The 60,670-nt window shown below is 38.3% G+C and overlaps 1 protein-coding gene across 2 annotated transcripts; it reads left to right on the top strand.

The window, feature by feature from the left end:
• Positions 1-32,533: 32,533 nt before the first annotated feature.
• On the top strand, positions 32,534-59,283 carry AZI2 (5-azacytidine induced 2). Of its 2 annotated transcripts, XM_056338740.1 has the most exons (8): positions 32,534-32,783; positions 42,616-42,845; positions 45,186-45,311; positions 45,655-45,754; positions 47,472-47,620; positions 50,620-50,681; positions 53,997-54,112; positions 56,891-59,283. In XM_056338740.1, the coding sequence occupies exons 2-8, from the start codon at positions 42,621-42,623 to the stop codon at positions 57,277-57,279; spliced, it is 1,167 nt and encodes a 388-aa protein (XP_056194715.1). In that variant the 5' UTR covers positions 32,534-32,783; positions 42,616-42,620; the 3' UTR covers positions 57,280-59,283. The 2 variants fall into 2 exon arrangements, with proteins under 2 accessions (XP_056194715.1, XP_056194716.1); XM_056338741.1 differs by lacking the exon at positions 45,186-45,311.
• Positions 59,284-60,670: the final 1,387 nt, after the last annotated feature.

Genomic DNA, 60,670 nt, shown 5'->3' with positions numbered 1-60,670 from the left:
CATTTATGTTCAAATAAATGATCACAAGTGTTCTGGACCAAAAATACTCCAGATAAATAAATCACAGAATTCCAGGAAAAGATTAAGTACCCTAGTGCCCACTTATGCTTTCATTGCTTAGAAGGCAAAGGTAGGCTTTTCCAGTAAGATTCTTTAACATGTTTTTTACACTCCCCAATTAGGTGTCAAGCAAAAAATAAGTATAAATGATACCAAACACTTTCTAAGAACACTGTATTCTCTTTATACAGTTCTATAAGAAACAGTTGATTTCCTGTCCTTAGATCCTCAAGATTTTTTACCAGATTCATGACATTGCATAGGTTTCTACTTCCTGCTAGTGGCACTGTCAATTTATTTATCTGAAAAGAGACCACTATTGAAACAATTTTGATATTAAAAGTTTACTAGATGACAATCCACTAACCCATCTGCAAAGACTGCTCATCCATTTTTAATTTGCTCATCTAAGTTAAGACCTCTCTTAAAAGGTCACAGTTAATTCAATCTTCTGACTTCTACTTTTTGCACAATGTTAAGAAATGTTACCAGAATAATCAGTAGTTCTACATTTTTAAAGAGAAAATGTTCCTAAATTAAAAAATAACCAAACTATGTTTATATCTCTGTTCAAGCTTCTTTTTCTTCAGATGATAACTTAAATTGTTCAAATAACATCCAAACAACTGATATGACATGGGAAAACAGAAGAAGTGATAGAATTACATATTTTAAGATGCAGTATTTCTAAGCTTACTCATTTTTTATTCCCTTCAACAGTTTAATAAAAATTTCTTCCTTAGTTATTCACTAAGTAATGAAGCCTGAAGAGACAGCAGGTTAAATAATTTTAGTTTGTTACATTGAATGGTATGGATAAAGCATAGAACTTCTAAATTTTTCGTTAAAAAAACCCAGATATCCTCATGCCAGAGTCAATTCAAACACTGGTGCATTTACTCTTACACTTTGTATGGCTGATAAAATCAGCAGCACTGCTATCCTCTATGTCTGCCTATATTTCTCAGTGAATTTGTGTCTGTCTCCATAAAACTTGGCTCAAAAGAGCCCCAGTTCTTCCCTGTATGGTCTACAACCAGATTCCTACACACAACAGAAGTGGAACATTTTGCCTTTTTAGGTGGCTAGTGATATTTTTTACAAACGTTATTTTATTTTCATAGTTCTTGCAGCACAAAGAAAGCAATGCTTATTTGAAAACAGACTACCTAGGACTTAATTCACACTCAAGTAATCTTCACTAAATAACAAACTTTGTTGTATTATAAAAATAAGATTAAGTTTTCAACAGTTTACGATTATAAAATGCCATCATTTGCAGATTATCAAGGCTGGCCAGCAAGCAGGTTTCATTCTGTAAGGTTTTTTCCACCTAAGTATAGAAAATGAAGATTGGTGCATTGTACATGGCAAACTGAAAATAGAGGTTAATGTTATTTGCTTCCTTTTGCTTTCTGGAGGGACTTGTATATTTCAGAATTTTAAAAGTGAAGTAGAAAAATATCAAGGCCAAAAGGGACTGTAACTAAATTAGCATCACAACACTTCCTATACAGGCCAAAGAATCTCCTGCTTTTAAATCAAAACTAAATGTCTTTGTAAAGATTCCAAGTAAGGACAACCTAAATCATGCGTTCCAAAGGTTAGTTATCCTCATTGTTAAAAGACAGACACCTTATTTATTAGTCTGAATTTGTCTACCTTCAGTTTCGAGCTTCTGGACCCTATTATACTGTTTTAAGGCCATCATATACTATGAATCTCATTTTCATGCGCCTATTTGTGGACTCTGATCAAATTACAACTGAATCCTCACTCAAACGTATTGAACAGATTGAGCTTTCTAAGCCTCTCGTTATAACTCACATTACAAAAAGCCCACAAACATTCTTATAGCTATTTCTGAATGCTTTTTCAATAATTTTTCCTTTTTGAAATATAACAACCATAGCTGAAAATAATATTACAGGAATAGTCTAACCTACGCCATTAGATAATGTTGTCCTACTTCTCTATTGCTATTCCATTTCATTTCTATTGTTATACATTCAGCAGACAGTTCAGAAAATAAGTGATCTACACACCTAAATATATTACTCTGATCTCAGAGTACAAAAGACCTAAAACAACTTCTGAGGAAAATAAAACATTAAATATATGAGGATAAAGGAAAAATGAGGTAAAATGACATGACTACCAAAGTAATCCTGTTAGAATGACTGGATGTCTTTGATAAAAGAGCAAATTTTATGGATAAAAAAAAAGCAGGATAGGATTTATCCAGAGCACAGTAGTTCACTACAAAGAAGTTTTACATAAAATGGGGATTAATGCTACAATTGTAAGAAGCAAGGAAGTGGGAGGAGATGCCAACTCCAGTGCGCTAGACCTCTGCCCTAGAGTGAGGTTAGTAGCGAGAGCTTCTCAAAGATCATCTTTGCGAACAATCTTATTAAGCATTTTTAAAACTGCCTGGCATAAAAAGTTGGAGTAATGTCAATGCCTCCTAACCAGGTGTCAATACAGAGACCTGAACTATAATAAAGGAAAAATGGGGTGACTTGGGGACTGGAGCAGTAGAAGTGTCATGACATTTAATAATACAAAGTATGAGGTTGGGACACAGGCTCAGCGCTCAAGGCTTCTTAGCGGTGTATACCAAATTGGATTTTGATGCCCTCAAGGAAAGGATAAAATTACTTATTTTCTCAGCATGAACAGGCATCAAAACTATATTTCATGGTGATGACAGAGGAACCAGGATAGAACATCTTCCCTGAGAAGTTTGTGTGTTGCTGAGCTAAGCAATATCTTTATTACCAATAACAGATGGCCACAGTCCCACTGCCTTTGGCTCAAACCCCCCTCTGACTTAGGACTGGGTCCGTGCACCCTGCCCAAGGGAAACTGAATGCTTCCAGCAGCGGCAGAGGGGTGACACAGGCACATCCCAGGTCAAAAGAACTTCCAGTTCCAGTATTAGATAGCCAAGATCCCATGGTTTGCTCTGTGCTCACCTCTGTCGATGGCCAAATCCTCCTTGAACACTATGTTGTCTCCAATCTAGAGAAATGAAGAGGAGGGGAGAAAAGCCACAACTGACTAAAGCTTCCCCATCCCAGTAAAAGGTGGCTATTAAACATCAAAACACCCCACGCTGCTGGAGGTAAGGGCCAACTTTAAACCCTTAAATCCATCTGCTGCTCCCCCATGCTGAAATGAACTGCTTTCTAGTCTGTTATCCCTGCTAGCAGCTGAGTTGACAGGGCTGGGGAAGAGGTGTGGACAGAAGGGGCTGAGTACAAAACCAGTATAGCAGTAGCAGCCACATGAAATTAATGCTTGCGTGATCTTCGCACCCTGAGCTGCTGAGAGGATGAGCTATGGGAGCAATTCTGTACCACGATGATTTTGCAGACAAATCAGTCTCTCACCATACACAGTATTTATGCCTAAATCTAGTTCTATGACAGGTTTTCAGTGTATTAGTTTCTGAGGAACTATCAGGGAAATTAAGATCATAATTAGTCAACCTCAGGACAACTGAGCCACCAGTATGATGCAACCCTACAAGGCAAACATGACCTTAAATCAGAAAAGATCATCCCAGTAGAGTAAGAGAAGTCTTTATGCTATTTTAGACTGCACTAATGAGCCCCTGTGTATACAGCTATGCAGAATTTTAGCTACTTATATTACAGAAAAATGGATTTAAACTGGGACACGTGCAGAGAAATGTTACTAAGATTATCAGAGAATGGAAAAATCCCCTGTCCTGTAAGAACCAAGGAAAAGAACTTATGCCTGCATAAAATAATGTCACACTGTATTTCTCCCTTTCCCTTAATTCCACCATTGCTTGTTTCTGCCTCAGCATCACCTGTACCCTTCTACCAACCCAAATGCTCATGTAGCTATGCAGTAAACTGGGTCAAGGAACTAATTAGTCATTAAAAAAAAAGATTTTACTCATCATTTTCCTGATAGGATTTCTTTTCTGAGCACATGTCTATGCTGGCACACACAAAATAAGGCCTGAAGCTGAGGAAATACAGATTTATTCTGCAAGTGGAGATCATTGTTTGCTAATAAATACATGTTAAGTGGCCACACCAAGAAGGAAGGTAGCTGTTTAAACATAAGGACAGCACAAGCTCGAAGAAAATGGTTATAAATCTATCAGAAATCACTTCAGGCTGAAAATCAGGAAGCTTTTAACTATCACGAAAGTATAGCTGTAGTTCCAGTAAAGGAACAAAACCATAACTAGTCCTTACAGTAAAGCAACTGGTTATCAACTAGCACTTTAGAAGCTCTTTTTCAATCCCAAATTTAACAATTGTTCCTGTTTTTTGATAATAGATATACATTTTATTCTGTTGTAGTGTAGTATATTTTAAAAAATTAATTTTCCAGGAAGTCCAGGTTAGTAAATTAATACATTTTAAAATGGTTTAACTTGTACAAACTAGTATTATATCTGGAAATGCTACTAGTAGTCGTGTTTATCATTAAAGTTAAAAGAAAATTCAGACCAAGAATCATCTCTCTAAAACTCCAAAATTACTCAGACTGCTTCTTTCAAAGAATCAATCCCCTACATGCAGCATGAGACTTTCAGACATGCCTTATATGCCCTAGGATCCATTACAATACTTGTGACCTAATTTTTAAGAAATTTTTCATACTCACTATTTTCATTTTTTGGAAATCTGTCTACCTGTTTAGGTGTGTAAAGCCATTGATCTGACTCCAAAACGGCAAAGTATGCAAAAATAAATATATGCAGTTAAAATTCAAAAAAAAAAGCATGAAAAAAATCCAAAATGCAGATAATCTGTTTTCATATATGTTAAATGAGAGTTTAAGGGCAAATAAATAAAAAGCAAACAAAAGAAGAGGCATCCTCCAAGATCTTTGATGCACCTTTTGAATATGGTTAAAGCTTGCTGTTTTACCTAAGAAACTTGACAAAGTACGGAGTTTCAAAGCATATTAACCTGCAGAAAATAGTTTATATTTCACCATACACTGTAAGCTCTTACTTTTCATACAAATGGGTGTTATTATAGCAGCTCCTTTGGAAGTCCACACTGGGAGCAATGAATGTGCATTACTTTGCTTCCACATTCTTTGTAATGAATTAGTGACTTAGGGATTTATTTTTCTAACAACTTGGTGGAGATTGATTATTAGATACTAGAAAAATATTTGTTACCATTTTAAAGGCATTCTAAGTAATTAAATGGAGACATATAGTTTAAGGGTTTGCTGAATTACATTGTTGGGCGTAACCACACAAAAATATATTTTACATGCCACCTGTTAAATAACATTCGTATGTGACCATATAAACCTGAACTATGTCTAGCACATCAAAAAACACTAGCCAAGTTTGCAGATTTTAGGCTTGACATTGCTTTCTTCCTCCTCAAAGGATGTCTACTTTGTGCATCACAGCTCTACAGTGGTACACTTGAAACATCTACTTTTAAAATACAGAAAATACACATAAAAACATGCAAAAAAATTTAAAAACATGCAAAGAATAGTATTCTGAAAGAAATTAAAAACTCAAACAACATTTACAAACACAGTTGCTTTTATCATATCTTAAAATATGTTAAAGTCTTCTAAATATGCTTTTAAAAAAAAAAAGTTAAAGTCTATTCTGACATAAAGAATACCAGAACTATTTGGGGGTTTTTCCAGTTGTTTTTTTTAAGTATCTTAAAAGCTCAAAGTCTAAAAGTGGTTGACAGCAAAAAATATGTATATAGCAATTTAAAAATATGAACCTAATACCATGCTTGTCATCAGTTTTCATCAGAACATTAGAAATGCATACTTTACAACAAATTTTATAGGTCTCTCTTTTCTCTTGCACAATACTACTTTAATTCACCTGCTTGATCCTTTAATACTGCCAAAAAACATTTCAAAAATCAAACTAAGTAGAAGCCAAATACTTGTAACAAACAAAATGAACTGTTACACTTATTATTCATGATATAAATGTAGTCCTTACCTGTTGAAACAATACACATGTAATTGATTATGTCACAGCAGAGACTAATATCAAAAAAATCAGCTAATTTTTCAAACATCTGCCTTTAGATGTGTAAATCAGTGCTTTCTGTTACTATTACTTTTAATAATTAATAAATCACATACAGTTAATAAATTGCATAAAAATATATTTGGGTGTTCTTTATACCATCCTTTTTTAATTTCTTTGTATAAGGTACATATTAGTACACCAGCATATATGTATATTTATAAATTAATAGATATACTAGTAGTATTTTTAATGAGAGCTATGTGAAGGAATACGCTTCATTATATTTTTGTTAAATCTTTGCGTAACACTTTGTGAAACGGCAATTCAACAACCTTGTTCTAAGTTCATTTTATTTCAATACTTGGTTTTAATGGTTGTCACAGCTAAAAAGATACTTGACAGAGATGTTTAGATCCCAGTGGAAGAGGTGCATTGTTGCCTGCACTTACTACATCATGATACTAATTTTTTAAACCCATCCACAAGTTTTGCAAAGGTTTTACTTGGAAGTTAGGCTAGTGAATGACCATCTTCCCTGATGTCAATCTGTTGTTCTTCCAAACTAATCAGAAGGTGTTGCATGCTTATGTTTTTAACAGATAGGTTCAAACCCCACTGAAACTGTCATTTGGACGATTTTTAAATAGGTTTAGATCTGTTTCTATCCTTCTGAATTGTACAGATATGAGAGGTTTTTATAGGTGACACACTCACATTGTGTTGAGCAACAAGAATGAAACAAAACATCACATACTGAGGGGAACATACCCAAACACTTGTTTTCAAAATGCTCTCTCCATAGCCTGATGAAAAGCAGTTACTTTCTCACTCACTGTTAAAATGTCCCCTTCACCTCGAAGGGACCTACTAAGAGTGTTTATTTTTTGGAAATACCTGCTAGGCAGCAAACGACTCACAGCCACCTGTCATCACTGAAAAGGTCAGCCAATTTGGAACATTTTACTCTTTCTAAAAGAAAATGCCTAAAGTTTGACAACTCTCTTAAGCTTTTTGCCACAAGAAAACCAGTGAACCTCTGTGTAGTATGGGAGATTTTCAGGGCCCCTCCCCATCTCATTACTAAGTCTGGTAAAGATGCTACTATTTGAAAGGCTTGTTTGTATAAAGTTAACTACAATAATGTCACCCTGTAGCACTTTATACACTCCTGGTTCCAACCAATTTGCTGCAGTAGCTCACCTATGAGTGAATTCCACGTGTGGTGCTAGCTCTGTAACTTTAGCATGGGATCCCTTTCTCATTCCAGTCAAAGCAACCACTGTAAAGCTGCACCAGTTTTTCAATAAAGCATTGGGCTTTGTTAAATAAGCCATTTTCCATTGGAATTTATCTTCTCCAGTACATCTCTCCTTTAGTGGCTCACAAAAAAAAAAATTCTTCATGCATTTCATTATTGAATGATGAACAGCGAAGTCAGAAACATCTGTACTTTCATCCAACTGTACAGCAAACCTACCATACTGTAACCTGTTTCTTCAAATCTTCAGCAGTGTCTTCTATGCATCTTCCAACAGCACTTACTTACAAAGGAGTGCATTTTAGTTAGTTGTCATATTGTTTTGCACATACTATTTCAGCAATTTTTACCATGGCAGGAAGAACAGCTGTTTCTCCAATGGTATGTGGTCTTTTGCTATTAGCTAAGAAACCTCTAGATACTTATCATTAGGTTTTACAAAATACTGGATGGAGCATCACAACTTGAAACATTGCTGAAAAAAATTGTGAAGGTTCATCTTCATGTTCCGAATGCTTAGTTTCTAAACATCTTGCTAATCATAACAGCTTTATATACTATTAGCTAATATCTCAAGACACAGCACCCACTTAGAGCAAACTTCATCATTAACAGTGGGTGTCAATCCTTATTTCAAACAGTCTTGATAATTTTTAATGGTTTTGATCAACTTATTGTCAGATCCAATCAGATTGCCATTGGTTTTGATCTCACGTATCTGACAAAGCTTGTACTAGGAACAGAAGTGTCAGCTCTGCCATTTTCTAATTGCTTGCTTGTGCTCATTATCTTCAATCTTTGTAGGAATCTTTTTAAGCCACTTGTCCATTTTGTGAGGGTTAATGTAGTTAGAACTAAATATAATCTGTAAATCTAGTTAAGCAGGCACATGTAAACTGCAATACAAAGCAATACACTAAACAAAGCAGGGTGCTATTGTCAACCCCTCTGCCTTGTAGAACACCCACTCCTCCCCCAGGGTATCTTGTGTACAACACCTGATGTGACCATTTGACATGCAGACAAAGCGAGGGCACCAGCATCAATCTGTATATTAAATACCAGTAAAACTTTTTTTTTTTACTAGAAATAACTAGAAGTGATAATTTCATTTTCCCCACATGCCAGTGGATCATCCTGTGTACTACTGGTGTGTACATGCCGCATTTTGGAGACCACTGGTCTAGATGATCACTAACCAAATGATTATATTAATAAAAAATTCAAATTCTTCACATTGTTTTATTACAACGACTGTCAAAAAAAAATATATATTTCTATCACGATCCTGCAGGCCCTGCTTCAAGTAAAAGAGTTTTCCAGTAGTAACAGTTTCTCAACAAAGCTCCCACTGACAGTGTCAAAGGGCTATTGCTGTTTGGGTTTTTTTTTTCTTTTTTTTTTTTTTTTATTAAATGAAAGTACCAGGAATTGCTGGAACAAAGGCAGACAACAGGGAAGTAACTGAATCATCTTGCTCTACAAGAGTTGAAGCTTCCAGTTTTGTTTTTGATTTCCCGCCCCCCCCCCCCCTTTAAAGAAAGACAAGTTGAAGAAGCTACCACCGAAGCATGTATAAGCAAAAGCAACCACAAGGAGAATAAACAGCAGCAACAAAGAGGTCATGTTGCTGGTGGCACCTTTTAATCTGGAGTTCTACTGAAGGGAGAGAAGTTTTTGCAGCAAGACCTAATAGCTCTGAACAGTTTAAACAGTTAAGGACCGGCCTGTGTGCCTGAATGTTGGCTTTGTCAAACCCTGAGATGCCATCCAAGTGAGCTCTCTGTTACTTGTGATTGGTTGCAACTACATTCTTATGGCTTCTCAGACCCAGTTAATACCAGTTTAATTCTGCTTCCCACCCCTGACTAGCCTGCCTGCCAGTTTACTGCTTCTGGAAATAAACTCTTACCCTGTCTTTCAATGTAGTAGACATTTTGGTTCTGTGGCTTTCTCAGGCCAAGTCTGAATCCTGAGTATCAACTCTTTTTCTTTTTTTAAAAAAGAATCTCTTTACTGCTCCTAATTACTATTTCAACTTTGGCTCACCTTAACATTGTTTCCAGCCTTGACTGTAGTCTAGCAGCAACCACAGAGCCCAGCTGTCTCTTAATAGTATCTACCTCCAGATGACAGTTGTTTGATATTGTGTTGAAGTATAAATCAGGAAGTGAAACTTTCACAGATACTGCACATGTTTAGAAGCTGTGACATCAAAACATCACCAAAACAAATTGAATTGAACACTGCTGTAATTTTCTGTATAGTTACCGAAACGTGAATACTCTTTGGGCATCTGTAGGGAATCCGGTGTAATTCTCCATCTTCCACAAGGGACGCTCTTCAATTCCCATAATTGTGAGCATTAGGCCCCTCACTAACTATAAAGTTTCAGCAGGTAGGTAATGTCATAGCATGCGAGTCAGCCTAAGCTAAAATGCAGACTGTTTTCATACAATTTCTGAATTAATAAGATGTTACTTATGAAAACTGGTGATTTTGAATGTCAAATATTGTAAGTGCAAAACAGAAGTTCAAATTAACCTTTTTCGTAACTATTTCTAAATTTGATACAAGTCCCAATACTTTTGTTTATTACGCATATAAAGTCTTCAACGTAACACGTTACATTAAAAAATGATAATAAAATCTATACCTGTAATCTTCTTGAACAGAGATACAAAAATAAAAAACCGATTGTTTCAAAATCTGCTTTATGGCTTCTGTTCAAATCTCATGTCTTTTTGAGATATCTCGTTTTGCAGCTTTAGAAAAGCCTATATGAAAATATCTGCAGTGACAGAAGAGCATTGAACTTAATCTTAGTAACTTGATCGAAAATTTTCCACGAAGGATCAAAGCAGATTGTTTTCAGGATCATCCTTTCCCACCTATTGACAAGAAAAGAAAGTGAATGCCTGTAAGTTTTTGGCTTCTAGGCTTATGCAAACTTCAACATCTGAAAGCAGATGTAATCTTCAATGCATTCGTAGTGCTCTTGGATTTTGCTATACCCCTGTACCAGGACTTGTACCTGAAAAGACCAAGCAGTGCTAATATGAAGACTACCTCAAAAGCAGTGACCCTTATACTTGCTGTTTTTTGGATGGCATTGTAACTTGACAGTTCCTATTTAACACGTTTACCTTGACTGGAACATAGTTTAATCACACTGGACCAGATCCTCAGTCATCAGATACTAATGAAGGTTCCACTAAACCCTTCTGAGAGTAGCATTATCAAACTTTGACAGTTTGCTATTGTCCAAAACCTGTACACTCATGCTCCTGAACAAAATCTATGTTTTCTGCGCCGTAACACTCTTTAGGGTGGAGCTTCTAATGAAATACATCTTGCCACAATGAATTATGAGAAATAAATCAGCACCTCAAGAAAGTTTTGAAACCGGAGAGACTAAGCCAATGAGAGAATAAAGATTCTCTTGTTGAAGAAATGTACTGTTAAGAATTGCCTCTGTGTATTTTTGTTTGTGGAATTAGTAGCCTCTGATGACAGGCTTACAAAATCCTTGTTAGAGTTGCTGAAATCAGCATTTGAACCTGGTGTTTGTCTTAAATCCTATTTCCAAATATAAATACATTGTAAGCTGGTATAACCAACTAGAAATGCATCTTTTGCCAGTTTAATATCCATCTTTTTTTTGGTTGGTCATTGATCAAACGCTAGAGGACAAGCAATTAAAGGGAAGGATGGGAATTCCTCATCCAGTAGCACTGTTCTTGAAAGCATTTTTAAAAATTACTTGGGAGCATCTGAGAGTGAAGTGGCCATGTACCAAGTTAAACCTGTTCAACTGTGATGTTACCTTGAGCGAAGTGAACTTTGATGCAGAAAATGCAGTGGTAGAAAGTGTATATAGTGACAATTCTTGTAGTTTCCTTGTTCATAATGGTGGTTCTCTATTTCTTCAAGGACCTCTGTACATTTTTAAAATAACAGTCAGAAACACTACACAGAAAATAAGGTGTAAGTTGATCTTTAGCTAAATACAGGAAAGTGTTAAACAAAAGGCAAAGCATAATATTTAAGCAGAATTTCAGATTAAGGTACTGACTACTGAAGAAGAAACATTAACTGTTAGGGTACTCTACATACTTTAATTTGTCCATCTGCAAATAAGGCAATAGTATGTAGAATAATTCCAAATCAAGACAGAAACTTCAGTCAGAGTTACAAATGAAAATGAAACAGTTCAGTATGCAGAAAAACTCTGGATAAGCCACCAAGTTTTTCAGAGAAATATGCTAGAATTTTACCCTATAAGGGTCCAACATGCCATTGTAAGCATATAAGGATATATCAAACCACTATCGGATTTCTATTAGCACTGCATTCAGACAGAATAACGTAGGTACTTATGAATATGGGGGTTTTTTTTGAAGTTTGATATTTGTAAAGCTTTGGGGAAATTAAATAGTATACACAGATTAATGCCACGAGCCTTCAGGAAATCAACAGGTGAACTATTCACCCAAAAACTGGAAAAAACAGTTCAAGAGCACAGAGATCAAACAAGGCTGCTACAAACAAAACCACAAAACACACACAAAAAACAGAACAACAACAAAACCCCCACCTAACTATCTATCTATAAGACAAAGGACTTCCTTGTCTACTCGAGCATTTTCCGATTGCCAATTTTCCACTGTGGGGAAGACTGAAATTTTAAGACCGCAGGGTGGCAGCATGCAGCGTAACACCATAGTGTAAGTAGTGTTATTTTTCCTTTCAGCAGAACTTGCACCAAAGAATAATCTCATTCTCTTGCTTTTTCTTAACAGTGAAGTTGTGTAACTGGGATAGATCATGCTATAAGCTTAGGAAACATCCATAACGATAGTGTAAAGGCTGTATCAGATTAGTTTTAGGATACAGTGCTGGAATGTATGGTGCTGGTATAGAGAAAATGGATCATATATGCAGTGCTGCTGAATCACTGTTTTGAAGAACCACTGTTCTTCAAAGATCCTTCAGCTGATGGGAATATCGAATCACAGGTTACTGTTGAGAACGAACATAGACTGAAAGACTATTACTTCCACGCAAACTCCCTGAAGAAGTCTGCAGCTATCTGGATAAAGAAGTCAGGTTAATACAATCTTCTTGGATTTCAAAAAGGCACTTTGTTCCTTATGATAAACTCTTAAGATAATACCACAGAATATGGGTCCTCAAATGACTAAGCCAATGACAAAAAAAAAGAAAAATGGATAAAAGGATATTTAGTCTGTTTACTCAGTAACAGCATTTCACTAATGGAATGCCAAAATGGTCTCTGCTTAATTTATGAACATGTTGCACAGCAAAGCTATCTGGAGAAGGGAGTAAACACTGAACTTAATCTCTAAGTACCCTCCAATGAGGACAGTAACTTGTTCCAGAAAGATGAAAGTCACAGGGACAAGCAACTAAAAAAAAAAACCCCCCACAAAACAACCAACCAAAAACCCACACAAACCAACAAAAAAATCCCAGCTTCCTAGGCTGTACTGGGTAATAAAACAGCAGATGAAATCCAGCATAAATTAAAACCAAGAAGTGATGAGTATGTGAAAGAAATCATAACTTTACAAATATGACAGGCTCCGAATTGAAAACTGACACTTAAATGTGACCTTGAAGTTATGACAGCTCTATGAAAACATTGGTTGAATGCTCAGTATCAATCAAAAAAGCAAATCAAGTATTAGGAATTAAGATGGAACACAGGAAAACATCACAATGCCGCTGTGCGATTCCACAATGCTCCCAAATCTTACAGGCTGCATGCATTTTGGTTCCACAATCACAAAAACAACATAGAACAAAAAAAGACAGAGAGAGGCAACAAGGAATTAAGGTATAGAATGACTTTCAAGTACCACTATATAAGGTAAAATTCTTTAGCTTAGAAAAGGGATGGCTAACAAGGTGGTAAAATGGAGATGATCTAAATCTTGACTGGCTTTTCAAAGAAATCACTTTCTTTCAAAAAAAGTGAACAGGGAATTATTTCTACTCTTTTTTTTTTTTTTTTTTAAGCATGAAAACTAACCAGCATCAAACAACTTTTATGCACTGTAGACTCTAAACTAACAGAAGAAGATACTTCATAACTTAAGTAGTTACAGTGAAGAACTCCTTGCCAATTTCTGGAAAAGAAAAAAAAAATCAGCCACCAAGACCTTTGCTTTTAAAGTAAGGCCCTACAGCTACAAACTGTTGGAGGCTGGGAGAGCATCCTAGGGAAGTAGTGCCACATTTGGCGTTGTTTATATACTCTTTGCTGAACATTCTGCAATGTCTGATCAGAGAAGTAAAGGTGGACCAACAGTCTGACTTGCTAGAACTATTCTTACGTTATAAATTTGTGTTAGATGCATTCATTTCACCACTTCCCCAAACCCTCTTTCAGAAAGGGAATATGTCAAGTTATTAGGTGGAAGAACATAAAGACAGGAAAATGGACTATTTTGAAATAAGGAAATAAAAAATTCATCTACTATGCAAGATGAGGAAAGAAAGAAAACCAAAAAAAAAGGCCAAAAAAACCAAAGGACAGAAGAGTGATATACTGGAGTACCAAGCATGAAACATGCTACCCTTTCAAGAGGTGACAAAATAAACTGACAGTAGAAAAGAATCACTGGGGTAGGTGGCAGTACTAGTTTGAAATATCATTCTGTGTCCAGAAAGAGAATCCTGGCCTGAAGACTAGTGAAAAGCCTCTGAAGAACTAACTTACCAGCAGGACTGTTAGTAAGGTAATGGCACTTTCAGAGATCTGCCACAACAAAAAGAGAGGCCAGAGACTTCCAGTATTCCTGTTTTGTTGTGGGGTTTTTTTATATATTTCCTATTTTACTATGTTATCACAAAAACGTCTGCAACAACAACAAAAGGGAAAAGCCATTGCTTAAAAGAGAAAGTAAAATAGTAAAGCTGTGAAGAAAGTCCGAATGAATGTTTGTCACAAAAGACTACCAAGTTAGCAAAATGGAGAGCAAATAATAAAGGCAGCTGAAGACAGAAAATGTTGCCATTAAGAAACTAACACTCTTCCAAAGACAGTATTAGAGTTGGGGGATAGGGGAAGGGGGAGGGAAAGGGAAAAATAGTCTTTGCAAACAGGTTGTGAAGAAAGCAATCAATGGTGTTAAGCTCCGTTACACATTCACAGACAGGTGTGTGACATCTACTGGCTACACAGCGTAAATGCGTTACAAACACAACGCTATAGAGCGCCTTTAGTTTTGCTTTCGATATTCAAAGCAGACACTGAAGTCATAGCGATCGGGGGCGGGCGGAATAAAATCAGGTGTACGCACTACTTACTATATATATGGTTAGTTTGCAAAAACTTAACAAGAGGAGCTACTAGCAGAGGCATGTTAGATCTCACATCTTAAATTGCCAAGTTCTAGATTGATATATGAAAGGAAAAAATAGTTGACTCAAATGCTGTTTTACCATTAAAAGACATGCTTTTATTAACACTGTTAAACATGACGTCAATTATTGAGGAAAACAGACTAAAGTTTGAGCGCAAACTGAACCCAGGTATCAGAGACCACCCAAATAATGCTCCCTCGGCTGTGAACGGAGTTGGAATTGAGTTACAGCACGTACATAGGGTATGGTTCTAGCAGACACTAGCAGCCATGGAATCTTGAAGACCCATGTGTGGGGAACAGCAGATCTGTTCATTTGGAAACCTTCCTGGAACACAACCTCCTCCTAGCCCTTGTTTTGCACCTTTAAGTGCAGTTCAGCTCAGCACTGCAAAAGCAACACTAATAATTTTAAGATCCTTAAAAGAAAGGAGTATACAGAATTTTTCACAACTACAGTACAAGCTTTCAACTATTACAGGTACTTTCTTTTACCTACTTTTAAGTTTGTGAAGTGGTTGAATATTTCATTTTACAAGTAAATATATCATACAGTTAATGTTGAATTTCAAAGTGTAAATATATTGGATAAGATTCACTGAGATCCATATTCAAGTGCAAATTAAGAATTAATCTTTTTTAAAAAAACACTCCAGTTGCCCAAAATATTAAATAAGAAAACCAATGTTTCTTGAATAAAATATGAATAAATTGACAGATGTTTTTAAAAACCATTTTATCTACTTGCCATCATTTAGATAAATCTACTGCCATGTAGAAATAAAGACATTTTTTATTCAACTTGTGTATTGATACACTTATCTTCTGTAGTAAAAGTAGCAGAACAAGAAAGTTTTGTAGTAAAATAAGCTGTTTCTATTCCTCAGCTTTCATTTATTCCCTGCATTTCCAGCAGTCCTAACTTTGAAATAAACAAACAAACTGCTTAATTTTCTGTCCTTGGAGGTTAGTAAGAGTTTATTTAAAACAAGTATTGCAAATATAAATAATAGAACAAATGACAGAACTTTATTTTTGATAGTCTACCAAATAAATTAAGTACATAAATGTACCTAATGCATACTCATATCTGAGATGTCTCTGGCTAAAGATGTCAAGAAAGGCATATTTCTTTATCCAAAGATTTATTTGTCAAGTGAGGAATTTAGTGAAACATGCAAGTGGAAGAATAGCTGGATTTTTGCAATCAACCTCATTCGCCCTCTACAATCCACATTTTAAGTAGTGAATGCTCCTTTTAGAGGAGCAGAAGCTTGCCTTTTAGGGACAGCCAATATTACATGAGCTTTGCTCATGACCATCATTCTTGGGCTATTCTTTTTCCTGAAGTTACTATGTTTGGCTTTGTTGAATTCTGTTATGTTATTCACTTCAAATAACCACAAAAGAGTTCACACCTTTAGAAAGTCCTGCAAAACTTTTCCATTACTTGTTCAAGGGGATTTTCTTCTCCCAAAGTCTCAATTACTATTTAGTCTAACAGCTTAAAAAAAATTTATATATCACAAGCATTCAGTAATACTGCAAACCACATTAACCAACTTTTTCTTTTTAAGCAACTTAAAATATTGACAAGAATTTAGTACTAATTAATAAAATTAGCTTAAGTAATACTCCCTTGGCATTTAAGTTGCAAGCTGTCTTTTCCTAGATTGGAATGAAATATATTCCTGTGGAATACAGTAAAGTGAGGATTAAAGTCTCTCTTTTTTTTTTCCCCACAACAAGGATTATGAAGTGTTACTAAGACCTTTCAGAAGACTCCTAGTCAAGACATAAGGTCAGTTCAGAGGGAAGACAGAAGTACCCAAATAAGAGGCCCAGAGAAACTAGAAATACCTAATAATTAAACAACTTGACTGGGTAGATACAGAATGAGGGAGACTACATTGTTCTGCCACAAGTACTTTCTCCCAAGCATAATATTGTACAGCATGCACATTTCCAAGTAAGAGTCTTGATTTACATACAAAGTCAGTTCATACAACACTGAGTATAACTAAGCCATGACACAAATCTAAGAATCAGACAAGCTTTTCTGAATTAGCCATATGGAAAGCAGATAGTGGTAAGGGAGGTGAGATGACTTCTATACCACTACTGTCAGATCTGCGTAAAAGAAGCCATTACGATGCAATGTGATTCACAGTGTATCTGTCTGATTACTACTGGAATTGACAGAAACTACAAACATATCTAACACAAAACCATTCATGGTCAAATCTCCATCCGCTTATATTTGACAGCGGAAACTGAGAATACTTTCTATCCATTAGGTCATGATTTATCTACAGGCAGATTATTGCACCCCTGAACAGCAAGCCTAGTAAAATACCACCATCTAACCAGCACTTAGAAAAACTTGAAACTTGCAGTCGAGTCCTGCTGGTAGAATTTTACATCCACTTGACAAAGCTAGCATCCCATGTACTTGAAAAGCTAGATACCAGTATCAAAGCACTATCAGAATGAAAATAAGACATCCTCCTTTACGTTCATTAAAATGCAGCTTTCTTATTTGTGTTAGCTGCTGAAAGGCACACCTCTTGCTCGGTTTGATGGGAGGACAGAAAGAGAGGGTTCAGAGTTCTGGCACACTTACATGAAGCTGCATCACCCACCCCATCCCTCTTGGTCAGAGACAGCCTCTCCAACAGGGAGATCAGATGTGTCTAATGATCAGAACAGATGGGTATGAAAATTGAAATAGAGTCCTGAAGCATATTATCATGAAGTTCTCACTAGCAGATGGAATTCTCCACAGATCTCATGTACAGTAACCATTTGGAGTTAATTTTGCTGCCAATCAGTGCTGTGGGTAATCACCTTCTCAGGTATTAGGAAAAGTCTATGAAAGAAATCAACAGGACTATTAATCTCAGGTGCAATCTTTCTTCTCTTGCAGAGTGGCATAGCAAGCTTCCTCACAATCTTAACTGTGAGATATGCTTCAGCCAAAGGCAAGAACACAGTAATTCCCTTAAGAAAGATTTTTGTCCTTACAAGAATGAACATGGTCTTTATTGAGAAAAAGAACTGAAGTGTCTGAACATAACAGAAATGGCTATATTAAGAAATACATGAATGAGTTGGGTGAATTAAGCAGAAGTCATGTGAGGCACCTGGCAATACTTCCAGTCCAGCATAAAGCCCAAAGGTTCAGCTTTTCTCCACACACACGAAAAAACCCCTACATTGTTTCAGCCAATCAGAGACACGCTGAAAATCATTTACATGGTCAACTCTGCTTAAGGGCATATCTGTCCACACTCTACACCTTACCTTTTTAATAATCTGTCTGAGGTCCTAAAGATCAGTGACAACATGCTATCTTTCCTAAAGAAACCACTCAAACACTTCTCAGAGACATAAAAGGACAGATGGCCTTTTGTTGTGGGTTGACCCTGGCTGGATGCCAGGTACCCACCAAGCTGTTCTGTCACTCTCCCTCCTCAGCTGGGCAGGGCTAGAAAAATAAGAGGACAGGCTTGTGGGTCAAGATAAGGACAGGAAAATCACTTAACAATTACTGTCACAGGCAAAATTGACTTAGCTCAGGGAAATTAATTTATTACCAATCAAACCAGAGTATGGTAATGAGAAATAAAACTAAATCTTGAAACACCTTCCACCCCCCACCTCTTCCTTCTTCCAAGGCTTATCTTTACTCCAGATTGTCTCCACTTCTCCCCCCACCACCACTCCAAGCGGTACAAGGGGATGGGGGAATGGAGGTTGCAGTCAGTTCATCACATGTTGCCTCTGCCACTCTCTCCTCCTCACACTTCCCCTGCTCCAACGTGGGGTCCCTCCCACAGGAGACAGTCCTCCGCAAACTTCTCCAACATGAGTCCTTTCCATGGGCTGCATTTCTTCATGAACTGCTCCAGCATGGGTCCCTTCTATGGGGTGCAGCCCTTCAGGAACACACTGTTCCAGCATGGGTCCCCCCAAAGTCACAAGCCCTGCCAGCAAACCTGCTCCAGCATGGGCTCCTCTTCACAGGTCCTGCCAGGAACCTGCTCCAGGAGAGAGTCTCCACAGGGTCACAACCTTCTTTGGGTGTACCTGCCTGCTTTGGTGTGGGGTCCTCCATGGGCTGCAGGTGGGGATCTGCTCCACCATTAACCTCCATGGCCTGCAAGGGGACAGCCTGTCTCACAATAGTCTTCACCATGGGCTGCAAGGGGAATCTTTGCTCCAGCACCTAGAGCACCTCCTCCATCTCCTTCACTGACCATGGCATCTGCAGAGTTGTGTCCCTCACGCATTCTCATTTCTTTCTCTGGCTGCCATTTTCACAGCAATTTTTTTCCCCTTAAGTGTGCCATCACAGAGGCGCTGTCACTGACAGGCTCAGCCTTGGCCAGCAGCAGGTCTGACCGGGAGCTGGCTGGCATTGGCTCTGTCAGACATAGGCAAAACTTCTAGCAGCTTCTCACAAAAACCACCCCTGTAGACCCCCCACTACCAAAACCTTGTCACACAAACCCAATACACCTTTTCAGATTTTTCCTTTTAGAATAGTAGTCTAAAAACTAAATAAAAACAATAAAAAAGGACATTTGTACTCAGGTTGGTAAAGTTACACATAAATAAGAAAATTTCATGGTAATGTTACATAATTTTTTTAAAAAATGATCCAAGACTCCTTTCTGCACAAAATATTACATCTCTAAGGACAGTTTTTATCTATTTAAAAGCAATTTCTTTTTAATTTCAAGATTCAAAATACCAACAAACTGGAATGCATGTATGCACAGGTATATATCCACAGATACAAAGTTGTGCTGTGCCTAACGCTCAAAAATGACAGTACTTCAACAGTTTCTGGCCCAAATAAGTGAATGTTGAGAGTTACAGGCTCCTGTATATATATTAGCATTCTGCTATTTCTATCAGTATAAAATAATTGCTGGCTATGGATAACATAGCAAGTAGGCTGCAATGCATTATTGATTTGTTGAAAATTAAGGACATCTGAAAAATGGTTCTGATAATATTAAACAAAAAAAGATGGTACTTTTAAGCTGTTTTGTATTTCTGCAAGTGGGAAGCAAGTAGTAACAACTTCCAGAAAAACTTGCATGTCACCGAGGAACAAGTGCTGAACAGCAGAAGGAAGAGGGGATTCTAGCTGATGACAGCACACAGAACATACGCTCTTAAAATATCCATAAGCTATTTCACATTCAGAATTCCAAAATAAGACAGAGTTTTCATATTTGATTTGCTCTGGCACAAATCTGGGTGAACTAGAGTCCCGAGCTACCCAACATGAAGTTTTTAAAAGAAAATTATACCCACAGACTAATCTCTGGCAAGCACTCAAAAGCAGTCAAAGCAAGAGTCATGAGATGGTTTTATTTTATGGTAGATAACTGAGATTTTCATTAGTATACACTGGCAAGAAATGCATACTGATGTTCTGAATGCCTATAAAAAGCAAAACTGAATACACACACAGAGAAATTACAAGTAATTTAGGAAGAAAGCGCTCTTCCTTTTTCATATCAACAGTAAGCTCCTGAGGTTGCCAGCAAGTGCTAGCAGAAAAATATTTGGGGGAGAAAAACAGAAGGCTTTATACATAAGAACTGCTAAGTCAGAGTAGCAAAAGGAAATACCGTTTAGGGAAAATACACATCCACCCAGTTTCTCCTAGCACATGCCCACAGCACCTACAAATGTTGGGTTAGGGGTGCTAGAAAGCACTTACTTGCCTTCTCCAAGTCATCATTTTGTTTATGACAACAATTCCTTTTTGAACCTACTTACACTACCTAACTTTACAATCTCCATTAAGTTCAAAAAGTTCAATGCCCACTGCATAAAGCAGAACTTTGCTGTATCTTTTATAAATTCACCTCCTACTTCCTTAATTGAGTGCCACCTAGTTTTAGTACTGTGAGATTTGGCAAGTAACAGTTCCACATTCCTTTTATCCACTGCCTTCGTGACCATAGAAATTTCAATCACATTTCTGCACCTTCTTTTTTCCCCAGATTGAACATACAGCTTTGGTTACACTACTTGTTTTTCATAAAACTGCTGTAGATTCATACATGGTCTATCTGAAAGTATACATAACTTTTTTACATCTGTTCAAAAGTAAAATTTAAATACAAAATAGACTCTTAATCCACTTCTAAATTTTTTCAACTTTTGACTTGATAGTCAAAGAATCTCCAAATTCTCTAAATAATCTGCACATTGCTCATGTCTGTTAATACCTATATCATATGCAAAATCAATTCCTAACTACCTTTAAGTATGAACATATACAGTGACTCATATTTGAAAATATTCCATCAGTCATTTATGTGTAATGTAATTATTTTCCCAACCTTAAAGGAGTTTGGAATAACTGTTAAAATATTTTCCTGCAAGCCAAGCTCTGGAACAATGACTAACCAGGAATTTAACGTGATAGCTTAAACAAAGTCACCTAAATCATCCATCACGCACTGTCTGTTAACAGGATTGGAACACAATGTGTCAGGTCACCCTAAAAACTAACTGAAAGAAAATACGCTTTCACAGGTAGTCTATCTGGGAGATATATCCATATCTGTTACCATCAACTACTGCATAGAATGCATTAGGAGGCAGCAATGAAGTGCCTGAGTAGTCTCTAAAGATGAACAATTCTAACACCCATATTGACTTCACCTGAATTTTATGATAAACCTCTGTATCAACAGAGAGCAAGTCCAATCTGATATATTTAACAAATTTAGTTTCCCATATCATCAATATTCCTGCAGTAGCAGGATACACTGGCTGTTCATTTTTTGACTTAATGGATTTGCTTATTATAATATATAAAAATACAGGCATAAAGCTTAGAAGATCCTTCAGTGATCAAATTTCCAATTGTCATTTGTCTTTATAGACATTCAGAAATTCTTACCATGGATTTGAAAGACCTGTAGATACTAAAAATCTATTTTAGTACTATGACACAAATATCACAGTCATGCAGATTTGCTCAACTAGGGATCATCTTAATACCATGTGACACCAAAATAAATAATGGCTGTAAAACTTCATTGAAGGAACTTCCACTGGAATAGCATGCATGTTTTGTAATTTCTACATTCTCAACATTGTTATAAAAGCAAAATTCACAAAAGGAATTAGAAAGCTTTCCTGTTCCACAGCAAAGGCCTACACATTCTGTCCATGCCACAACTGGCAAGCAAGAGCTAACCTTTGCTCCAGAAGTGCTGCAACTCTGTAGAATCAATGCAAACAGGCTTGGAAACGGTAAATCTGGACATATGACTGTCTGTGAGCACTATAAAAAGCATTGCTGTAGGCACTGCCTAAGAGGGCAGCTCTTGCTGTGAGGTTCTCCAGAGAAACGGACAGAAGAGTTGTCTGTTAGCATCAGGCAAAGGTTTGGAAGAGTTCAGCATACTCATTTGCGAGCAAGATAATGGTATGGTTTCCAAGAGAGTAAAAGGAATAGAAAGCCCCAAGAAATAGAAAGCTTTGAAAAATGAAGGGGTGAGTGGGGAGGTCAGGTCAGATTTTGGTCTGTTGAAAGGGTAAGATTAGCTTGCGTGTTTCTGTATACCTAAAGACAAGTCAGTCTTAGATCATCAGAGAAGTCATCTTTGCTCAAAGGTAACTGGTACTAGAAACTGGAAATCTTTAACAAAGGCTTCTTACAAAATATTAGTAAAGTTAAATAGGTGTCAATAGAGACAACACAAGGTACAATGTAATTAAAAAAACCCAACACTGCTGCTGAAAATTAGATATAAATCATGTTCCCCCAGTAACCAAGCACAGATCCAACAGTGATTGAAATACTATTAAGTGGGTTTTTTACAACTTATTTTTATTTTTCACACTAAAGAACACATCTGAAATATTTCTGTACATAATACAAAGTAAGTATATGCATGTCTCAAGAAAAGAGACTATGATAAAAAAATAAGGTTATAACACCTGTAATCTTATATTGGCCATCTCCACACTTTTCCCAGAACTACTTCCTAGAGGAAGCTCTGGACAGATATATTTACTTCCATTTTTATGGAGCACAGATTCTACAGGGAAACACTCAGAAGCCAAACACTTATTAAATCATGGATGAGTATCCACATCACAATACCATGGCTAATTTGTATAAACTTACATAGCATCATCACCTGAAGACAGTCCCCGTTTTAAACATTTTTCCACTTTCACTCTGAACACACACTTCATCTAGTTAAAATTCTCGTTTCTTTCAAATTTTTGCTAATCCATCAAAAAAGTGTCAAACTGTATTTATTCCAAATAAAATTAAAAAACCCACAGTTATAAGTACAACAGATATTTTTTTCCCCCCAAGGAAGATTTACTTATCAATAAAGTGATTTTTATTTCTTTTTATGATCTAAAAGCAACATCTTGTAACAAAAGAATTTTATCTTAACACTCAACAAGGATACCAACAAACTGTCAATCAGTGGACATGTAACACATTACTTCAGCTACTTACTTCTCTATCACCTAATGATTAAGGTAGAAGGAAAAAAAAAAAGTCAAAATGTTGTGGAGAAAAAGTACAATCACCTAAAATATATTTGTCAATTCAGTCTCTTGAGATCTCCATTTCTCCATAATTATTACATCCAAAAGAATATCAGATATTCAAGAAGCATAATGAATTAGATGCACATTAATGATATTTTTTTTTAAATAACCTATTTTCATGCATTTTGCAATTTACAAGTCAGCTGTTTTATCACAGAAGCATGACTATACCTTAAAACATTTTTTTGCTTTTAATTTTGCTAAATCATAATACTGCACAAAGGAAGAAAGGGAGTCTCCTTAAAAATGAATTGCTTTGATGCTTGAAAATGACATCAAGTATGACAGCAAAGACCCTTGCCCATACTACCAGGTCAGTGCAGTGATTAGAGAGCATGTTAGGCAGAACTTAAACCCAGGACTGCTTTAAGTGGTTTAACTGCATAATATGACATTGATAGTACATGTATGCAAGAAAAAAAAAATGAAATTAAAAAAAAGCAGCAATGTATACTGATATCAGGATGAAGTGCCTGGTCCAGACTATCTGTCAAATATATTCAAGACTATCAGGAAAGACATCCAAAAATGCGTTCTCACACAAGAGCCCAGTAGAAGAAGAGAGGAAAAACACAAGAATCGCAAAGAACATGGAGCCTTCTTTCACTACAGTATACCTTTCTATACCTCTCTCTCATCTCATGGTTCATAAAAGATGGATGAAAAAGTCCTCAGGATAATACTCCTTTTCTGGGGAGTACAATAATCTATCCTGAACTGTAATTCTCCAAAATTAACAAAATTAATTCTCTTTCTCGGCCTTCCGCAACACACTACAGTTCTGTTCAAGGAGCAGACTGGGACATATCCATACATTTCTTTCCATGCTTAGCAACTTGTGGCTTTGAAACTGTCCTCTTAGATCTTGAGTGATTCAGCAGTATTTAATGGTATAAAACAGGTGGAGTATTATGCCAAAGGACCTTCCTGGTTCATGAAACAGTGGGACGATGCTTAGATTATCAACAGAAGGCCCCGAGAAAGTAATTTCATTTTCCTGAACTGAGAAGACACAATTTTCTTGAATGAGCCAAGGTATTTAAAACATTGAAGCCATTGAAAAAGAGTTCCATTAGTTAGCAAAGACTTGAGAATAACAAAGCATTTACAGTGCGTATCACTGAACTGAAGACTTATTAAGCCAGTCTCTAATTAACATAACTATCTCAGCAGAAAATTACTCATTCTTCTTATAGTACCAAAGCAGCTATTTATCACAGTACCACTTAACTTCTGGGAATAAGGAGTACAAATGTTTCCTTCCTACAGTCTTCCTCCTCACAAAACACCTCTTCCGCTGCCCGCCCCCCCCCCAAAAACAACCTAAATGCAACCCACACACACAAATTCTCCTCCTTCCCTATGCTGTCTTAATGTATTTCACTAAAATTTGTGTAAGACATCAATAAAGAAACACACGAACAGTGGGAATGCCTGTATTTGAGCAAGTTCTTTAGACTCTTAGCTACAAAAGTAGCTAAATTTCTAAGTACTTATAAAATGAGCAGTTTGGGATTAACACTGAAACAAAAATTAAAAGCTTAGTCAAGAAAGGGTAATAGAGTTTTAACTGCTTTTATCATATTAGCATATAGAAGTTCAAGCTTGTTGCAGCTAATCAGAATGAGTTAGCATGCTCAGGACCAGACTCTGCTCCCTTCACTTAGCTAAAACGCTACCACAACACACTGCCCTGTCAGTCAACAGATCTCTCTGGCTTGGATACCTGGATTATATACTGCTAAAGAGTAACAAAACACTAAACACCAAGTCCCACAGAGCTTTCCAAAAGTGAAGACACCACTCATGGCTCAGGAGACAGCACTATTGTAGTTTAGGTAGTTTTAACTTTTTCAGAGAGCTAGAAGTGTTGACCATTTCTACCTTGTATTTTTACATTTTAACAGAGTAACAGTTTGTTACTGAAAATTACAATAATACTCATACAATATAAAGATTCACTATAAAAAGGCTTATGAATAAGATGACAGAAGATGCTAGGCTATTTATCCGTAAGTCATTAACCTGTACAGTAATTTAAATGAAGAGTTATAGGACAGTAAAAGTATTTCACAAGGAAAGAAAACATAAATAGTCATAAGAATTCTGACCACGTAGTCAAAGCACACACTGGAATTTTCTGAGAGTATCATTAGCTCGTAACACCTTCTTCTGCTGTAGTCCTTGAAGGTAACAGTAGACAAGCCATGGCTTTAATTTAGGTGACATTTCACAGACAGATTAAGCCAGAGCCAACTACTACCTTAATAATAAAAATGTCATAATATTAATAATTACATGAGCTCCTTTATCATACTGAAAATACCCAGCTGTATTTTCCTCTGGCTCATTAGCACCATATCCTAGTTGTACTGCATAAGAAAACTGAACACATACATGAAACTGGTAAGAAAAAAGTACAACCAGCTAAATGCCAATTAAAAAAAATTAGTTTGATTCCATGCTTACTAAGCCAGTGGCAAAACTCAGGTGATACTCTAAGCTTCCTCCACCCATTCCTGACTCCTTTCTAGTCCACAGCCTACTTCTCTAAAAACTGTAATGAAAGTTTGTAAATTGCCGTATTTGGAATGGCAATGCTGTAGTGCCTTAAGTTTATGCATTTTCTTGACTACATTGTCTTTCAGAACAGTGTCCCTTCATAAAAAGGGCTGACCATTCTAAAGCACAGTGGTTTACCATCAAATTAGTTCTGGACAGACCTCTTTCCATTTCCTTTCTCTCCTCATTCACATGCATATTGACCTTCCGGCACCATCAAACAAAAGTAAAAATATGACTTCTAACAATCTTTTCAAGTCATCTGTAAAAATGTACAGAGCTTCAAACACACAGTTCTTTCTTTTGATACATAGAACAAGCCTGATAAATACAAGTATTTTGGCTACACAGAAAGAAAAGTTAGTTAAGTTTCCCCAAATGCAAAAAGGGTCTAGTTTTTGTTTTAAATCTCAAAATGGAGAAGGGACAAAGCAGAAATATCTAGAAATAATACTCATTTAAGCACAAACAAACATTTAATTTTAATGCACAATTTAACATTTTGAAACCTACAGGCATTAAGGGAACAACAAAAGACATTTAGCTCAGCTGAATTCAGTAGAAGGTTTGTCATTGTTTTTTCAACCAAGAAAACCAACTAATAAAGCTATGGATGACAATGAAAGCTCAAACTTCACTATTTTAAGTTTTTAGCCTCTTTAAAGTATTTTCATCCTAGTAGGACTTAATTTTTCATCTGCCACAGCATCTGTGCTCTGCAAGGATTCACCATTTCAACTAACATGGGTTCCAAGGCAGCAGCATTAGAACTGAGCAAGATATATGGATGTATTGTGGTTAAAAATATTCTTCAGCTCTGGCATCCTCTAAGGAGCTTGCTATCAGGGCTAATAAACTTCCAGAATAGCTTTTCAGACAAAAGAAGGAAAATAAGAAAGAAAAAAACCAAAACCACACCAAGCTACAAAAAACACCCAACCAAAAATTGCCCAACCACTCAGCTCCTGTCTGCAGCCACTTCTCCCTTCAACCTGTTACGGTTCGGGGGGGGAGGCTCTCGGGACGGAACCAGAGCCGTCCCGCACTGCGGGCACACCCGCTCCCCTCAGCGCCGGGAGGGAGCGCGAACGGCCCGGGCGGGGCGCGAGTGGCGGAGCCGCCCCGGGGCTGCGCTCACCGCCTGAACCGGGCCCTGCCTGCCCGGCTTGGGCTGCCCCTCACGGGGGCGAGCTGCCCGCCTCAGAGAGGAACGCAGTACCTGCGCTACTTCAGCAGCGCCCACCACCTCGAAAAAAACCGCGCCCGAGCAGCAGAGGGGTACGGACGCAGCCGCCCGACGCGAGGGGTGGCGGGCGCGCCGCAGCATCGCGACCCTCCATTTCCACGACCAACACCCTCGAGCCGTCAAGATCACAGAAGAACCGACCGCCGCTAACCTGCACCGGCAGCTCTCCTATCCCTACAGCAACCAGCGGAGCCTTTGAACGAGCAGATCCCTCCCGCCGCCTCAGCGAACCGCCCTTACTGACAAGCGCCGCCGCCAGGCGCTGCCCCGCCGGAGGGAAAGGGGCGCCGCCCGGCCCCGCCCCGCCCGCGCCTCGCGCCTCCCGGCTGAGCTTCCCGCCAAATTCCGCGGCGGGCGCGTGCGCGGCCGGGCGGCCGCCCCAACAGGGTTGTGCAGTGCTCCGGCCCGCCCCGCCTCACCGGCCCGGGAGCCCAGGCTTTTCCGTGGGCTTTGCGTGGGTTCCAGAGCTGTTAGCGGGCTCACTGCCGCCGTGAGGCGGTGCTCGTCCTGCGGCGGCTGCAGCGCGCGGGGCTGTGCCGGCGGGTTGTGAGGGAGAGCGCAGCGGCGGGCGTGAGGCGGCGCCTGGCCCGGCTCGGCTGTTGGCCCGGGTGGCGGCCTCGGAGCTCGTCAGCCTTTTAGCTTTCAGCGTAGTCGTCTTGTTCTTCGCTGGCAGCTGGGTAAGCCAGTTTTTAGACAGAAACATGTCTTCAAAGCCTCTTCCACTACAGGAGCTACTGGTGCCCAAGTTAGCAAGTCCTGCCTAATTAAAAACTAGTTTTACAGCTCTTTCTCAAATCCTTTTCTCCTAAACCTTCAGAAATTGTGCTTCCCACATCATTTGCTACTGCAGTAAGAATAAACTTACTAATGCATACTGTGAGGCTCAAAGGAAAGGTGTTCTCCTTTGCTATAGTGTTTGTAAATTGTTTGGTTTCATTTGCAGCTTGGTTCATTAGAAGTTTCATCCACATCTGCCTCTCAAGTGGTACTGAACTTGTATGGGTTTTTTTTTAGTCATGGTTTTCTTAGGGGACTGAAAATACCTCAGAATTAACTGTGGGAGGTACACTGCCTTTGATAAGAAAACCATCATGTCTTTGCTTTTCCTTCGTTCCTTAGTTTTCACCTACTCTTTGCCAGTCAAGATTACCCAGTTAGGCTTCTCTATTTTAACAAAAATCCTAAAAAAGTAATGAAGTATAAACATATCCTAAATAATTTCCAAAGAAAAGACCTATATTTTATGTTTATTTCTGTGTGTATGTTACCAGCTTCTGCCTTTCATATCCTTCATAAAGAGGCCCTGTAACAATAGCAAGGACAGAACAAGCTCCACTTGCCTGACTGAGTCACCAAAAACATGGAAATTTACCTTCCAGCATGTTCTGCTGTCTGCTAAGACAGCCAGGTAAAAAATATCAGCTCTGTCATCATACAAAGTTTAGCAATTTTGGCAAGGGTTATGTTGTTCATGTGTTTTTGCATAGCCCAGAGTTTTCCAGGGGGAGTTACTATAAGGACTTTTTTAAAATCTAACAAAGGCCTTGGTTTTGTTAGAAATCCTTAAATAAGGGGCTGCAGAAATAATGTTGTAAAGTGTTTTCATTTGGGGTTTGGTTTTGGATTTGGTTTGTGGGGGTTTTTTTACTTTTTTCTACCTCTACAGCTAGCTATTAACCTCGAACAAACCCATGCTGGTTGAACTGTGATTCTGCTTACCACGCTTAATGGGTGTAGAGCTATGTTCCCATCTATCTCTCTGTAAGATGCACTGTGCAGACAGGAAAATTCTGCATTTCCACTTTCACCGTGTTTGAAGGATTAATGGAGTGGCTGCCTGTTTTACATAGGTCTATGTATATGCTATTTTTCTCTGAAAGACTTTAGTTCATTTGCTACCAATTTCTACTGTGAATCACCTGAAGATCCTTGATGAGTTGATGAAACAATATTGTAGCAATAGCTTCAATCTAACGGGTGTTTAAAGAAAAGTATGCTGTAACATTAAAAATTATATTAAGTACTTCAGTTTGAGTGATATATCTTGAAATGAATGACTTGTAAAATAATATAATACAGAAGGGTTAACCTATAACTAAAATTCAGGAGATGCCTTTTGTATTTAAATGTTACTTGTGCTTTATCAACAGTCTAGAGAAATAGGTGGCAAGGGGTCTGACTGCATATATTACTGTACTTCCAAGTTTTTACTGTAATGCAGCTTTGTGTTCTACCATGACTAGTACAGGATTGCAAAAGCGTGAAAACTGATAAGGCATTACCTTTGGGCAGGACATGTTTTATGAGATCTTTGCACTGCTTCTATATAATGTCAAGTACAGGAAAGGATCTGAGGAGAGCAACTATGACTTATTTTTATGTTTGCACGATATGAGGAGACAGTAATACCTATGATTACCATTTATTTTAGAGGCTAAGCTACCCTGAATGAGTAGATGAGGGTGTTTAAAACAGCTTTTGCATCTGCCAAAGTGAATCTAACTTGCTGTGTTTTATAGCATGCTGATTTTTATATCAAGTTCATTTTATTCTAATTATGTACAATAAACATTTTGTATCATTCTAATTATACATTCTTTAAATCACACATAATAGTCAAGAGAATTAAACAGAGTACAAGAAATAAGCTTCTAGGCACATACTTCTAACGTATCAGTTATTTGTCATCTAGGGCCTTAACATTTCTGAATCTAATATCTTCTATTTACAGTTTTCTAGATGAAAATCTGATGTTGTTTGGTTTGATATTGCTTATGCTAAACAACTGTATTTAATTGTTGATCAGTGTTTTGTTTGTGATAGAGTTTTTAACTTTTCCATTTTGTAGTAAAGCACATAATCTTTCTGTAACTCTGAAAAAAACCAGCTATGGAATCAGTTTCTTTAAAGGACATACCTCTCTTGTGGGTCATCAAACTGGAATTTATTTAGTACTGAAAAGTTACTAGTGTAAGTGAAAGATGATATGCCTTCTGACACTGGATGTTCTGGCCCACATCCTTGTGGCCATTTGTTGTATTGAATTATCTGCAAGAACTGAAAAGATTTAGGATTTGGTTTTGGTGTGTTTTGTTTTAAAAGCCTAGTGTTCTGGTTCAGCAGGCTTATGCTTGTGCCTGGCATTTCACTAAATGTGCCTAACGTGCTGGAATTAGGATGTCAAACTGAAGTACAGAGAAATGTCTTGCTAGTGAGATAATAATGCTTGGTGGCTTGCAAGGTCTAGACCGGACAGCTTACAAAGAGCTATGTAGCAACGTGATTGTATTTTTTAAAAAAATCTGTCAATCTGTTGGCACATTTCATTCTTTTTTCTTTTTTTTAAATTTCTAGTTGTTCAACAGCAACATTGTATGCCCATGTGCAGCTGAATTACATGTTTTTTACGCTTTAAAATTAGCTTTTTAATCCATACTCTGCTCTAGCACATTTTATATAAATGGGGTGATAACGAATTAGGGGTTTTTTCTCTTCAGAAATCAAATAATCTGTTCTTTCAGAAAAGATAACCAATGCCATGAACTGTTGTCTACTTAACTATTCAACACTTCAAAAAGAAGAAAAAAGGCTTTCTACTATAGGAATAAATTCTGATATTAATTCTAGTATTACTGTCTTTAGGCTGGTTTTAGACACCTGCCACCAGGTTTTACAATGTTGGCCATTGCTTGGGGCGATTCTTTTTTTTAGCTGCTCTGCAGATGTGCTCCCAACTGTAATTTTTTATGGATGTATGTATACATCCATAAAAATACATAATTTTAAATGTATGTATGTATACATAATTTTTAATATGTGTATGTAAACAAATTACATACATGGATAAAAATAAATGGGATAGTTAATGCTGTTCACAAAAATAGTGCACATATCTGATAGCCCAAGTCCTTATATTCTTTTCTTCTGGATTTCATAATGGCACTAATTCAAATCAATGCTAATGTATGTAATAAAGCCTCTGTTCTGTAACTTAACGATACGCAGACACATTTGTATCATTATCACATTACTTATCACAAAGAGGTATTAACTTGGAAACAGTGATTTTTGGACTTTAAAAAAACACTGCTTTTGTTAAGAAGGATTTTAAATACAGCTGAGAGCAGAGCGCTGTACTACTTAGAATCATTAAAACCAGCAAAATTTACATCTAAGCTTGTGGTGTAAGTCTTAATAATGGTAGCATGCTGAAAACCTTAAAAATTTGTTTTGAAGTCTATAAACATGATTAATGGAGATCTTGTGGTTTTGGTTTTTAAGTTAGGTTCTTGTCCGAGTAACAATCTGCTATGCACAGCAGAGTGTGAGGTCCTGGTTACGTTTGGTCTTTAGGGTGTACACAATATTGCAATATTCTTCCATATATAGAGCACCTCCCTCGCTCCAGCTGACATCGTGGCACAGTTGCATAAGGCCCTTAGGAACTCTGCTGGAGAAGTCTCATAATATAGCAAACTCCTGTTAGTTTTCAATTAGTCTTGGAACAGTGCAGCTGCTCTCCCCTGTAGATCTGTATTAGACTTGTTGAATCAGGGAGTTTTTATCCTCAAAACGGAGGTTCTGAACTGTGGTTTAGACTTATTCTTGCTTCGCTTTGAACTTGGCAGAGGAAGAAGAGCTGTGTTTTGGTCAGATGAGGATATGTACTTATCAACGCTGGTGCAGCAGCAGACCGCTTCTGCCTTCGCACCTACCTACCCTTGTTAAACAAAAACAAAACAAAAAAACCCACACCACGACAGTAAAAGGTTTCAACTGTGCACAGGTGTAGACTTATTGAAAACCTGCAAATATGTCTGAAGAACGTAAAATGGCCAACAGAGGGGAAAAAAACCCACAAAAACAAAACAAAAAAAACATTCAGCTGGGGATGGCTGGGAGCGCCAGCTGCGGAACGCCTTCCCGCCGCCGGCCCTGCTGCCTGCGTGCAGCTGCCCGTCAAAGCACCGATCGTTACTGCTTTATTGTCGTCTCGCTTTGGATCGGTTCGGGGAACTCGGTGCGCCTCTAAACGGAAGAGGCTGTTCGTACGCCGCCGTGCCCCAGCGGCGATGCCCCGCGGGGCAGGTGTGAGCGGAGAGCTGGAGCTGGCGGCCAGCAGATTCGCGCCCTTGTCGGGGGAGGGGGCGCGGTGGAAGCAGCAACGCCGGCCCCGACCTGCCCGCAGAGCCTCGGGCGCCGCCGCCGCGGCCGTTGCTTCGCCCCTGGGGGTCAGAGGCGGGCCGAGCCATCCCGGCGCGGGCGGAGACAGGGCCCGGCTCCCGCGGCGCCGCGCGCGCGCCCGCTGGATGCCGGGATGCGCAGCCCGCCCCGCCCCGGCCGGGCGCAGCCGCCTGGCTCCTTCCGGGAGCAGCGGGCGCCCCTGGAGGCGGAGCGGGGCCGGGCCCGCGTCACGTGAGGCGTGTGTTGACTTCCTCGAAAGGCGCGGGGCAGGGTCGGCGCCCCGGGAGTTCCCCGCGGTGGTGGAGGCCGATATCGTGGCCGGGCGGGCGAGGTGGAGGCGATGGGAGCCCGAGGGGGCCCGAGCGGAGACCGTGACGGCCGGCGCTGCCTCTCCGTCGAGGTGACCTCTCGTTAGTGCCCCGCCTGGCCCGAGGAAGGCCCGCAGAGGTTGGTCCTGGCATCGGGAATGGGCCGCCGGGCGGGCGCAGGGGGCTGCGGGTGGCACCCGCCCGTGGCACCCGCCCGTGGGCGGCTCCGGCCCCGCGGCCTAGCCTCCCGCCCGGTGGCAGCTCCGTGCCCCGCCGCCCGGTGGGAAGGAGCGGTTCCCTCTGGGGACGCGGGCAGGGCTGGCCCGTCTGTGGTTTCTTTCCCTGCGATGGCGGGGTCCCGCCGGGGCAGCGGGGGTCCCGCCGCACGGCCCTGCCCGCTTCGCCTTGGCGGGCGGCGGTGGGGGCCGGGGAGCGTAGTTTAAAGGTACAGCTGATGAGCTGGGAGCGGGTCTCGGGTAGCCAATAAAACTAGTTAAAAAGCTGCGCCTAATTAAACTGAAAAGCTGGGTGAGATCTTAGAGCGGCAGTTTGTGCGTTAGTGTAGGGGAATCTGGCGAAGGGCATGAACGAGGTAGGATTATGGGTGTGAGATGTGGAAACAGAAGCACGATGGAATGCTGGACCAGACTGGAATACGGGTGTTGCAGGCCACATGGGTTTGGAAGAAGGGACTGCAGACGAGTGTTGAGATAGCCTTGTATGCCGGTGATGCTTTCAACTTTTACAAAATTACAGCTTTGAATCCTGGTATTTTACCCAGTGGGGGGATTACCACGATATCCTTAAATAAATCTGTTCCCCATCAGCTTACAAGTGAGAGTGGGTTGGGCTGTAAACTGTTGCAGTGAGGGGTTTCAGGAGCTTTTGCATTTGGTGAGGGATCCCTTAATTTCCCTGCTGTTTTACACTCTGTGTGTGCAGTAAAATCGGGACACTGGAAGCCAACTCTGGAAAAAGTAGAGAGGAGGATTATTGTTTTAACAGTCAAGCCTACTCTGGACTCCAAAGGTCAGGTGCTCTTTGGAGACAGTTCTTTGAGGAGTGTTATTATGGACTGTGGGAAACATTTAACTTCCTGGATATTGGTGTATGATCAGATGCTACTGCTGCTAATAATACTAGTTACCCATTAGCACATGTATCCTGGAATTTTTATTGTAGAAACAAAAATAAATCTGAGATTTAACTATTACATTTATGAAATACTAATTATCCAAAAAACAAAAAGAACTTGTGATAGAAGTGTTTCTCAGATGATTGCACTGTAACTTAAGCAGGAGACTATTGCCCCAATTCTAAGCACAATTTTTGAGCAAACAGCTCTAAGTAAAGTCAGAAGGCAGAAAATGCTGGCTGAGTGCACTCTGGATCAGATGATAAGAGGATTGTAGCTCCTTCCTGCCCCCCAAACCCCACATTTTTTCTCAGACTACTTGCTATTTTTTCTGTCCTTGTATGCTATAGTTTACAGTTTGGAAAACTCTATAAAGTGACCACTGCCAGAATACTAGCTAGGTTATGTTGTGCAATTAAAATCAAATAATAAAAAGGCCTTGAAAAGAGCAAAGGGGGTGAAGTGACATCTTTGTGCAGCAAAAATGGGTAATAAATTAGAGATAATTTTAAGATTGCCTAAATATAAGCAGATGTTTTGATTTGGTTTTCAGTAGGTCTCTGTTTTCTATGTGACTGTTAAAAGGTGGGGAAAGTGTGAAAATTACCAGGTAAAATATGTAAGTAAACTGTATTTAGTATACTCAGAGTGGAGAAATTGGATAATTTCCTCCCACAGTGTTGGAAAAGCTCAGCATGAAGTTGCAAATCCAGTAACGTTTGTTCTTATGATATCAATAGGTACATTGAATTGGGGATTGTGTGTTATGACTGGAAAATGTTAAGTGTGCGATGCCTTAGGAAAGCGAAAACTACCCTGGAAAGAATGCAGACCTGTCACTGCACGTGCTATTGGTGTCTGACTTCTTTAGAATAGAATTTGAAGAAAATAAGCGAAAAGGTAGACGTAAATGGGATAAAATGCAGTGTGGATTTACCTTTTGATGTATGTTTACATTCATTTCCTAACCAGAGGAAGTCTAGATAGACTGTCCATATTCAGTAAACAGTTGCAGTGGCAATGAGATCTAGTTGGTTAAAATGGTAGAGTCGGGCTAGTAACTGGCCAGGTAGACGTCAGTGGTGGGTTCTGCTGAAGGGGACTTTTAGGGATTTCGTACGTATGCAGTTTATTCACAATCAACTTTGCAATCAGACTTAATGTTTTTGCTATGTTTATACTATAATTTCATTAATTAACTATTAATTGCATGATTATATAATATTTTATGTGGTATCCTTAGTGCATAAAAATCATAGATGCAACTGAAATTTGACAGTACATTTGGGGAGAAGAAATGAAGTTTGAGAAGGGAAGTGAAGCATAAGTAACTTGAGCATTCAAAGTCATTCACTTAGAGACTGCTAACAGGAGCTTGGGTTCAAATGACCAGGTTTGTCTGAAATAATAAGGTGTAAACTTGAATACAGAATTGTAGAATGGCCCAGGTTGGAAAGGACAGGGAAGGATCAGCGGGTCTAGGCTTTTGTGGGAAAGAGCCTAGATGAAATTATCTAGCACCCTGTCCAGTTGTGTCTTGAAAACCTCCAGATGTTACGTTAGTGAATTGCAGGATGACCAAGGGCCATCAGTGTGACTCAGTTTAATTTGCCTTTTAATAGTTGTAACAGGTGGGGTGTGTTTCCAGTTGAATTAAAAGTTAATGCAATTATACAAGGCTTTCATAATACCTTATCACTTGTGAACTTACTGAATGTTAATTAATCTGACAGTTTAATTGACTGGGAGGAAACTTATGACTGGGAGGTAGGACCTACTGTTTGTTTTACAAAAGAAGATTTTAAAAAACCCAAACCAACCCCTCATAGCTTTTTTTATTTATAAACATTTTGAAATGGGAAGAAATGAATGCCAAAAAAGTGTCTATTAAAATAATATTCAGTGTTAGCATGAGGTTTTTCAGTAACCTTTTAATATACTTAGATTTGGTACTAGAAAGGTTTAACAGCCAAAAGCCATCTTGCTCCTACTTGTGTTTCTTTGGCAGTATTGCTTCTCATTAGTTTCAAGATAAAATTTAATAGTTTAATAAACAGCATTATATGATGCTGAGAGGACAATATTTAATTGACTCCAACTTGGGGGTTTTTTTTTTACCCCCCTCTCATTTTCTGATAGTTGTCAGGAAAACTGGTTGTTGTGGCAGTATCCACAGAAAGGCAGACTGAGTATGTTATGTTGAGGATGTATAGGGTTTGCAAATTAGCGATGAAGATACTGGAGTATGAAACTGTTCAGAGAAAGTAAAATTTATTAAACACTGTTGTCATAAAATGGGCTTTTTAGTACTTCTCTAGTTCTTGTGAGAGTAGGTTATTTATTCTAAAAAACTTCAGATTGAAAAAACTGCCTGTTGTACCTAAGGAGACACTGCTTGGCTCTCCTGTAGCTTACCCAGATGTTCACCATGGATGAACTACAGTGATCTGGTTTGTGAGTTTAGAGTCAGTAACTTTCCACTTTCTGGAGGCAGCGAAATGAAAGCGATGCGGAGGTCTGATTTGGCTGATGTGCTGACCTGTTTCTGCAAGAGTAACAAGTATGCTGAGGCTGCAGGGCTGTGTCCTTGTACGACTGGACTTTTAGAAAGTACGTTGGGGCTGTGGACTTTGAAGGATGAACAGTAGCCAAAACTAGCAGCTACTGAGACGCATGTATGCAGATACTTTTTTTTTTCCCCCCTAAAAATGGAGTAAGTATCTGTAAAAAGTGATGTCTCTCTCTGTAGAACACAGTGTTCACAGCTGAAATCAAAACGAACCTAAGGTTTCTGAGGGATAGATGCATGAAGAGTCTGGAAGTCTTGCTTGTTTTAACAGCGTGTGTTGTATACTCCATGTACTGTACGGAGGTTTTGATGCAGGCTGCAGGATTCTGTATTTTTCATTGCTGTGCTGAAATGTCTCTAAAAAGAAAGAAAAGCAGTACAACTTTTTTGAAATTAGAGGCAGCAACACATTCATTCAGGGTTCTGGTGGACCAAAGGCATTTCTTGAATTTAACGTTTTGGTTTTATGTCTACATGCATATATACACTCTTCTATGTAAGGCAAGGTAAACTAGTATAAAATCATACTGTTGTTACTAGCAGCTGGAGACTGCTTCATACTACCATTATGAAGTCAAACCCCTCAATTCTGGAAAATAAACAAAATGAAATGGTTCAGACACTCAATAGTCCTGAAAAAAATCAGGAAAATACTATCCTGAAATTACTTGCATTTGGAAATATTTTGAAAACCGTTCCATTCTCTTTTAAATCAACGGCTGGGGCAAAGTGGGAATTTGCTTGATACTGGGAAAAATTTAATTTAATCCTGGTTTTACTGTCTCGCCTCCTGATCAGAAAGTAAGATTAGCATTTCAAACTACAGAAATCTGTTTGTGCAGTGGTCTGCCTGCTGTTAAAGCCTCTGCATCCTGTGTTCCCTGCATGTAAAATGTGTTTTGTATTTAACTACCTCCCATGGTGTTAATGACTAATATTTGTAAAGCTCTATGAAGAGAAAAGCTATATTTCTGCCAAATATTAGTAAGAAGTGGGAAAGGATTCTTATTCTCAAGATATTTAATACATTAAATCAGAGCTGTTCTATATCCTGCATTAGCCATCAATGAACAACAGAAGTAGGTTCTGGAAACCCTTCTTTTCTACAGTATGTGAAACAACACTTAAGTGGTGCCATCGCTTCAAACTCGTACGCTTATAAGTAGTGGACATAATTACCCCTGCTAGAACTTAATACTGCGTCCTGTCAACAGTGTATTCATGTTGTGGGTTTGGTTTTGTTGTTTTTTTTAAAAAAAAAAAATACTTAAATACAAACACTAATACTGGTATTCATTTAATATGTTTATTTTTGGAAGTAAAGATTAAAGTTCTTTTAAATAGGCTGTTTCAAATGCAGGTCATCCTCAAAAAAAGTATAAATGTAACTTGTTCTTTGTCACAGGCAAAAGTATTAGGGAGACCTGTCTTGGGATGGGATGTATGGTAAGCGGGATTGTAAAACTTGCTTTAAGTAGGCAGAGATGGACATAAATTGTATTCATAAACATTAACTTGTCTGTGTATTACTCTAAATATTTTAGTGGAAAATCTTTCACTTCAATTGGTTACTCTAGTACCAATTATCTCATGGATTGCAACTCCAGAGAGACCAAAATTCATTCGGGTGCCTCAGAGCAACAGCTCTGAGGCATTTGCAGCAGTGCATGCAAGTGTAGCTTTGAATTGGAGAAGGCAAACAATAAAACGTGGGCAGAGGTCTGTGGTTGGACTCCGTGAGCTGTCCTGCAAGCCCTTCTGGGAATGCCAGTTTTGAGGAGTCATAACTTGTGGAATAATCTAAATGCATGCATTGTGTCAGGAAGCAATTCTTTGATTGTTGCTTACAGTTCATATTTTTAAAATGATGTAATATAGTACCGGAGAGACTAAATTGATTCCTGTCCTTAAAGAGTAAAATTAAAGGCTACAGCAGTAGTCAGGGATTTCTTACAGATATTGGCCAATTTTGTAAGGTTTTGCCTTCTAAGGGTTTCTGTCTAATGCTTTAATATCATGGGAGAGCTTCTTACGGAGAAAGAATTTGCAAGCATACTTTCTCTTTTTTTCTGGTGTCTTTTTTTTTTTTTTTTTTTTTCCTGACAACAAAACAAAGAGCTGGATGAACTGTGTATTTCACCATGACCTTTATAGAACTGCTGATCTTAACGCTGTTTAGCAGCCAGGTTTTATTCTTGTATGAGCTTATATCCTTTATTGGCCTTTTAATACGGGCTTAGCAGGTGCTGGAGCAATAACATTGCTTTTTTTTTTTTTTTTTTTTCCTTTGGAAATACTTCAGAGAGTTTTTTGCAGCGTAGAGATAAATTGCCCGGGGTTTTTTTTTGTTCCCCCTTTTTTTTTTTTATTTTTGTTGGGTTGATTTATTTAGATACATGTAGCAATGCTGCTCTAATTTTTCTAATGTGAATTTTTCCTCATGCTTATCTAATGTATACTGCACTTAGTAGTGCATATATTAAAACTTAGTTTGGAGTTGTCATGCACCTATCCAATACAGAAGTCGTAGCACTGTTTGTCTTTAGGAAATGGCTATCATATAGTTCTGTAGACTGAAATTTGAAACTTTGAAATATGCAATAAAAGGAATATTTTATTAGTACAGACTGACGTTTACTAATAGTTAACTGTTAAAATTATTTTTTATCAACTCATACCTGAGGTTTCATAAATGCATTTTTTTCCTCTTTTATAAATTCGTTAATATTTTTGCAGGTTTCTTTTAAATTCAACTGTGTGATCTTGTAGAAAAACTATTATGGGAGAAAACGGGGAGCTATTTAGAAAAAAATATTTAAAGAATTTCCTTTTCAGATTGACTGACAAGAGCATAATGAAATCTCTTAAATTATAGTGTCTTGTTTATTTTGCAAAGAGAAGGTACTTTGGTTTCAAGAGTAGTGCTCCTTTTCAAAAGGAGAAACATCTTTTAAGAGGTAGGGGGATATCTCAAAATACCTTTTTGTTTTCTGGCTATCTACGCTATGGCTTTTTGAAATGATCTTATGCTAAACTTAGAGTAATGTAAATATTACTATACATTACTGCATCTAATGCTCTAAAAATCTGAGTAAATTGGTGTTCAGTGGCATTTAAATTTCAGTTTATGTAAATCTGTCCATTTATTTAAAAGTTACCTTTGTCTGAAGTCTTGGTTTTGTTTGCATGTTGTTGGGCGTGATGACAATAGTGATTTGAATCAAGTTTCTTGTAAAGCTGAAACAACTGCACTTTTTTGCAGTCGTGGCAGTGTAATATGGTGAGTGGATATTATTAATACTTTATGTTAATAGATGAATATATCCATAGTAATGAAATAAAAATGAAGTATCTACAATGTGAATATTGTGGTGATTTTGCCTTCTTGACAGGCTGTTGAGCTTCTGGTACAGAGAAGCATGTTTCATGACAATTTTAATTATTTTTAATAACTGAAGCAAAACAGTTTAAAAATCATACAATTCCTTCTGAATATCCCATTTTTACTTAATTCAAGGCTGTGTACGGTGTGTTGCCTCTTCCCCTCCAAAGTATTACATCATCAGATCTGTTCTTTAAGGGGGTGAGCTGAGAGGTGGTTGTCTTTTTTGAGCACCTGTCTCAGGAGAAGTAGCCTTTTGTATTGGAGGCAGTTTGTCGGCACTTAGTATGCATTGAGATTAGTTAAAATGTGTATATCCAGTCTTTCTGAAACGGTTACCTTGTGTGTAGAAATTTAGGAAAATGTGTATTACAGGCCCCTTTGAATTATGCGGAATTATATGCTTATCTTCTAAATAGCATCCAGTGCTGGCTTAGAGAGCAGCATCGGAAGACCAGAGTTGAATAATCCTGTACACTAAATGAGATCTTTTAATAAAAAAATATTAATGTGAATAGTCCTCTTAGTAGGTGCAGCTTAAGTGTGTACCTGAATTTATAAAATAGTGTTTGTGTATGCTGAATCTTACTTGGAATGTCTTGCTTTTTTGGAAACTCATAAAGGCAGTAAGTTTTAGTTAGCAAAATACAGAATAAATACCGTCTTGTCTTCTGATGTTATCTCCTGTTTTCCCTTATTGCCATCTCCTGGTGGAACTGATGTGTGCAAGAAGTAGGGAATGTATGATGCTCGAGTTTAGGAGCTATAGGAAAGTGTGGAGATGAAGATGTGTTTTATGTACAAGGTTGCACAGTCTGCTGCTTTCTTCAAGAGATAATAATGAGCTGTGACACATTAATGACACTTGAGTCTAGTGTTCAGAGAAAATGAGATGTGTTGCCATGAGAGGGCAAGCTCCTGGAATTTGACAAGATGGGTGACAAGACTTGCAGGGCCATCGGTAAAATGGGGGTGGAAAAGCTGGAATGCTATGCTCATTTTAGAAGACAAAATGAGCGATTCCTTCAGTCAGTTAATGCAGTTTGAATGAGGTAGTACTTTTGGTCAAGGTCACCTTGTGCGCACAGTGATATTCTTACAATGAAAAGGCATCAAACCTATTTTGCAGGGCTCTTTCTACTTAAGTATGAGTCGGAACAACAGGTGAGGGAAGCTTAGCCTACCTATTTTGTTAGAATACATCAAACAGTACGCAAGGCATCTGTTTGCCTTTTGGAGGTAACCCTTAGAAGGACTTCAGTTCTAGTTTGTTGTTCTATTGTCTTCTTTCACTTGCAACTCCATTGCGGTCTATTTAATATAAACAAGCTGTCACAGTTTTTTATCATGTTGTCTAGCGCTGGCTTGGAGCAAAGTGAGACAAATGTGATAACACCACCATAGTTCAGCTATAGCTGTGCTACAGCTCTTCATAATGCTGCAGTCCGTGTAGCTTTTCCATTGCTAGCACAGTGAGGGAGATTTGACCACACAGATAAGCTCCAGGGCAGTAGATCCCTTTATGTCTTAGTATCACTAAACAAATGGAAGTCTAGTTTGAATTTAAATACCAAATACACAGGGGTTGTCACCTACTGATGCCTGCCTTTCCTGCAAAGTTCAGCTTGATCAGGGCAGTTTTCCATTGAAAAAACATTTTCCTGTAATACAAACTGCCTTCATTAGGATCATTTCTTTCATTCCAGCATTTCTGTTGGTTCAATAGCTAATCACCAGGAACCGAAGGATTTGTTCAAGGGGAAAAAATCAAAACCTGTTTTTGGTAGTAGCATCAGTAGTTTGTTCAAGGTGGGGGGAAGAAATGTTACCAGGTACTGTATAGCATTTGTTAGTATTACATATAAATGCAAGGAATCTTGATCATAAATAAATAAGAATGAGCTGTGTCTTTTTGTTTTGTTGGGTTGTGTTTTCTGTTGGGGGGGGGGGGGGGCAGTTCTTTATTTTGAAATAAACACCCTGAACTTCTTCCTGATAACTAGTAACATTAAGGAAAATGCTGTTGGGGATTTCCCCTTAAGACCTGGAGTTCAAGAAAATATGGGGAGTTTTTTAAAGGTGCCATTTTCTTACTGAATGTTGTGATGTGCCTAAACAGTGTGGTGGTGTAACAAAAACTCAATCTAATGGTTACTTTGCATTTGTCATTCAGGTGTTTACCTAGTATTTTAGGGTGATACTTTTCTTACAGTGAGATTATTGTCAGTTTTTTCCATTCGCCTTGAGGCAGATCATGTTATTGAGTACATTTTCATTCTTACCGTATTTGCAGTCCAGAATTATTATAACTGTTCAGCAGGATGTTTTCTACTGTGACCAAGCGAAGAATAGCTACTCATGCATCTTCTTCAAGGACTAAAGCAAGTGTACCTCAAGATGCTATTTTGAAATTTGGGAAAAGTATAAATATTTGCAATTAAGATTGAAGGAAATTTGGCACTTGTGCTCAGGAACCACAGTAGTTAGTCTGTTTCTTGCAGCTATAATCTCTTTTACAGCTCAGTGCTGGCTTGCAAAAACTCTTTTAACATGGTGTTCTTTTGGAATTAAATAATTGGTACTAGCCAAATTTTAGGATGGTGTTGAGCCTTAATAACAATTAATTTGGGGGTTCATAAATCTGATAAGCGCTCAAAAAATTTTATCGAGTTACACTGGCTAGAAAAGAAGCATCTTTCACTGTATTTTCAACGTGAAATGGATTTCAAGATTTTTCTGCAAGATTAAGATATTTCCTAATATTTGCTCTTGTCATACGTAGACAGAAACACCCTGCAGTATCATTTTGGAAGGTTTTCAGACTTCAGACTCTTGATGAATTTGTCTTTGTGGAAATTTTACACTCATATCTGCCTTTTTAACAGCTGTCATGGAGGAGCTGGTAGAGGATGACATCTGTATTTTGAACCATGAAAAAGCAGACAACGGTCATAAGAGAGACGGGGAGATTCCTGTTTCATCTTACAGTGGAGATGAATCTGTTGCCTCACACTTCGCACTTGTCACTGCATATGAAGATATCAAGAAACGACTAAAGGAGACAGAGAAGGAGAACTCCTTCTTAAAAAAAAGAGTGAGAATTCTAGAAGAGAAGGTAAGAAAAAAAGGTGACTTACCAGCTTCTGGTAGCAGCTACTTTTTTTGCTCCTGGCTGGATAGCGGAACAGATGGTTAAGTTTTTAAAATTTACTTAAAATAATTTCCAAGTTAAAAAGTTTTGGTAAATTGTTTTATTTAAGTGAAGCACAGTTTGTTCCTCTGGTAGTCTGGTTACATAATACCGGGAATTCTGATTTTTTACTGGGGATGTGTGTGATGCAATGCTGTAGTGCCCTGCAAAGATATGTAGTTGTGTTGAATCATTACTGTATTTCATCTTCCTCTTTGTGGTATTTCTTAACTTAGGCAAGCATAGTATTGTTGAATAGTGAGGTGCCAAGTCTATAAATTGTCAGAATCCAGGAACTGTCTATCAAAAGAATCTCTTGGGCTCAGCATAGCAAAATGATAAGGGAAAAACTGGTTCTAGCTAGGTCTAGATAACAGCAGTCTCAAACACGAAATACGGAGTTGCAGTGCTTAATGTAGAGGTGTTGGCTGGCTGTTTTTTTTATGCCGGCATTCTAAATTGTAAAGGAATCTGGGAATTTGTTTTATATGCAGTTTCTCATGGCCTTAGTCTAGTGAAGTTCATTAAAGCTGAAAATTGATCATGGTGCAGGTTTTTCTCCCTTAGTAAAGAATGCTATTTTTAAATGTATATCCGTCATTCAGTAGTGAGGGTCTTGATTTTGATAGATTGCTTTCTTAATTAATGTAAGATGGAAAGATAGATCCTGGAGTTAGAGCCAAGACGTTTATTAGGACTTGGGACTAAGTATGTCCTACTGACTCTTAAAAGCTTACGAAGTCTGTAGTATTTTGTGGCATTCAAATTAAAAGCTTGAGTCACAGTACAATTTTGAAACACTTATTCAGGACTCTTGGTGACTAGTTTGACAGGATTGACTTTCTGTCAAAAGGCAAAACTTTCTCAGCGCTTTCTTTATATAAGGTCCGGGAGGAGTGATGGGGATAGGAATAGAGCTCTAGACTGGACAATGTCTGAACCATGCCGAGTGTAACACCTTTTACATGGTTACTTAAAATCATAATAAACAGGACTTGACCTTGACAACCCCTTCTGTCTTTTCTCTTTTGGTTCGGCTTAATTGTCTTGAAGATGATACTTTGTTTTCTATGTTTGAGAGAGGGGCATTGAGAAGGCCTGGACCATTAAATACCGGAAGGGACTTTCAGTCTTTGTTAATGGCTAGTATACCTCTATGATAAAAAATACATGGGGGTTACTCCTTTTTGAGTTTTCCATTTGAAAGTGTACGGAAACTTCCAGGAAGTTTGGTAAGGCTTATATTCTATCTGAATGGCTTTATTTGGAGGAGGAAAGTGTAAAGGACAAAACTTAAAAAGAGTAGTGTACATACTTTTGGTGGTCAATACAAAAAGCAAAGGGCAGAAGCTTCCTATCATTACGGCTGGCTTTCCCATACCTTTTCTCAAGCGAACACCTAAAAGAGGAGAGATTTAAGGGAGATATATAACTGTTACCTCTTTGATTTCTGTAATTTTTTTTTGTGTGACTATTTAATTTTTATGAGAATATATAAACAATCTGTCACAAGTATCTACATTAGGTACACTGAATCTGTTGAAATGCCTCAGTAATTTAAAGCAAGTATGCAGGATAAACAGTGAAAAGGATAATGTGGTACTCAGTCAAAACAAGAACTTTATGTGTGAGCAGATGTAATTGATGTAGGACTTCTTGCTGTCTTACTAAAAATACTGGATATATTTTAACTCTGTCCTTCTCTTTCTGACGATCTAGTTGATAGTGCTTATTCCCCCTTGCTTGTCTTTGACCTGAGCAGGCAATGAGGTAGTGGTGATCTGGAAGTTAATAGTTATTTGTAAAATAATTCTGCTTTTGGCTTTTCTCACATAAATACAGTGAAAAAAAATCTTTGTTTAAATTATGAGTCATTACAAAAATTGTTCGGTTTCTTCTGAATTTTCTCTATGTTGTGTCTTCATACGCTTAAAACTGATTCCAAAAAGTAGTTTGTACATCATCAGAGCTTGGGAAAAACATAAGGGATTGTCAGTGTGAGTAATCATGACTTGTGGATGTTTTTTAAATACTCATAGCAGTAAACTAGAGGGCATTAAGTATGGTTAGAGATTGCAGAATTTGTAGACAGCTTTTTTGGCACTTGCATTGATACAGACCAAAATTTTTTATGAATCTGATTTATTTTGTAAGCTAAAAAGATGCTGTTCGTTTAATGTTGCAGGCCATACTATTGCACTTTAAAATTTTGCAGTTCTCAATATAACATACAAAACTTATTTCCCATGTTTGTTAAACTTTTAGCTGCTGGGCTCTCGACTGGAAGAGGAATGCAGTTCAGTTGGACGTGAACAAGTAAATAAGGCATACCAAGCCTATCGAGAGGCCTGCATTGACCGAGATAATCTGAAAAACAAACTGGACAAAATTGTATGCCTTTTTAAGTAATGACTTAAATGCATGTTATAGAAGTACTGCATAGTTAGTAAATGTTTACTGTAGAATTAATTTTATTTGCTGAAGATCAGTGGTGTTTATTACTCCTTTTGTTTTTTTAAGTACAGCAGTACTTTATTTAGAAATAACAATTTTAAGTATCTCAATTTTATTACTGCAGTAGGCTAATGCTAAATAGAAAAATCATAGCACTATTTTTCTTGAGTTTGGGGTTTTTTGTTTAAAAAAGTTGAATTGTCAGGTATGATAGAAAAAAGCTTCTCAAATGATTTTGGGGTTTTGGGTTTTTTGTTGTTCCCCTCAAACCTGAAAATAGATGAAAGAAAGTGCAGAATCTTTGAAAACCTTGAATGAACAGTTGCAGTCCCAAGAAGTAGAGCTGTTACAACTAAGAACTGAAGTGGAAACTCAACAAGGTATGCATTTGGTTACTTCATCTTAATGTATGTCGACTGATCTTTGTGGTTATGTTCTCAGGGCGTGAAGAGGCGTAACCCTATAGAGTGGCTAGGCAAGAGAGGCATATACTGCAGTGAGGTACTTAGAGCTTGTATATGTGCTCATTCTTGTGAATGTGCGTGTTAGATTGTCATAGACAAGGAACTCCATGGTAGAGATCTAAGGCTGTTGTGCTCTTCCACTGTAGATTATTTAGTAATTTGAGAAACGTGCACAACCTGACAGCTTATAGGCTAATCATGTACATCTCTAGACCCCACCACCTTTTTCCCGGAGTCAGACAGGGGCATAGTTGTTCAAATATCAAACACTATCTGGTCGATACCACTTCTTCTGGTACCTGCAGATGATCCAGTATATTGTGTTGCCTCACTGTTGGGATATGACACGTACAAGAAGAAGTTGTATAGCAATAGCTGCAATCGACAACAGTTACTTGAAGGGCTGGGAGATAAGGAAAAGTAGAAAGATGTTGGTAGTAGAGAGCCTGGTGGAAAGAGGAAGAAGAAGCAAAACAGTGTACCCTGGCAACTCCAAAACCCCCGTTACTGCTATTGTAAAGAGTGCTGTGTAGATGATAGGTACATAAAATAAAACGCTATGGAAGAAAAAAGTAATCTTTATTAATATAGTTAAAAGAAAATGCCATCTGTGTAAACTTAGAGATATAGATTGGACTTCAGGTTCTATACAAATGCAGTCATTTGACAGGGGCTCGTAAGCATTGCTGTGCTTGAATTGGATTGCTTTCCTAGAGGACCTCAAGCATGTAATGCACTGCTTCAGCTGCACAAGGTTTTAAACCGAAAAGAACAAACCACATGTAGTAGGTAGTAGTAGTAGTACCATTACCATTGTGGAGGAACTCATGTTTTAAGGAGGTAAGAAATGCAGAGTTTATAAGGAAAGCTCTGAAAGCGTGGTGACTTCAAGCCTTTTGTAATCAGTTTTACTCCTAAGTGGGGTCTGAGTACCTTGTCTAAGAAAAATTAGTGTAGCTTAATCTTGTTTAAGTTGTCAAATCGGGAAATGAGTGTAGAGTACCATGCAGTTGAGGACTTGGGGGGTTTTCTTCCTGTCATGTTCTTTCTTGTCTTGCTGTCTGACTAGTGCCGTACTACTGATTTGATGCTAGGATCGTCTTAGGTTGCTTCTTCCTAGTGACCATGTGAAATGCTTCTGTCTAACAAGAAAACTTACGTAACTTCTAGGGTTTGCTCTTTTGTTTTTGATTGAGGCTTTGGTTGTTGTTTGGAATGTCTTCATATTAAACTTGTGGTTTAATATGAAGATGCAAGTCTGAGGGGAAAAGGCTTTTGTTTTCAAAGCATGTAAGAATTATGCAAGTTGATGTGTATATCATGCATGTTTGCCATTATTTTGGTTTTGTATTTCTAGTACCTTTTAATGCTGTTAATTCCTTTTTCTTTATGTAAAATCTCCAGTGCATTCCTGGAAAGTAAGGCTGTCTAATTAAAGTTCAGAAGGTAGACCGCTTTTCTGCCAACTTTACCAGTACTACTATTTCCCTGTTGTCATAGACTGCAGTTTCTTCAGAGTGTACAGGATAACATTTTTGTAGGGTATGGGCTGGCTGAGGTGAAACCTTACATACCGAGTAACATTCCCTGAACTGAAACTGAAATCTGATTGTCTTGCTTGTCATCTTTGCAGTGATGAAAAATCTGAATTGTACTCAGTCCACCTGGGAAATGCAGAAGCTGAGCAGTGACCTGAAAGTGCATAGTCTGGAACAGGATCTAGAAAAGCTCAAGCAAGAGTGTAACAGTCTCAGAAAGGAGTTGCAAAAATCCAAGCAGAAGGTAGGTACCTTAATCTTTAAGGAATTTTTTGTATGAATGGATTATTTTAAATTCCATGTTCAAGGAAAATAACAGGTAAACAAAGATTAAAAGTATACAATTGCCTGAAAGATTAACATGTTAGAACATTTAAGGTTAATTTTGCTCACAGACTGTTGTAACATGCTCCCCAGAGAGGTGGTCACATCATCAAGCCTGTCAGAGTTCAAGGAGCGTCTGGACAATGCTCTTAGTTATAAAGTTTAGTTTTCGGTAGTCCTGGGAGGAGCAGGGTGTTGAACTCAATGATCCTTCTGGGTTGTGGTTCTACATAGGTGAGATTTCCCAGCCATTGCCCATGTAACAACAGAAAATAAAGCTTGATGATTTCTTCTAAGTAGCCATCGACATCAGCGTTCTATGTTAGACTTGGACTGGACTGCCTAGAAAGTTTGGGCAAAACCTGGTGTATTGGGTCCGGCTGAGCTGCACAGCAGCCCTCATAGTGCTGCGCTCCCATCGGCACCTAGGAAGGTGGTGACAACGCACCAGTGTTTCGACTAGTGCCGAGCACTGCTCACCCAGTGTCAAGGCTGTCTCTCCAGCCTCCCACCCAAGCCCAAGTAGGCTGGGGGTGGGCAGGATCTTGGGAGGGGACATAGCCAGGACAGCTGATCCAAAGTGACCAATGGGATATTCCATACCATATGACCTCTGCTGGGATATAAAAGCTAAGAGGAAGGTGGGGGCATTCTTTTTTCTTAAATAGAATGCTTATGTTAAAAGATGTCATGGAACTTTAAGGAGTCTTTAGCACTTTTCTTTAGGATAGTAGCATGAAGCTTGTCAGGAAAGTACCTCTTTTGTTGCCCTTTCCTGCCATTTCTGGGACAAATATGTTTGATGGACTCGCTGTGTAATGTAAATGCTAGGATTTCAAAAAGATTAAGATAGCTTAACAGTAATACAATGCAATAAGTTTAAAAAAAAAAAGTCTAATGAATGCTTATTGCTTGAGGAAAGGTACAGTGACAGTCTCTAGGACTCTGCAGTCATGTTGAAGTTACACAGTAAACTTAAAAAGATTTAAATGTGATTGTTTGAAGACTATTTTAGGTTCCTTGTGGTCATTTAAAATTATAATTACGATTCTGTAATCTTGATTCACATAATTTTGAGTGAGTCAATATTCAGGGTATGTAAGATTTGCAGATAGAATCCATCATCTATAGCCATCATCCTGCCTGCAAACAGGATTTGGTTTAATTCGGAAATGTTTCTTCGGCACACTGACACTACTACAGAAATGTATTTTTGAAGCAAATCTCCTAATCGCCACTGCCTACTGTGCCTTGCATTACAGAGCAGTCTAGAGTATAGGAACCAGATTCCTTTAAGATGAAGTTAAGATGCACCCCAACCTCTCCTGGGCATTCAGGGACCAGACTGGTGCTACCCTGAAGTCCTTCTCTGCTGCCCTCAAAGCATGTATGGTTGGGGCACTGGGGTCTCGCACTGGATGTGTCTGTGCAGGTCTGGGGCTGTCATGCCTCACCGCTAGCTTACATGGGCAGGCTTGGTCGCATCTCCTGTCGTGTTTCGGGTTTGGTCTGTGGTTTTTCCACTAGATGGGGATAAAGCACGTTACCTGGAAGGTATGTGAGGTGTTCTGTGAACTTCTGCCACTGTTGGTCGTTGCTTTCACTGGAATTCTTTCAGGTGTTTTTAATAACTTGTAAATTCTGAAGGCATACTATAACTTGTATGCAGCTCTGGTGTCTTCAGGTAACCTATAGCTTAGAGTAACAGCTATATAAATAACTGAAGGTTGCAGATTATACTGTGAGAGTGAATGTTGCTAGAAAGAACAGACTAAAATAGCAGTTGTAAGCACTAAAGCATCATATCTAATATTTCTTATGCCAGCAACTTTTGTTGCTAAGAACAAATAAGGAAAAGCTTTTTTTTCTTTTTTTTTTTTCCCAAATATAATTTCTTTTTGCTCCTGGTAACTGCTTAATGTAGGAAATTAAAAGGTACAGATTTTTCAAACGTAGGGTAATATAGCACAGCTTTGTGGTTTTTTTTCTTTTAACTATGAAATTTAATCTCTGATGGGTGGTAGTGGGAAAGTCTTCAGGAGGGGGAAAAATTGTGAGGTAAAATACAGGGAAATGACAAGTCGGTACTGTTTCAAACACAGCTGGTATTTTCGTTATTATTGGTTTTAATTACATCACCATTTTCAGATGTTTTCTACCTTAGGCAGGTATACTTTCTATTTTTGGATATTCTTATTTGGGGTTTGCATTTTAATTGATGCAGTGTGTGCGTTATATGGACAAGTTGCTTGGTGAATGTTTATAGGCTATCATCAAGCCAAGTGACCGGTGTCAAGTTCATAACAGCTTTGGCTGGAGGGAACAGTAGTAGGAAAGGAACATGAAGAGAAGGGTAATGAATGGGAACGGCTCACAGGTGACTAATAAAGTGAGCCCAGTCCTGTTAACTTCAGTGAAGCTGCTTGTATGCATAATTTTAAAGTGGTCTTTCACACTCGAGATAAATTATGTTCTATCATAAAAGTAACTCGTGGAAGTAAATCTATACTGAAACAGTTTCCTTGCATTTAAAGGTTTTTATATACTGAGGCAGGGCAAGAACAAGAGAAGACTGATTTTTTTTTTTTTTTTTTTTGGGTTTTTTAATGGAAGTCAAAAGTCCATCTTAATTTTTGCTTTTCAGAGAATCACAAACTTTGAGATTTGTTACAAAAAAAAAAAAGTATGGTGGTGGCTGAGCACTGCTTTCATATAAGCAGGTCATTTAAGCATTAAGTGGAAATTCTTAGTCAAAGTCTTGTCTGTTTTGAAAACCATGGCAGCCAACACAAATGAAGACTACTTTACTTCTGAGTTTCAGTATTGGTGAACTTAAAGTTTCACTGCAGTATTTTTAGAAGGAAAATCTGAAATCATATGTTAATTCCACCTCTTTCTTCCCTTTGCTGTGTTATGCAGGACCAGGCTGAAGAAGAAAACCCATTGAATGGAGACCTCCTTCAAAAGCAAGACGTCCAGAGGTATGAAAATCAAATGGCTTTCATGTTTTGCTTTTAGTTTAATGAGGGACAGTTATTTGAACAAGTAAACATTTTTGTAGCTTGTTCAGATGTGTTATTTCAAATTATATAATCTAATTGCAAGTCTAGGTATACTAATTGAGCAAGATCATTGTAGGGTTTTTTTCTTCGTGTTGGTAGTTCAGGATGATGATGATACGAAAACATTTACACCTTCACATTGTTGTACAGAACATGAAAGTTAAATTATCTTGGATTTAAAAAATCAGCTATTTAATAATTATTGGACTTGAGGAGGTGGTAGATAAATTTCCAAGTCTCATCTTAGCTACAGAATATTGTCATTTTGTGTATGGGGAGGTTTCAGTGTTTGCATAGGTGACGGCTTCAGATCTCTTGCTTATTGTTGGGACATACATTCTTATTTAGTGCAGTGCAATAATACTTATACTAGAAGACATTTAAAAAGATTTTTTTAAAATATTGAGGAGCCATTGTGTGACCTATTTAAAAAGAAATAGCAATTTTCCAGAAAAATGCTAAAATACCAGAAAGCGTTTTGTTGCATTTTGCAGCCATTCAGATAATTGTGCCTATGATATGAACTCCATTATCCTGTCTTGAGTGTGTGTGCCATGTTAGAAAATATGTATGTCCTTTAATTCTTTACGCAAGATAACACTTCATGAATGTCTGAAAATTCCCAAATGTTCTATCTTGCAGAAATTAAATACTAACTGTGTCTCTTATACCCAGTTACGCCTGTTCATGTACTTACGCGATTTTCCACAAGAGGGAAGAGTGGTCCTTCGTAATGACATTGTTTAGTGTAATACCTTGGTGCTTCCTTGGGTACGGAAGAGAGGGAAAGGGAAATCGGTCACTGAAAGAGAACAGTGCAGATTTTTTCATATAGTCTGCGGTGTAATTATGATAATATTATATGTGCTATGTGCAGATTACACTTTCACCTTTCACCTTGACTGGACAGCTAGCTAGCTAGCTAACAGGTTTTCTTGTGGTTTCTACTGGAGTTTCATACTCCGTCTTTCACGCCTGAAAAAAGGTGTTATCCTAAGGTATAGTAGTTATCGGTGATCTTGCAGAGGAGATTTATTCCACAAAGTGACGTTTAGGTGGCAACCATCTGAATTAGCATATGCACAGTATAGCATTCATTCTAATATGACATAAATAATGAACGTGTAATGTGTGCCAAAGATACAAGCCCATCCAAAATTCTGTGGAAAAACACTTGAAAAACCTCCTATGCAAAACATTTGTTGCAGCACGCAGTCCTGCTGTTCATGGGAGATGGAGGCATTTGCAGTTAGTTAACTTTTTGGAAAGTAATTATTTCACATTTGTTAGCAGCGTGCAAATCTGACTTTAAATCCTTGTTTTGCAAGCCTGCTTTGCTGTAGGTTTAGATAGGCTGTCATATCCGAAGTTTGTTATGTGTTAGAAGGCAGTTTAGGATAAACTTAAAGCATGTGGAATCCTTGGTTTTCAATTGCAAATTCCTTGAAAATTAGGCTGTGCAATGGGAGTCTAGGTCAGTGTCCACAAAACCAATTAAAATGTTGTGTGTGATTTCAGTGGAATTCTGGTACCTGCATCCCCTTGCAAGATGTTTTTAAAAGCACGTTACAAAATTTATCTAAGCGCTTTCCTTATGGTTGGTGGTAGACACTACACTGTTCTTATATTTACCACTTCTGTATTGAGTATTGGACAGTTCTGTTTGAGACAAAACCACATGAATAAATTAAGTGTGATTGCCACCTCAACTTAATTTTAAAATCGTCATCTCTTTAAAAGTTCAAAGAGCCAAACAGATTTTGCAGTAAAAAGGCTGGAGGTTTTAGCTGAACTTAATGAAATATGAGTTGTGAAAATTTTAACTTGTTACCTATCTGAATTGCTGATATCTAATACATTACCTATTAAACCATCAGCTTCTGTTCTGTAACTGAGTTTTTGAATGTGGATGTTTGTATTCTGGGGAAATAACCTCTGTGCATAGAAGAAAGTTTAATGTCTCTGTTTTAAGGGAACTCTTTTTAGTGTTAACTTGCAGAACAGATTAATAGCTGTTTCTCAGAGTGCTTTTGACATGTGTCTGATAAATTTCATGCAGGATTGAGTGATCCTATATTGCTGTTGTAGAGGGATAGAAATCTGTATATATGCATGTTTGAAAATACAGTTGTTATATAGCTTAATAGTTCTTAGTCATCTGGACAGTAGTTTGAGGTACTGAACCGTTTTCAAATAAATATCTTGGGTGAATATAGTGAGGAAGAAATTCTGAAAACTCTTGTCCATGATACTAGTCCTCAATAAATGTGTTTTGGTAAAATGCTAAGCATTAAAAAACATTAAATCATTGATCTCAAGTTTAAGTTGAAGTAACTGCATCCTTATGTCTTAGAACACTAGTTATTAATTACATAAATATGGTGTTCAGTGAGCCTTTGCTCAAAATTTTACCAAGAAACATATGGTGATGCTGACTTCTCTGATTTTGTTTTTTGTTCTTGATTTTCTTACCAGCGGAGAAACTTCAACATTGGAACAGTGCTGCTGTTGCTAAATATGTTCCTCGTATTATGCTGTCTTATCAGAGAATGAATTGGGTCGCTGTTTTTACACTGTCTGATGAGGCAGTGTATTAACATAAATTAGATTACTTGAATATGAAACAGGATGTTTTATATTTTAGTTTGGTCTGTGTGCGGGTGCTCATTTTGGATCTCGGGTATCTTGTGTGAATTCATTGTAGCCAGGTAAATGGTGTAAAGACCCAAATACTGATTTGATTGAATATTTAAAACTATGATCAATTAACATTACGAGGATCATAGGACATGGTGTGCGTGGTCATTTATCAGAAGCCATTCAAAATTAAAACTTCCCCTTGTTTGTAGCCTAGTGTAATTTTTTTTTTTTAAGTGTTCTTTTGAGATTACTAGTTTTATAGGAAGACAGTTTCAAATAATGGAATTGGAGAATATGCTTCATACGTCTTTCCATTTGGGGAACTTGAAGTTATTACTATCATCTAGTATGTTAATACATAATACATTATATATTGTAATATGCAAGAGTCAAAGTATACAAAGGTCTGTCAGATCAGGGTGATTATCAGTACTGCTCAATTCATTTTGAAGTATGGAGCTCTAGCAAAATCTGCAGTGTATGTCGGGCAAAAGCAATTCGTTAACAGTTAACGCTTGATGAGCATGTTAGTAGGCATGAGGGTGCTTTAGAGGTGGCAATTTTTTAACTTTTAAAAAATCTTTGTTTTGAAAGTGTGCAGCAAGCATATTGGGAACTGAAGAGAGAAATGTCTAATTTGCATCTAGTGACTGACTTGCAAGCTGGGATTCTACAAAAACTGAAAACAAACCCAACAGCGACCAAGAAAGGCAAGTCAGTGTGTCTGTAAGGTCTGTTACTGCAAACTGTTGATTCAAGCTGTACCATTTTAAAAAGACACTAGCTATCATATCTTATCAGAATCTCATCAATTGAAGTTGATAAGATGGACTATATTATGGTTCCAGCCTACCCATTTTCTGCTTTTGCTTCTGTCTCATACTGGTCAACTTCACACATAAAGGTGTTGCTGATGTGTTTTTTCTTCAGTACTGTATTCTGTTCCCCTTGTGGCTTTTTTCTCAGTCAAGTGTTGCTTATGTGCACAAGGCTGAGGTGTTAAGTTTACTCATATTTGACCTTTTACCACAACTACTTCATATTGGGGGGGGGGGTGATCTTTTTGCAAACACAGTCTTTTTTTCCCCCTGTATAGAATATATAAAGTATTAACTTGGCAACATTTTAAAGTCAGACTTTAATAGAATGAAATTCCCTTATGGTTGCGTATTTCTCTATGTTGGCATTCAGAAAAGTTGTCTTTTCTAGCAAAATGCTATGCAGGATGACATTTCCTGAATGTCACAATGCTGGGGCTGCAGAACTGCCTTATTTCGGCTGCTACACTGCAAATAGTCAAGGGAGGAAAGAATCTCCCCATAAAGTATGTATAATCTATGTGAGCAGTTCATCACACAGCTCTTGTATTTCATACATACGTTTCTTTCAAACCAAATGCTTAAGGAGGGCGTGTTCTTGCTCTGGCAGGCCAGACCGTCAGTCTGTTTATTGCAGTGTTTATTTCCTTTGTTGCTCACTTCAGTTGTGGTATTTACTGTGTTCAGAATACAGAAGATGCTGGTGAAAGACAGTGAATTTGGTTACAATACGTTGGTGGCAGTCTCTGCTGTCTCTCTCTGTTACAAGATCAAGACGTTTTGTTTCTAAATGGCTTTGATTGGCTCGGTGAGGTAATGATAGGATTCACCTCCAGGTCAGTCACTGCCTTTGTGGCCCACAGTGGCTCTCTGGTACTTGGCTGATAAACTATCAACACATTTTGTAGATTGGTCAGATTGTCACCAGGTGAGTCCCTGTTCCTACAGTTCTAAGACACATTTGTTAAATAACTTCAGCAGAGAAACTGGGAGCTTGAATGAATTTTTAATCCTTAAGTCTGTCAGGGTTTGAAGTGATCATGTAGTGTCTTTCTGTCCTTATTTTTAAGTTAGAGCTGTCAGTTTTGCCACTACGCAAGTACTGATTTTTCTCTTCCCCTGCTTGGTGAACAGTCTGATTTTTCTGCAGTTGCTAATGCAGTTGTACATCCACAAGATGGATTTCTGCCTTTTACTCTGTAGGCTTTTTTCAGTAATTTTTCAGAAGTACGTAAGAGTGGACAGGTTCAGCAAAAATGAAAACTATTTGTTTTTTCAGTTTACCTTGCTTGTCAGCCACGCTTATGAATGCAATGCAGATATATCTGTGCTTATATTTACAGAGAAATCTTTGCTTATGCAAAATACGGGTAGAATTGACTTGAACCTTCAGTTTTCTGTACTTGCAGTATTTTACCATGTGCAAACTAGTTGCCACTGTAAGAGGTGCTTTAAGTCTGGAGAACAGAGTGTATTTGTTGCTCTGTGTGATGTTAATAATGTCATAATGATATCGATTAACATGCAGATTCTACTTAGCTGTCATTTATGTATGGAAACATTTTCAACATATGTCTGCTTTTCTTTTTTATCTTTTTTTATTATTTTCAATCCATTTTCAGTGGATTCTGTTTTTCTTGAAATTATAAGAGGCCTGTAGGCCTCGGATTACTTTTTATACCTCCCAGCACAAAGAGGCCAAATCCAGTGCCTTAGCACGTCTTTCAGATCTGATGCCTGAGCCGTTGGAAAGTGCTTTTGGCTGACACTTGTGGATCGGGCACTGCCCTTCATTTACTGTGACAAACAGAAGTTGTATTCTTTGACCGATATACTGGCTTCTCTTCCAGTCCCTTAAGAACTGAAGTTACTAATCACAGTTCGTACTCAAGATTCGTAGCTGTTCTAGAAAACCACCTGTAAGATAAGAGCTTCCTTAACTGCAGGAATTATTAATCTACTCCCATTACATCTATGTAAATCATCACTAAAAAAGAATTACCTGGTTGTATGTGGCCATCTGTTCAGATGTGCGTTGAAGGCGCAGCTCTTTCATTTCAGGTAGATGCTGTCCTATTTCAAAATCACCCTCTTCCTAGCACGGTTTAAAATTCCCCTGGAATTTCAGATGGCTGAACGTTGCAATCTCTCCAGAAGTCAGACAATAGTGGAGCACAGAGAACCTGTGAACACCGTGTGTTTCCCTCTTGCTGCTTCATGGACAGTGAGGATGCAGGTTCTTGGCAGCCTGAGAACACAACTCATTAGCAGAATCAGTAGAGTAGGAAGAGGCATGCTCTGTGTAAGCAGTGTTCTGAATCTGATCGATTTCTCCAAGTGCACAGGAATCCTCTTTCAGCATTCGTTCCAGTCTTGTCAAAGAGAATCATCAGTTTATCTGTGTTCGAGGGGGAGCTGGGAGGTTTCCTTGGTGTTGGGTGTATTTTGACATTGCGATCTCAGGATCTCTGGTTCATCTTGCAGAATCAGACCGAGGTTAGTATGTTCAGTTTGTAACTTCTGAGCTACTGAATACAGTCTGAATATTTGTAGCTTGAAAATACTACTGTTTTACGTTAACATCCCTACTATACTGCCATATACATTTGGAGTATATGAAAAATGCATTAGGTAGTGTCATTTTAAAATCTTTTTATCTTCTTTCTTCAGCTGCCTCTACTGCACCCGTACAATGTGTTGACTTGAACATTTCAAAGCTGAATTTGACATCTGGGGTAGTCTATAAAAAACTCTCACAAAATGATAAAGTACTGTGCAATGCTGTGTCTCCCCCTCCACCAAGAGATGTAAAAACCCCATCTGAAAGGATGACTCTGCAAGCATGGACAGATGAGAGACCCATTCCAGTTGACGGCAAACCATTTCAGGAACACCATTCTTACGGAAAGAGCTTTCTGGAAGATAATTCCTGGGTATTCCCAAGTCCTCCAAAGCCTAACGAGAATGTGTTTTGGGAAATTAAAAATAAAACAGCTTTGTTAAACTGTCCAGCAGATTACCTGGATCAGTGTAATCAAAACTGTCTGCACAAGAGTTAAAACAATTCTTGGAATGAACCGAGGCATCTTTAGAATGGCTCTGAACAGGCACCTTAACGATTGAACTGTTAAAGAGGGGGGAAACAAACTGCCTGAAATGTTCGTTCTTTATTTTTAATTCTAGTTCTGAAACAGAAAGCCTAGTCTTCCTCTGCTGTAAATCAGGAGTGAGCTCCTTGAAGTTAAAGCTGCGCTGGTATAATGTAAATATAAAGAAATACAGCATGGGGCCCAGATAGTCTTGTACTGCAGATGGCATAGATTTGCAAAAGACTGCTCTGAAAAGTGAGTTCTTGGAATTACACAAAATAATAGAGTTCTTTATTTGTTTGTTATTTGTAAGTTATCAAAAAAATACTTGGTATCCTGTGTTAAAACTTGTACCAGCTCTGAGCTTATTTTTTTGACAGTGGTTTCTTTCAGAGTAAGACATAAAATGAAGAACTGGATTATTTCTCCCTTCCTCCTTTCAATTAACCTTCTGATTCCTCTGGTTTAGAAATGCATTTTTATGTGATTTTTAACAAAGAAAGGTGAGCTATTTTTTTTTTTTTTGTCAAAATCTGGATTTATATTAGATAGCAGCAAGAATCACTGTTTAGATTGTGGCATTTTGGGCTTCATTGTGAATTGTAAAGGATCGTAAGTAATGCTGCTGAACGCTGTGAGCCCTGGGTGATCAGCCTGTTTCCCCTCAGATCATGCTGTAGGAAACAGACTTGATTGTGTGCACAGTGGTGCCCGCCGCAGTCTCCCTGTTCACCGTGCAGTTAGCCTTCCTTATTGTGCCTCCTCTGCACAGCACCAAAACCCTGACTTTTTATTTGTGTGGTGGTGAAGGCTACTAACTTATCTTGTATTAAAAGAAACAAAGCCTTAATTTAATCAAACTAGGTGTTGGAGTGTTGCTGATACACATAAGAAGGATTTTCGTGGTGTCTTTAGTATGCCACTGAGAACTAGAGTTATTTGAATTACAACTACCTGCTTTATAGATTAAGGGTGTCTGCTTTTTTTTTTCTTCTCAAGAACTGGTTTTAGATAAATACATTTATGCTTTTTTTTTTTTTTAACTGCTCTGCTTCATATCAGGCTTAATACAACCGGGTTAAGTGAAATGCCTTGACTGCTCAATACGTTGGAGAAAAATGCTTTGTATTTTAGATCCATGATTCCTAACTTGTAATGGATGGGAACATACATAATACTAAAGTTATTTACAGGTGGGTTGGTGAAGTATTCAACTTCACAGGTGCACCTTAAGATCTGTGTAATAAAAGTTAATTTGTTACTAAACAGCTTTGACATTATCTTGAAATTGCTTGCAAAGAGGGGGGGAAGCTGTGGCTGTAGCACAGCCACAGTAATGATGGGCTGTAAAAGTGTTACCAAGGTGCTACATGACCTGTGTGGTCCCAGAAACCTCCTTCCCTGTGGAGTCAGTATTTCCTCTGATGGTCATCTTCTTCTCCTCTCTGTTTGTCTTATCAACGTCGAAAAAATGCCTTCCAGATACCTTCTACTGTATTAGTGAACAGCATCCATAAATAATGTTTCCCATTCACTAGATATTGTTTTTATCTTTCTATTATCTTGCTCACGTATACTGGCTTGTCTGTGATTAATGGAAATGGTATCAGATGCTGGAATTTATTCTGACCAATGAACACAGCTGACTCAGGGGAGTACAATCTCTTGGAAGGTAATAGAACAAAACCCAATATGCATAAAACAAATCCAGCTCACTAGGCTTTAGCTGACAGAACCAACTACCTGTGTAATAACGAAGCAGCAGAAAACATTTCTCATCTGGCTGCATAAACTATATCGTGTCTACTTCTAATGTAGCTTACTTTTTGGGGCTCCCCACCTCAACATTACAGAGGGTTTTTATTAAGTAATGTATTATCCAACAGACATCAACACGATTAATACTTTGATTTGTGCAATGAAGGAATTCTACTGTGTAAGATTTTAAATAAATTTATTTTTGTTTGAAATGGGTTTCCCTTACAAATCTCCTTTCTGTATCTGGCGCAAAATGTTTGAGTCAGTTTTAATGTCTTGGTTGTGTATAAATGTCATTCCAAATGCAAACAATTAAACTTAATTTCGTCCTCTTCCATTCAGGAAGAAAAAAACCCCAAACCAACAAACCAGACATCCTCTGTAGACTGCTTCGGTGTATTCTGGGAAAAGTAATCTCTTGGATGTTGAAACCTGAAGGATTTGGTTCCCTTAAGCTATGGTGTGTTCCTGTGGTCTGACTGCTTCTGTCAGAAGGCTCCTGGTCAGCCTGTCCTGTCCTCTGTGACCGGACAACTTAAAATAAGCTGCTCTGTGCAGTGCCGAAAAAGTCTGTGCTTCACCTTTGACTCTTGGCTCATCTGTGCTGCTTTCTGCGCTGGAGGAGGGAGCGGTGATGTTTGCCGAGAGGGACTTCAGAAGAACTGCTGCTACCGGAGAGGGCAGGGCAGGGTGATGGAGAGCTTGCTGTAGGCGGCATTTCCAATCCAGTCGCTCACTGCTGTGGCCAAGCTGTAACATTTGAGAAGGAAGGCCCCAGATGTGGAGCCACTCGGGAGCTAGCTGGCTTGTGAAGCATAGAATCAAATTTTGATTCAAGATGGTAGAGTCATTTAAATCCATGCCACTAGTGGCTTACCGGGCCTTTTCCATTTTCAGAAGTGAAATCTTTTCATCACAGCGACAGCAAATTACATGCAGAAGTAGCTGTAGTAAAGGGGTTCTGGTGTTTCGTGTGCACGTGGGCATTTGTGCCACAGAACTGTAAAACTGCATAAAGTAAGGACTGAGGTCCTCATGCAAGTACGTTACATGACACCAAAAAGAAGAATTTATTCGAATACAAACTTGGAACATTTTAGAACTTCACCCACCCCACTGATCTGACAATTTCTAATTTAAGAAAGCACTAATTCCATTTAACAGAAACGGAAGACTGCTTTTTTGGGCAGGTGGAGGCTGTTGATGTGCACATTTAAGTGAGCATATGGCCAACTGATGAATATCTAGTTGCAGAGCTGGACAAACGTTTTAGTAACTCGTATGTAAACTTCCACTGTTCGGTTAATTTTAAATATTTTGAAAATCTGGTAATTTTAAGTCTCCCTGCCAGTTTGGTGGGTTTACAGTTGACCAGTTTTCCTCTCGTGGACTAGCCATATTGAAGAAAGCAAACGCTGAAATTAGCCGTGATGCACTGGCAATTTTTTACAGCTGGAAGAAGACCAGAGTGGTACTAGACATACGGTGAGGTTACAGTAAGACAATACCCATTCCCAGTAATTTAGCACAGGCCCGTGTAAGTATAATACGAACTGTACTGGTGATGTAAAGCAGACGAAATCTTACTTCAAAGCCAGCTTGC

This window comes from Falco biarmicus, chromosome 4, assembly GCF_023638135.1.
Source record: "Falco biarmicus isolate bFalBia1 chromosome 4, bFalBia1.pri, whole genome shotgun sequence".
Classification (NCBI taxonomy): Eukaryota; Metazoa; Chordata; class Aves; order Falconiformes; family Falconidae; genus Falco; species Falco biarmicus.
Note: the sequence above shows the minus strand (reverse complement) of the source record. Positions and strands in the feature narration are given on the sequence as shown.

Coding starts and splice junctions, on each gene's coding strand:
- AZI2 (XM_056338740.1), top strand. CDS start 42,621: ATGGAGGAGCTGGTAGAGGATGACATCTGTATTTTGAACCATGAAAAA. Junction 42,846..45,185: donor TGAGAATTCTAGAAGAGAAG/GTAAGAAAAAAA, acceptor TTAAACTTTTAG/CTGCTGGGCTCTCGACTGGA. Junction 54,113..56,890: donor CCCAACAGCGACCAAGAAAG/GCAAGTCAGTGT, acceptor TTCTTTCTTCAG/CTGCCTCTACTGCACCCGTA.